Source organism: Chenopodium quinoa, unplaced genomic scaffold (assembly GCF_001683475.1).
Source record: "Chenopodium quinoa cultivar QQ74 unplaced genomic scaffold, ASM168347v1, whole genome shotgun sequence".
NCBI classification, from domain to species: Eukaryota; Viridiplantae; Streptophyta; class Magnoliopsida; order Caryophyllales; family Amaranthaceae; genus Chenopodium; species Chenopodium quinoa.
In genome coordinates this window covers 1,582,820-1,654,908 of record NW_018745461.1, presented here as the reverse complement: position 1 = coordinate 1,654,908, position 72,089 = coordinate 1,582,820, and the positions used below count along the sequence as shown (strand labels likewise).

At 36.1% G+C, this 72,089-nt stretch overlaps 5 protein-coding genes and 1 long non-coding RNA gene across 8 annotated transcripts; 3 read left to right on the top strand and 3 right to left on the bottom strand.

Annotated features, from left to right (window-relative positions):
* Positions 1-25,592: 25,592 nt before the first annotated feature.
* On the top strand, positions 25,593-31,271 carry LOC110714767 (F-box/kelch-repeat protein At3g23880-like). Of its 3 annotated transcripts, XM_021893317.1 has the most exons (6): positions 25,596-27,097; positions 27,587-28,964; positions 29,730-29,802; positions 29,926-30,182; positions 30,313-30,370; positions 30,627-31,271. In XM_021893317.1, the coding sequence occupies exon 2, from the start codon at positions 27,651-27,653 to the stop codon at positions 28,866-28,868; it is 1,218 nt and encodes a 405-aa protein (XP_021749009.1). In that variant the 5' UTR covers positions 25,596-27,097; positions 27,587-27,650; the 3' UTR covers positions 28,869-28,964; positions 29,730-29,802; positions 29,926-30,182; positions 30,313-30,370; positions 30,627-31,271. The 3 variants fall into 3 exon arrangements, with proteins under 3 accessions (XP_021749010.1, XP_021749009.1, XP_021749008.1); XM_021893318.1 differs by having other exon boundaries at positions 25,593-27,097; positions 29,757-30,182; XM_021893316.1 differs by having other exon boundaries at positions 29,730-30,182.
* Positions 31,272-31,814: 543 nt separating this feature from the next.
* LOC110714921 (endo-1,4-beta-xylanase A-like) lies at positions 31,815-35,799 on the bottom strand. Its single transcript, XM_021893476.1, has 7 exons — positions 35,622-35,799; positions 35,491-35,537; positions 35,147-35,369; positions 33,980-34,146; positions 33,755-33,853; positions 32,766-33,581; positions 31,815-32,465 (listed from the first exon to the last, which is right to left on the bottom strand). The coding sequence occupies exons 1-7, from the start codon at positions 35,683-35,685 to the stop codon at positions 32,076-32,078; spliced, it is 1,806 nt and encodes a 601-aa protein (XP_021749168.1). The 5' UTR covers positions 35,686-35,799; the 3' UTR covers positions 31,815-32,075.
* Positions 35,800-37,334: 1,535 nt separating this feature from the next.
* LOC110714893 lies at positions 37,335-38,766 on the bottom strand. Its single transcript, XR_002510168.1, has 3 exons — positions 38,084-38,766; positions 37,793-37,976; positions 37,335-37,701 (listed from the first exon to the last, which is right to left on the bottom strand). It is a non-coding gene; the product is annotated as an uncharacterized LOC110714893 (long non-coding RNA).
* Positions 38,767-43,902: 5,136 nt separating this feature from the next.
* On the top strand, positions 43,903-46,191 carry LOC110714909 (putative F-box protein At3g16210). The gene is made up of 2 exons (XM_021893465.1): positions 43,903-44,248; positions 44,782-46,191. The coding sequence occupies exon 2, from the start codon at positions 44,932-44,934 to the stop codon at positions 45,784-45,786; it is 855 nt and encodes a 284-aa protein (XP_021749157.1). The 5' UTR covers positions 43,903-44,248; positions 44,782-44,931; the 3' UTR covers positions 45,787-46,191.
* A 1,463-nt stretch (positions 46,192-47,654) lies between these two features.
* LOC110714744 (eukaryotic translation initiation factor 3 subunit H) lies at positions 47,655-55,026 on the top strand. The gene is made up of 12 exons (XM_021893285.1): positions 47,655-47,834; positions 47,936-48,027; positions 49,883-49,999; positions 50,107-50,210; positions 50,892-50,958; positions 52,374-52,507; positions 52,589-52,637; positions 53,028-53,099; positions 53,186-53,287; positions 53,381-53,448; positions 54,128-54,280; positions 54,549-55,026. The coding sequence occupies exons 1-12, from the start codon at positions 47,825-47,827 to the stop codon at positions 54,604-54,606; spliced, it is 1,026 nt and encodes a 341-aa protein (XP_021748977.1). The 5' UTR covers positions 47,655-47,824; the 3' UTR covers positions 54,607-55,026.
* Positions 55,027-55,886: 860 nt separating this feature from the next.
* On the bottom strand, positions 55,887-59,674 carry LOC110714781 (probably inactive leucine-rich repeat receptor-like protein kinase At3g28040). Its single transcript, XM_021893331.1, has 2 exons — positions 57,766-59,674; positions 55,887-57,544 (listed from the first exon to the last, which is right to left on the bottom strand). Exons 1-2 carry the CDS (start codon positions 59,355-59,357, stop codon positions 56,071-56,073), a joined length of 3,066 nt encoding a protein of 1,021 aa, XP_021749023.1. The 5' UTR covers positions 59,358-59,674; the 3' UTR covers positions 55,887-56,070.
* Between the last annotated feature and the right edge of the window lie 12,415 nt (positions 59,675-72,089).

Genomic DNA, 72,089 nt, shown 5'->3' with positions numbered 1-72,089 from the left:
TTTTCATTTTGGTTGCATATGAACTGTGTGCGCATGCTTAATCGTTCATGAATTCAGATTTACTACTCCCTCCGTAGTTTAGTACTATATATAGCATGCTCTTTCTATCATTTTGATAATGTCAAAAGGGGGAAGAGAAGAACAAACTCAGAAAGCTGGACTCAAACCGATTCCCTTCAAGTCTTCATCATTTAAGTAAAGGTATAAATTTCACAATTTATTAATTTCATGAATGATGCAGACTTCTTTATCCTTAGTTTATTTTATTTCTTTAAATAATTTAATTGTTTTATTTAAGTATTGGTTACTCTGATTGCTTGGATGTTTGTTTTGTTTAACCGAGTTTGTTTTTGTTTGTCATCATCAAAAAGGGGGAATATTGTTGAATTGACCACCTTAATATTTTAATGATTGACTTACGTAAAACAAACTCTGACTAATGATGTTTATAAGTCTTGGTTGAACAGAAAGATTCAGGTATACGAATATATGTTCCGGAGTAGGAACAACAGAGTTTGGAAGACTTGATGATGAATGCAAGCTTTCAAGATGTCCTCACAACTCTAGTATACTTAGTTATTCAGTGCATGAACTTAAGAAACAAAAGTGTTGGAAGGAACTCATGAGAAACTCAAAGTTCCTGATGGAATCTGGAATTCTTGAAGGAACTTGACTGATGCTCAGAAAAGTGTTTAAACGATGGTTTTCAAAAACAGTTTTCATATCCCTTAATTTAAGGAAAAGATAAAATCAGTTTTGAAAAAGATTTATTTTATAAATAAATAAAATCAAAATAATTCATTAATTTAAAAGATAAGTTTTTAAATTAATTAATTATTTAGTTATCTTTTAATTAATAAACAATTATCTTTTTTAATTAATAAATAATTATCTTTTTAATCCTTAACTGATTTTTGACTTAGTAAAAATAACTGTTTACTTAAATTAAGGAAGCACGTTGATTTAGGAGTCAAGCTAGTGAAATCATGGTTCTCAACTTCCTCCACTTACATCCCAACTTCCCAGTATAGGTGAACGTGGGATTGAGGGGGAAGTAGGAACATGATGGAAGCTTGGATAATCTCCCTATAAAAACAGATCAACGTTAAGTTTTGAAAGTGTGGAAAAACAATTTTAAGTACTTTGAGCATAGAGTTTCAAAGTGTTTAAAAGAGAAGTTCCTTCCACCCTTAGTCTCTTAAGTTCTTTAGAAAATACTTGTAATCATTGTGTAATTGGGTTTGGGTTGTGAGAGTTGTAAAGTGTGAGATTTGAGAGAGTTGTTTACACTGTACAAGTGATTCGGAGTAGAATCACAAAGTGTGAGAAACTGTGATTGAGGGATCACAGTTGGGTAACTTGAGTTCCTCACGGAACTTGAGTCTAGGCAACGTATTAGTGATTGTAAATCATTTTTACATAGTGAATTTATTCATTGCCTATCTCAGTGTCTTTTCTCTTAGTAGTAGATTTAATTCCGCAAAATTTACCATAGTCTACATACACTACAATTCACCCCCCCCTCTTGTAGTATACATTGTTCTATCAACCTATACCAAACCGGTGATGACATACCCGGAAACGATGTTCAACCTAATATCGTTTTACACGGAGGGTCCAACGGGGGAGTGGGTCCCCATAACCCCCGGACTTATCCGGAACATGCTGCTGGACCCGAAGATCGTGCCGGCGTTCATGACAAATATGCACATGGAATATGCGGAGGTGCCGTTAAGATTTGTACCAGCTCACATCCCTTCTCTGGCGGATATAGCCCTGATTAGCCCGGTGCTGGGAACGCTGCTCAACTGGTGGATTGCGAAGCTATAAAGCAACTACACACTGATGTATGTACCGTGGGAACTCCAGTTAGCTCTAGATCTAGTACCCGTACTTCCAAAAGACAGAAAAGCCCTGTCAATTACCGACGAATGGCTAGTTCTACAGTCTGTAGCTGGCACAAACAACGTGAAGTGGATGCACATAGTGTCCGAGGCAAATCAGATGCGACTAGAAGCAGCGTGGGGAATTCAGAAAGGAGGAACGCTGCAAATGTTCGGAGCAAAGGTGAAGACAAACTCCTTGTCGATGTACAGTCATTATCTGGAGAGATATGTCGTCCTAGACAACAATGCGTCTCAGGAGACAAAAATAGAGATGCTCAGAATTTCGGATATGAAGCCAGGAATGTCGATTCTACTATGGAATGCTAGGGGAATATCGCGGGATGGATTCAAGAGAAATATCCGCCATCTCATCAAAGACCATCACCCGAAAATTGTCATTTTAACAGAAACAAAGGTCTCGAAATCTAGTTGCGAAGATATCATTGATACCTTCCCTTTCAATTCCTTTGAAGTGGTTGACCCGGTGGGACTCTCAGGGGGAATCCTAATCATGTGGAACTCTGGTGTGATCTCTGTCACTACGGTCTCAAAACAGCCTCGTGCAATTCATGTCGTGGTGCAGGTACAATCTTCACACAATTTTCTCATTTCTTCTATCTATGCTAGTACTGAGTATAATAGTAGATTAGACTTGTGGAATTCTTTAAAATTAATGTCGTCCTCTGTCTCCCTCCCTTGGCTTATGTATGGCGAATTTAATGATATCTGCTACGCTCATGAAAAATGGGGGGGAAACCCTCACTCCCTCCATAAGATGAGAAGCTATAAAGACTGTATGGACTATTGTAATCTAAGTGATCTAGGTTACGTAGGACACAAGTTTACTTGGTTTAACAAGAGAAAAAAACCCCAATTTTTGAGAGATTGGACCGCTTCTGGGCCTCTCCAAAGTGGTAAACTGCTTTTCCTCTATCTGTTGTACATAACCTTCCAAGGCTCACCTCTGACCATAACCCCCTTCTTCTCATTCTATCAAAACAAAATACTTTCCCAGGCTAAAAAACTTTTAGGTTTGAGCCCATGTGGCACCTAGACCCAACCTATGAGGAGTGTGTGAAGCACACTTGGACAACAGCCAGGGTGTGATTCCAGAATAAATAAAATATTTGTCTTTGCATCTCCAAACCTGACAAAACATATTTTTACCTCTTTTGAGCACAAAAAAAAAAAAAAAAAAAAATCTGATTTCCAAATTGAAAGGAGCACACAAGCTCTTGAAAGAAATAGAATCCTTTGAAATGCTTCAAAAAAAAAAAAAAAGAAACCCTTTGAATGAGTTCTTATTTGATCTGGATACTAAGCTTAATACTGACCTTCAGCTGCTGTTAGGTCAGGATGAAGTGTACTGGGCTACTAGGTCCAGGTCAGATTGGCTGATTAATTTAATGGTGACTAGAACACAAAATTCTTCTATACTTCAGCTATCATTAGAGGGAAACAAAATAGAATCCTTTCAATAAAAGATGGGGTAGGAAACTGGATAGAAGATCCTTACCATGTCCAAACCCATGTCTGTAATCACTTCAAATCCCTTTTCTGCTCAGATAACCCTATCATTCCTCTAAACACAACCACCCCTTTGGATCCTTTTGACTGTTCAGCTCCTCCTTCTCTCTCTGAGCTAAAAGAAGCTTTATTTTCTATAGGGTCCTTAAAAGCATCAGGTGTGGATGGATTCCATGCTTTGTTCTACCAAACCCATTGGGACCTAATTCATCTTGATCTCCTTTCTTTCATCACTGCCATCTTCAGGGACAAAACCATCCCCTACCATCAATAAAACTCTTATCAGTTTGATTCCAAAAATCTCAAACCCTTCCAAAATCACCAACTATCGACCTATTAGTCTTGTCAATACCCTTTACAAGGTGATTATTAAGATCCTAGTGCATAGGATTAGACCTCACTTACCTTCCCTTATATCTCCAACTCAGAACAGTTTCATTAAGGGGAGGGGGACTGAGGTCAACTATATTGTTGCTAGTGAGCTGTTACACTCCATGAGGAAGAAAAAGGAAAATTTGGGGTCTTTGTCCTAAAGTTAGAACTTGAAAAGGCCTATTATCGACTTGAGTGGTCTTTTGTAGAGCACTGTTTGAATATGCAAAATTTCCCTCAAGAAACTATCTCTCTCATAAACTCCTACATCACCACAAATTCTATCCAGAGACTCGTCAATGGGAAAATGATATAACCTTTTTCTCCATCTAGAGGGCTTAGACAAGGGGACCCCTTGTCTCCATACCTCTTCATGATCTGCCTTGAGTATCTTTCCATACTCATTCATGAACAATGCATAACCAAAAAGTGGAAACCTTTTAGGTTTAGGGGAGGTAAAACAGATATCTCTCACCTACTTTTTGCAGATGATGTGATTTTATTTGGGATAGCTGACAGAAAAACCCCCTCATCTCTCTAGCTCAACCACTCTCCAACATTTTTGTTCTATATCTGGTCAAAAGATAAATGAGGATAAGAGCTCCATTTTCTTCTCACCCAATACCTCTCAAGACATAATTAATTACTTTGAGCAATCTTTGAGTGTCAAGGTTGCTCCTTCTCTAGGAACCTACCTAGGTTACCCTCTCACCACAAAAAAACCAAGAAAAAGACAACTCTACTTAATAGTAGACAAAGTAGGGAATAAACTAGATGTCTGGAAGGCAAAATCACTGTCAAAAGCAGCTAGAATTGTGATGATCCAATCAAATTTGCTTTCCATGTCTAGATATTCCATGTCCTGTATTAAAATGCCAAAATCTATAACCTCAAAACTGGACTCCATTTGTGCAAATTTTCTTTGGGGGGGGGGGGGAACCTAACAAATAGGAAAACTTGTTGGATTTCTTGGAAAGGGGTCTGTTAGGAAAAAGATGAAGGGGGCTTGGGTTTTCTCACCCATGAGGAAATGAACAAGATAGCTCCGTCTAAGTTGTGCTGGATGATTGACACAAAAGTAAATTGGGCTGGTTCAATTCTCTTTGAGAAGTATGTGGACAGAAAAACAAACCCTATCCCTTTTAATAAGGGCTCTCACATTTGGAAAGGGGTTGGTCATGGATGGACTGTGTTTCAGAATAGCTTGCATTGGGATGCTGGGAGGGGTACTCTTATAGACATTTGGAAAGACAACTGGCTGAAATCTGATACTCTCAGATCTCTTCTCAAGGGTCCTGTCAATTATCATGCCACAAATCTAACCTTAGCCCAGATCCATTCTTTACCTCTCCCTGTACTTGTGAACACCATCAGTTTCCAAATTGATGACCACTTGTACCACAGACTACAACAAGTCACCATACATGATAGACCTGACTATAATTATACCAGTTGGACCAAGAGGGGTAAATATAACATGAAAGAGGCAACTACTTGGGTCAAAGATAAGAGAGAACCTATTAACCATGTGAATTTCAATTGGGACAGTATCTGGAAAGCAAACTCTATGCCTAAGATCAAAGTTTTCCTTTGGCAAGCTGCACACAACAGACTGCCTATCAAGAAAAACCTTCACCTCAGAACCTTAGCTAACTCTGATTCTTGCCCCTTTTGCCCTTCCACCACAGAATCTAACTTTCACCTTTTCTTCGATTGCCCAAGAGCCTCTAAATTTTGGCAGGAAATGCACCCACCACCTCAATTATCACCTATCCCTGACAAACCTTTCTATGTATGGCTTCAAGAAAACCTCAGTTTTGACCTTCCTTCTCACAACAACATCCCTTGGAATGTGATCTTCTCTTTTGCCCTTTTGACTCTTTGGAAAAGAAGAAATGCTTGGATCTTCTCAAACAAAAATCTCACGTTAGAAAAATCAAAGACTCAATGCATTTGGGCTGCATCTGAATGGTTCTATTCCACAACTAGAACCCAAATATCAAAGCCTAGAAATATTGCTTGGTCCCTTCCTCCTTCAAACTCTCTTAAAATCAATGTGGATGCATCTTTCATTCAAGGAACAAAGCAAGTTGGGTGTGCAGGTGTTCGCAGGAACCATTTAGGAATTTGGATGGGTGGTTTTCTGTGGAAAGGTTATGCACCAAATGCGGGGGAAGCAGAAATAAAAGCTATTTCACTAGCTGTGAGGTGGATAGTGAATAGGGCATGGAAAAGTTGTAAGATTAGTTCAGATAACAAGGGTGCTGTAGAAGAAATCACTCATCAGCAGAATGTTAATCTATCTTCTCCTTCCATTATTGATTGCAGGCAGCAGCTGGAGCAGCTCCCTGAAGTCAGGCTTACTTTGAAGAAAGGGGAAGCAACAAGTAGCAGACTGTCTTGCTAAGCATGCTAGAGAGGCAGAGGTTCAGTTATTCCAGTTGTATGATCTTGATAGTCCTCCTTTTGTCTGTAATGATTTTCTAACACAAGACTTAGTTTCTTTTGTTCACCAAACTAATGGTAGTACTATTACTTTAGGCTTGCCTGTGAGCATCCAACCTTTGTCTGTAAACTTATTTAACTTTAATTAATGCTTACCCGTCTTTCTTAAAAAAAAAATGGTCTTGACAACACATACACTTTATGTTGTATATAGTACGATAAAAAGCCGAAAGAGTTATATGAGTCTAGTAGATCATAAGTATATGATAGAAGATGAGTCAAGTCCAAGAAGTCAAGAGAATAATCCATGAAATATATGCTGAATATATGACTTTATCAACGAGGGCTGCTCGGTTAATCTTTTTGATTGAATTAATTTGTCAATCTATTTCGCCAAGTCATGAGACTCCACACGTTGAATATGAATTAGCTATTACTCATTGTCTCATTCCACATGTACCCAACATCCATCTAACTCCATCAATTCAATTCCATGACGCCGTTTTGTTAAGCTTAAAGCTTGTTTATGTACTACAACATCGTCGAGTGGTACCAATTGGCTGTTGGTTTGGGACTACACTTGGTAGGGAGAAACACGTTTATAATTAGACACGCATATAGATATGATAAAAAGATTAAAAACATGTTTACTTTAGGTGTTCTCACACAGAGGTGATTATGGACATATATTCTTTTCACTCTTTTTTGGTGTAAATATATTCTTTTTACTTTATTAGGTATAAGTTCACTATATTTTGATAGTATTTTTTCTACTACAACTGTTCTTTATATTTGTATAATATGTTTTTTTTCGTGAAACATCTATACAATCCAAAATCTTCAATCTGGAGATTAAGTAAATTTGAGGAGATACAAAGAGAATTTGAAGAGAGAGAGAGAGAGAATTCTTAATTGTGTCTATGATCTCTATGAATACCGTCTTGGCTTGTGGAATCCAGCCACAAGAGATTTTAAGATTGTAGCATATCCAAAAGCCCCAGATCAACGGTTCCCCCAAGGCGGTCATTTTGTTTGTGGCTTCATGTATGATGCTGTCTAACGATTTCAAGATTTTGGCAACATCTTGTATTGTGTTTGACCCTGACTCATTCATAAATTTGGCTTACGATATTTACTCACTAAGCACCAACTCGTGGAAGAGGCTTAGTAATCAGCCAATTTTCTTGGGTGTTAGAGGCCTTGGTCTTGCTATTATCATAGGTGCAAGTTCAACTATGGATGCGTTTGTAAATGGTGTTTATTATTGGATTGCCTCCTTGTCTAATGGAGACGGAACCAAGGAATGGATCCTTTCATTTCATTTAAGTACCGAGAAATTTAAGTTATCTGATGCACCACAAGGGGTTGTTCAGCCTAGAGTGCATTTATATAATGGGTTCAAATGGGAAATTGGTCTGTACAAAGAATTACTTGCACTATATGTTACCCAGAATCTCGAGCAAGTGGGTAGTGTTGAAATCTGGGTAGTTACTGAATTTGACAATTTGGGAGCTCCAATAGCATGGCAGTGCTTGTTTGTAACTTCACCTATTCATGTACAATATGGTCCATATGTCATTGGATCACGGCTGGATGGTGATCTCCTGTGTTGGTAAAATACCTGTCGATTCCAATAACAAAAATAGAGAAGATGAAAGGGAAAATACTTGATTGAAGATCTCAAACTCCCAGTCGCGCCTTAGAACAATAATCCACTGCCTTAGAAACGAAATACGCCACCACCGGTACAGGTTTCCTGATGACGCACGCCCCCCCAAGTTTAATGCAACTCTCTCCGTAATCCGTGCACCCGAACTCAAAGAGTGGAATTGCTCAAGAACTGTTCAGATCTCAAAAGGTAGGTTTGTGTTTTCGGCTAGAAAGTGAATTGAATCTCATGAAAAGGCAAGACTCGTATTTATATGAGTCCCGGAAAAAGAAACACGCAAAGCAAACCGACCTAGGAAAAAAGGCGACCTAGTGTCGCGCCCGATTGGGCGAACACCGCCCGGTCGTGCGCCCGGTCCCGGTCGAGCGAACACCGCCGGTCGGGCGATCTAGAAACCCCATCCCGGGCGAGCCATCGGGCGAACCCGCCCGATCGGGCTCGTCAAAAAATCGAGTCCGTCGCCCGGTCAGGCGAGGGCCGCCCGATCGGGCGCGAGAGTTCTCCTATTTTCCTTAGCCACCTCCGCCCGATCGGGCGAACACGCCCGGTCGGGCGCCCGATCGGGCGCGAGCATCCGTTTGCATTACCTATTTCCAACAATCCCCCACTAATGCGAGCGGATCTTCAACATGAAATCTGAACAGTAAATGAAAGTCTTAGTACTTAAGTGCTAGTATCCAAAAGTTTGAACTAACACATTAGTGCACAAGGTTTTCAACACTTCTCTAGTGAGTATCCTAAGATTTGAACTCCTAGGAGCGAAGAAGGGACCTTGAACGCACATACCTTGACTTTAGAGCTTAAGCAACTCCGCCAATCTTGGCCTACACCTTGGGCTCTCATGAGTACTTCAGGAAAACTACACCACAATTTTCCCTTGAAGAAGGCCACCCCTCGTACTCACGTAGGTGTTCCGTTTGTGTATAAAATACACATTCCCAGCACATCTAGAGTCTTTCCTTGCAGGCTCAAAAACACATTCAAGCACCTTGCAAACCCAAGATTTTCTGTGCAATGGAATAAGAACATTAAGAACGAAAAGTTCAACCCTATCAACTCGACGGTGCATCTATCAATCCACTGCTCAATGAGCTCTTAGGCTAGATGCATTAAGGGATACTCCCAACCTCAGTCATTCGGTACCACTATCGTTCCCTACTCGAGAAGTATCAGGGCTAGTGATTCTAATTTATTTAAGAATCACTATCGTTCTCACCTCTCAAGCAACTGGGCTAGTAGTATTAAGAGCAAGCAATGCTCAACCTTCCACCTGGCCTTCGGTGTCATTATCAATCCCACTCTAAGAGCCACTGGGCTAACGGTCTTAAATCCACTTAAGAACCATTATCAATCCCTACTCAAAGAATAACTGGACAAATGACATCAAGAGCCACACTCAACCTTACTGAATCTAACTACCTGGTCAACAGACCATAAAAAGAGTTATAGATTCAATAAACATATATGGTGTAAATCCAGCAATAAGTCAACCAAAACAAGGCTCCAGACCCATTCCGAACAAAAGTTCAATAAATTAAAATACTTCGGCGTGTCCATGTAAGCCGTCTCAATTGACCACCCAAACTGGGTTATGGACATATTAAGAGCACTTAAAGCTCAACCTGCAACATCAAGCAACAAGTCTACCAAAGTATCTCATAACCATATAAATTAGAGGGTTATTAAGTCAGATCACTTCAGGACGTAGACTCAATTTTTAAACTTCGTCACTAGAATAATTTAAGATACCCCACAGGATCTTAAATACATTCTCTTAGACAATCAAGCACTTACCTGTGCTTCATCCTAGTATAAGGACTTGCTTGATTCTTCTTTTCTTTCACGTACTCTAACATGAGTATCATCTCCACAAGATCTGTCTAACTTTGTCACTACATCTGTAGTTCCTGACAACATACATAGACACTTGTGAAAAATAATGTAGAGAACATGAGGATCAACTTACCCCACAATGGACAAACTTCTAGAGATTAATTTTTGCAGCAATCATCTTCTTGACACACGTCATCCAATCTAATGAACCTTTGCTTCATAATGGATAGTGTACAACAATTAGTTTTGTAGCTCACTCGAAACAGAGCACCACCCTTCATCATGTAAAAATCATACACTGAAGAGGTTCAACTAATCATCGTTGTTCATTCAATCATTGTCTCTTATAATTTACTGGATAGGTACTTGAGAAACTTTCTCACTTTAACCTTCATCCCTGTACTAACTGAAACTTAAACAATAATTGAGTAATTCTCTCTTGACAAACAGAATGAACAATATAGTTTACAACAAAACCACTACACGTCAAGAATAGTTTGTTCATCATTTAGATTGCAAAACATTAGCACATTTGAATCAAACATCAAGGCCAAATCATGAAAATAACTCTAGCTTAGACATGATAAATATAATTTACCAAACCACTTTCTCTACATCACAATAATGAGATTGATGCGTACCTTTATTAGTTCATCGGCATACTGTCTAGAACCATTCTGCTTATCACATTATCTTGTACTTGTCTCCTGGCTTAGAGACACATATACATCTTTATCTCAATTAACAACATGCATGTGAAGTTAACAACTTATGATCATTCTAGCAAATGAACTCTATCAATGCGAACCATAGTAGCATCACACATGCATCAAGAAGTTCAACTCACATGCCAAGAAAAAACTTAACATAACAAGTTAGAGTACTCAAATCTAATCCCCACTCACCATACATATCACAAAGGATATAACATCATGAGCAAAAAAATACCTCATCTTCTAAGTTGTCACCTGTGCATGCGTTTTAAAATACACACCCTTGATTTACAATCAATCATGCTAGGAAGCTTAAGCAACCTTACTGCAAACCAGACAATCTTAGAACAAACCAGGTGAGTCATAAGAGTTGGTTAGCACCAAACTTACAGAATAAATCCTAATAACATAGTATCTTACCTTTAGCCCATTTCCAATCAACCACCTTTCAACTCACCTTGAAAGATACTTACAACTGAAGGATTTATAATAGCAAGGAAAGATATACTATTCTCAAACATATCAGACTCAAAGAGAGTGCACAACTTGCGTTAACATGCTTCTTTCCACAACTAGTCAATCAGGTTTATCCATATGGTTCAGGATTTTTCCATTCACTACTACATGAATATATACCACACAACAAACATCCACATACAACTTTCGATTAAGAAAGTAAAACCAAGATGATACGCAACTAGTTTAAGCTTTAATCCAATACATCTTAGATGATGAACTCATCAACTTTACTGGCAGAATAAAGCTTAGGAAGCAAGAACAAATCCTATGAACGAGCAAAACTAACATGTCATATCATAGGAAAACATATACTTGAGACAATTCAAGGATTTAACATATCAAGCTCGTACATGATAAACGTAGCAGATATTCAGCATACATATCACCCACATTCCCACAAGCCCTCATGCTTTATGTGAAACATATCTAGAAGTCAATCCTTTATTATTGGAGACCCCCACATCACAGATACCACATGAAAATAATCATGAATCAGGTAACAAATTAGGGAGTATAAACCAAATTCTTGGGTGAAATACTTACTAAACAAATAAACAACTGATACATATCTGCAACCCCCACAATACTAACATTCACATAATATTAATAGATTTTAAAGACATATGGAGTATTAATTCCCATACTTACCTCATGTGGGGCACTTACACTTCAAACTTGCACGGCCATTCTAACTTTGTTAAGTCAAGACTTTTTATTCTGCTAATAAGCACAGAAATCAACCCGGTCTCATCTAGACCATCAACAAGAAAAATAATTTCTAAACCTCTAACAAAATAAATACATTTCAAGTTCATGAACAAAGCTAATTAAGAACACAAGAATTAAAAGAACCAATAATTCTAAATCCCTTTTTTAATCTAAAAAAGAGACACTTACAAGCTTATCACATACGCCGTGCTAAATAAAACATTATCCATGATTAGGAGAAATAACAACAAAAACACTATCGTAAGATAGAACATATTTATATATCATCCCTAATCTGCTAGGACAAATCACATTAAATTCCATGAACATAAATAAATTACCATTGGACGAATCATACGTTAGCAGAAATAAATTACTTGCAAACAACAAGTCAAAAGCTATAGATAAACGTCACTTTCGGAGACCTTCCTCCTCAATACCACTCATCAACTAGAGTACAAACTAACTTACTAGTTAGTCACAAAAACCTAACTCAAAACACCCCCACATTGCTAAACAATAGCTCATAATAATTAAATTATGCATATATAACAGGGGCACATAATAATAGACACAAATATTATTTAGAGTTAGAAATTACTTAAATAAATTGACAAGGATAACTTATCTGAGTACGAGCAATGGTCTGACCAACTATTGTTGCATATCTCGGCTCACTCGCTAGACAGATTTTATTGAGTTATAACTCGACAGTCGACACCATTGCTGCCCATCGATCCTCGTACTCCATAACCGATTGCATTACTTGCAAATCCTGTTGGAGTCATCGCTAGAGAAGGAGCAACCTTTTGATAATCTACCACTTTAATTAATATTCCAAATTAAAGACTTCTCAATTGCACTGCTTCCACCGACATACTTCAATGGAAATTTCAGGATTTTCTTTTCTCTAAATTCGAGTTCATCCTTCCAACAATGTACACAGATATTGCACACTGACGGATAAAATAAATTTCCCCAAAAATTAGGGTTCTTGAACATTAAATAATAATGGACGTTGACTTAACGATCCCAAATCAATTTCGAAAAAATATATTGATCATCCGAATCGTAATTCTCATCCCGATCATACTAGTTATAATTGAATAATCCAGGAATCAACAGTATAATAAATTAATACTATTTTGCTTCTATATTGTTGGTAAAATACCTGTCGATTCCAATCACAAAAATAGAGAAGATGAAAGGGAAAATACTTGATTGAAGATCTCAAACTCACAGTCGCGCCTTGGAACAATAATCCACTGCCTTAGAATCGAAATACGCCACCACCGGTACAAGTTTCCTGATGACGCACGCCCCCCAAGTTTAACGCAACTCTCTCCGTAATCCGTGCACCCGAACTCGAAGAGTGGAATTGCTCAAGAACTGTCCATATCTCAAAAGGTAGGTTTGTGTTTTCGGCTAGAAAGTGAATTGAATCTCATGAAAAGGCAAGACTCGTATTTATATGAGTCCCGAAAAAAGAAACATGCAAAGCAAACCGACCTAGGAAAAAAGGCGGGCCCGATCGGGCGAGCTGCCGCCCGATCGAGCACGAGATTAAGTTTCTCCAGACCTGGTGTCGCGCCCGATCGGGCGAACACTGCCCGATCGGGCACCCGATCGTGCGCCTAGTCGGGCGATCTAGATACCCCATCCCGGGCGAGTCATCGAGCGAACCCACCCGATCGGGCTCGTCAAAAACTCGAGTCCGCCGCCCGGTCGGGCGAGGGCCGCCCGATCGGGCGTGAGAGTTCTCCTATTTTCCTTAGCCACCTCCGCCCGATCGGGCGAACACGCCCGATCGGGCGCGAGCATCCGTTTGCATTACCTATTTCCAACATCCTGGTCAAAATGGCTGATAGGTTGTGGGTTTATGATCCCAGAACAAGCCAGTTTCGAGATTTGAGTGTAAAAGTTGATAACTGCTTTAGTTATGTAGAGAGTCTATTCCCTTTGTGAAGGAGAGTGATCAGGAGTTGATAATGCATCTCATGTTCTGGATTAGGTATGGATTTGCTTCAAATCGTGGTTTGGATGGTCTCGCATATTATAAGTATTCCCTATTGTATTAATTATCAAACATCCTATTTACTTAGTTTTGTAGCTTAAACTTTTGCCTGATTAGTTCAAGTATGTGGCAATGTTAGTTAAAAAGACATCCTATTTGCTTTATAAGTGTCAAGTATGTATCAGTTTAAGACGAAACAAACTTGCTTTAGAAGTTTTTCGAAGAAAGTGTTTTAATGTTTTCATCAGGGCCGTAGCAAGGGGAGGGCAACTGGGGCGGCTGCCCTGGGCCCCTTGTTAAAAAGTCCAGCTTTAATACAATACAAGGCCCCAGAAAAATATACTTCGTACTAAATAATACTATGTATATATATTTTTAAGAAAAAAGAAATAAAGAAAACAAGAAGTGTGTACTGTACAACACTACAGTAGTGCCGTAGAATTCCAAAATATCAAATGACATTTTTGGTCAACGTATTTCTTCCCTAATTTTTTGCCCAAATTATTCACTTTCCTAAGTGAATTTGATTAACAAAAAAAATGTCATTAATTTAAATTGTAACCCCCTTTTTGGTAATTTTATTTTTCAAAATGTATCTCATTACAATTTTCAGTTAGTTAAATTCATTCACTTTCTCGATTCAATTGAATATGAAAACTAAAATAAATGGTCTTTTTACTCTTCAATTTTCAACGGGAATTTATCTAATTATATATAATTCTCTTTGCTTACCCTATTTTTTTTTTTTTGAATGGTGCCTACATGACTTTTATTCATCAAGTTCTCTTATTTGTATTAAATTATTTTTCTTAAAATGTATAACTATTTTTTGTTTTTTGAATGGTGCATACATGACTTTTATTCATCAAGTTCTCTTATTTGTATTAAATTATTTTTCTTAAAATGTATAACTACTTTCATTTAAATATTACAAAATTTGAGGAAAAAAATTTAATTGATTGGTTGGATACTTGGTTTGAATGGTTCGGCTGGTGTAATTATTTCAACGAGAGTTACGGGAATGTAATTTCAATGTTTTATGAAATTTGATGTTTATAAAAATTATTAATCATAATAAAATATGTATTTTCATTTTGCATACCCAATTTTCTTAAAATTTTATATAGTATATGTGAATTAGGGCCCCAATTTATGTTTTTGCCCCAGGCCACCGAAATCTCAAAAACGGCCGTGGTTTTCATACTTACTTAATAATGTTTTTTTTTGAACAAAACTTTAAATAATAATGTTATAGTGTTACGCTTTTTGGGAAGGTCATGAAAGCCAAGTATTTTCCGAATTTCTCAATTCTTGAGGCTGCACTAGGGTACTCAAATAGCTACTCTTGGAGGAGCATTTGGAGTGCCAAAGCCCTTGTCAAAGAGGGTCTTCTTTGGAGAATTGGAAATGGGCAACAAGTTCAACTTCGTTCCCTGATCCTTGGCTTGCTGATGAGTTGGGGCGTTTTGCTCTAAGTGATATTCCAGTTGAGTTGCAGCAGGTCACTGACATCATTGATCTTGATAGGATGGAGTGGAGGCAAGATTTAATTGACGAGCATTTTACTGAACGAGACAAGAAGTGCATACTTGCAATTCCTCTTAGCATGAGAGCACCGAAAGATGAATTGATGTGGGCTTTCTCAAAGGATGGCACCTACACTGTGAAAACTACTTACATGTTGGGAAAAGGTTGTAACCTTGATGATTTTCACCAGGTTTGGGTTAAAATCTGGGGTTTGGATGTCTCTCCGAAATTCAGGCACTTTCTTTGGCGCCTTTGTACTGATACTTTGCCTACCAGGTCAGAACTTCAGAGAAGACATTTGCTTGATTATGCTGCTTGTCCACGCTGCAATAATGAAGAAGAAAGCCCCTGGCATGCAATCTTTAATTGTAGCAGAGTGAAGCCGATGTGGGAGGATGTTCAGTGCTCAATTATGTTGCGAGATGACGGTAAAAAGTCTATGTGTGAACTTGTAGCTGATTGGAACAACTTAGATGAAAAAATTATTCGGAGAGAGGCTATTTTGGCTTGGTGCGTGTGGCATGAGAGGAATCAACTGGTTTTTAAGAATAAGCTCACTCCTAGCTCGGTGATCATTGATAGAGTGGAGAGGTTAGTGGAGGAACAAGGAAAATATGCTCAAGTGTATTTACTCGAAGCCTAGTCATGCTAACAAACAGCAGCAGCAGCGTGGGTGGAAGGCTCCCCCTCATGCATTGGTGAAATTAAACTATGATGCGAGTCTGAATATTGAGGGCGTAGTTAGCCTCGGTGTTGTAGCAAGGGATGAGAATGGCGAGGTGGTTTTTGCTGCTGTCAGACGTCATAGGGCTTGGTGGCAGCCGGTGAATGCAGAGGCTAAAGGCATTGTCATGGCACTCAGATTGGGCATCAGGTTTGAGCTGCAGAATGCTGTGGTAGAGACGGATTGCGAGGCACTTGTTAGCAGACGTAACAAGTCAATGATCTTCTACACCGAGCTTGATTCCATCCTTGAAGATATCTTAGCTCTAAGTTGTAATTTTAACTCTTGTTTTTTTCATGCATGTAAAACGTGATGGCAACATGGTTGCTCATCACTTAGCTAAGATTTCTCCCTTTGGGGATGAGCAAATCTGGGTGAGCAATTCCCCCTCTGATATTGCACCCTATGTATTGATGGACAAGGTTGCTCTGAATTAATTTTATAGCTCGGTTTCCCTCAAAAAAAAAAAATTGTTATAGTGTTGTATTATTCTAAATCATGTGGAATAGAATTGGTCCGAGCAACTGATGCATGGAAATCTCATTTGGGCTGATTTTGGAGTTGAGTCTAGTTGAGTTGAGTGATTCTCTGTTCTAATCCCACGATGTTTATTTAAAAAAAAATCATTTTTAAGAAACATTAATTTTCTAATATAGTCAAAGTGTGTCCATATATTTTAGGTTCAATTTTCAAATTTTAATCTCAGTTAAGTAATTGGGTATTAGTCATATATCATTTAAAATTATACACGTCATATACTTTACTAACCCGTTAGTGTCCATGTGGATTCCATGTATAGAAGATTCCTGTAGCATGATAATTTAAGGCCAATCCTGTAGCATGTATAGAAGATTCTTGTAGTATATCATCCGAAATAACAATTGGTATCAGAGCCAATGCTCTAGGTAAAACCGGGTAACCCCGAGGAGCAAGTTCCAGACTAGGATGTATACCTACGAGGAATGCAGCGATTGGAACTCAGCCCGAGAATGTTCCCAACACCACATGAAGACCAAAATTGGCTTGTAAAGCAGAAGTAATTCAAAGATTAACATCTTGAAGGTAAGTGTCTCGTCTTTGAATTCTTTGTTATATGCATGGTATTATGTGTGCAAGTTCTTTACAGTATTTCTAGTTAAATTTTTGATTTTATTGTTAATGTTTTTAAATAAATTTTGTGTAACCTCAAATCTGATTTGGAGTGTATTTAAAAATCATTTTTCAGATTTATAAATTGATTTATTGATAAAGAATCAGTTTACTAGAAATAGTTCACGGAACTTATTGTTTAGAATTATGCATATTTGGTCTTTTGGAACCTGGACTGCCCTTAAATGGAAACTTAATTCTTTAGGCAAGGTAATAAACGTATATTTTGAATATTTGCCAAAGAATAACCTTATCATGTGTTTTTATTATTCTAAATATTTATTATGTAGACACATGATGTTTATTGTTAGTAAAGATAGTTGGCTTAATCGTAGTTGTTTTAATTATGGATTATTGACGACTATTACTAACAACAAGGTACCCAATATATATTGGGTAACCAAAGCCAAAAGGTGAATGATTTTGCAGGCTATTTGAGTGGAGACAACCTATTAATAATGATGATACTTTGGTTGTTTGTATATTAGGAATTATGAGCAAGTCCTCTCACTAGAGAGCCTTTATAAGAGGTTTGTAGTAGGTGAAGCGACAATATGGAAAAGTGTGTAAGTCGCCTATACTTCTCTATGTAAATATTGGTCATTTGCTTTTGGTATACATATTAATACTTCACAAATTCCTATTGAACTTCAATTACATATTTCCAGGGTGGTATTTGTGAATGGATGTAATAGAGAAGGTGTTTTGAAGTTTATAACGTATATCTTGACAAACTAACTTCTCTTCCAGTTTTGTGTTGGTTATTAATGATTGTTTTATTTGTAGGTTTTTCCATTGAGATAAATCGGTGCATAAACGTTTATTCTATTAGGAACTCAGTGCTTAACTTTGTTGGAACTTGGTGAACTTGGAATGACAAAACGAATTAGGGATACAGGAACAACAAAGCTTCTATATCAAGATGCAATAGGAGTTCAAGTATAGGTTTCTGTTCAGCTTCTTTTTCAAGTTCCAGTCAAGTTCCTATCGTTCAAAGTTCCTTGGAACAAAGCATAAATTCTTGTAGCAGACCCTTGTGAAGGATGATAAAGAAAGATGATTATCTTTGACTACGTGTTGGAGATTCATAATTTGGTTTATAGAATGACATTCAAAAGGGAGTATTCTTACAGGAACTTTATGCTTTAAAACTTTTATGCTTTAGGTTTAATCTATATCTTTTGACTAACCTACTGACTTGTTGAATGCACAAAGGAATCTCTTGGGTTTTGATTTTTCAGGTTATATCTTTCGAATGAATATTTGAGGAACTTTAACAAGGTGTTGAAGAATTATATTTGAGATTAAATCAACATGTTCCTTTACCCAAGATTCAATGGTCAAAGGACCAGAAGGACATGTTCCAATCTGATATCAATAGGAACATGAACAGTTGGAGGTGAATAGTAGGTAGGAACTCGTCGTATCTCGACAGCGAGGTTCCAAAGGGATGGTGATTGTCAATGATAGGCGTGTCGCGTACCTAACAAAAATAAACCTAACTAGACCACTACTATGTAGACGGGCAAGCAAGGGTCGGATCCCAAGAGACTATGGTTCAACCAATTAAATAGACTCAAGCAATTACCAAGCAAGTAACCAATTCAAATAAATGAGATCGAATCAATATCTAAAGGACTAGTTAAAACGATTAAATCTAAAGAAAATGACAATTTAATGCTAAAAACATCCAAGATCAAGCTTCACCACGAATACAATTAATGCAATAGTCGTTCTACCCCTAACACATAATTTTTAAGAGGAAAAGTAATCCATGAATAATACCAATGGTCTCTCTCGAGTTATCAATGGCTTCTCTAATCACAATCAAGCCTACTTCCGTGGAATCATGTAAATTAGAGACCTTAAGCACATTACTCTAATTTCCTAATCATCCATTCAACTACTCCCGTGATGAACTTCAAACCCTTAATTGATTTATTAAAATCCGTCAAAACCCAACTCCCGTTGCGATTAAAACAAAGGATTAATAACAATACCAATTATCCCTAATCTAGTATTGGCATAAGCATAATCAATTAAGCAAATCAATTACAATTATTATTAGAGAATTTAAAGAATTAAATCATGCATTAATCATATTCGGGTTCCGCTAGATCTTGGAATAAAGAACTACTCACACATATTAACGAAAGCAAAAACAATAAACAATGAAGAAAACATGATTAATAAGCAATTAAAAGTAAAAGAAGAAATAAAGATGAATACCAATTGCTTGAATGAAGAAAAGTACCAATTGTTGATGAATAAAGATTAAAACTTGAAAGTGGAATGTAATCTAGATCTAGAGAGAATATTAGGGTTCTAATAGTGTTTTAAAAATGCTAGGATAATGATTAAGTACTTAGTCGGTTTTTACAAAGGGGTATTTATATCCCCAATTAAGAAAAATCCCGAAAAAGAGGGAAAGGAGCTCCGCGAAACTCCGCCCGGTCAGACTGGGCAAAGCCGCCCGGTCGGGCGTGACAAACGCTTTGGCTCTAGATTTGATATCCTGTTCGCCCGGTCTGCCAGGGCAATGCCGCCCGGTCCGGGCGGACAGGGGCTGAACTTCTTCACTTCTTTTCTTCTTCGCCCTGGATGCCAGGGCAATGTTGCCCTCCAGGGCGGACACGGGAAAAATCTCTTCCATCCTACTAAGCTCTCGTGGCTATCCAAAATGCGTCCAAATCATCCGAAAGTCTTCATATGCCTACAAAAATTAATCAAATATACCAAGCCACACTAGAAGAAGGATATTAGCGAGAAATAGCTCCGTAGAGCTTAGAAATCATACAAAAATAGCTATAAATCGAGGGTAAAGTATGGTATAGAATGTGTACATCAGTCAAAACAAGATATCTCCTGCTATAAACCTACAATGGAAGAACTATGACTTATACGACTAACATGAAAGGTAAAATTGTTACATAATAGGAGGTTAGTAAGTCAAGTTCCTATACTATTGTGAACATTTTTCTTGTCGAGTTTTTGATGTACGTTTTTGGTTTTTAAATGTTTGTAACTCTAGATGTTTTATGAAATACTTCTATGCTTCAAACTGTAAACATGTCAATCTTTTCGTGCTTGTTAAACCTAGTAGGAACTCAGTATTAGGTATATGTATATGTAAGTTCCAAACAGGTGAAGATTGAGAAGCATGAGAATCAAAACATGTTATATTCTCTTTCAACATCGGGTAGATGGTAAGCAACACTAATCCATTGGATCTTAGTGTTATTTAGAGATGTCTTGTTTATAAGTGATGAACGCAAATGGACACTTGTTACTTTTCTTAATAGAAGAGATGATGAACTATTTGTTGAAAGTCTTTTCTATCACAGGGTATGTGGCTAAGTGTTAATTATTTATGAAGTTGTAGATCTAATGATGGAACCTAGTTCCAGTCAGGTTTGATGTTTGTTGCAGGAACACAGGATTGACAACAAATATTCAACCTTGAATCATGAAAGTCACGAAGAGAACAAAGTTATATGCTAATGGTCTTTGCAGGTTCTTTGGAATAGTTTTCAATATCTCTTACTACATCATCAACACTGAAGCAATAAATCTTTGATTAACAAGACATCCTATGTTCTACTTAAGGATGTTTGATGATAGAAGTGCCAAGGCGATTTATCCATAAACGCCTAGAATAGTAAAACATAAAGAGTTTACACTATCATGTTTAATGTGCAATATGTGAACATATTTTGAGACTAACAGGTTTGTTCCCATCAAACAAATTATAAAAGATGAACTCACAAGTTCTTGTAGAACTAACTGAGTTCCTAGTAAAGAAATATGTCACTAAGAATAACAGTAAGGGCTAGCTTACATACGTTGAGGAACTTTCAGATGCTAATAAGTTCCAACTCATACAACAAAGTTCAATGAACTCAATACAAGAAAGCAAGTTCCAACGAAGTTCCAAAGATGAGATAATATTTGTTCCGACTAGAAAAATCTCAACAAAATATGGAACTACAGTGTCTTTCATGCATATGTAACCAAGGCCGAGCCTCACGATATTAAAGCATTTGAAGATGTAGCTTGGATGTGCAGCAGGAACTTAATAAGCTTAAAAGGAAGAAGGTGTATGTCATATCCTGAACCTATTCTAGAACACCTAAAAAGGGTTGGTGATTGAAAAAGGTGTTCTGGAAACAGCTTGTTAAGTAAGGCACGTGAATGGAACAAGGCCAGGTTGGTTCTTAAAGGAAACAACCAATACAAAGGTATGTATTATTTTTAAGGAACTTGTTGCTCGTGTAGCTAGACTTTGAATATTATTTGATCTTGTTGTTTAAATGGGATTAGAGTTGTACCACATGGATGCCGTGTATGTTTTTAGTATGAATATTTATATACATCTATGTGGAACATACTCTAGGATAGAATGCTATCCAAGTTCCTTCTTGAAATTTGAGCTTTAAAATTGTCGATTTTTGCTTTAATATGGATTGAGTTTTTAGTTGTGCTTGTTTACATTGATTATATTTCTGGTACAACTAATGAGCCATTGTGCATTGGTTTTTGATGATTCTATGATGAGAAAATATATTTATAAGCATTAACTGCTGACAATGGAACTTGATTTAGAAGTGGAAGTTCATATTAGATTTGAGATCATCAAACAACAGAACAACCACTTTAAGAACTCCAAGGTAAGCCATGATATCAACCAATGTTTTAAAAGTTATATTTTTACTGGTTTAAGACTACATAAGATATAAGTTCCTGTTCACGTGACGGCATTAGATGAATTGAATTGATATATTTTTGGTATGAATGCAATATGTGAATTTATGAATTGATTAACTTATGGTTCTGTCTTAACTTGTCATATTCTTGTATATTGCTTAATGGAATTGATAAAACATAACATGAGTATAAAGTATTTTTCCCTTAATTTATGTCAAGATTGGGTTCCTATGCATGTTAAACTTGAAGTAAAGAATATACACTTGTTGTTTATGTGTCACACTTAGTTCTTATGTTGTAAAAGACATACTCACTTGCCTAAGAGTATTAGAGGTCTCATTATAGAACTATGGGTGCTGTCAAACACGAAGTTCCTAAACGGACCCCTTCTTCTTCCTCCCCCTTTTATTTTTTTTCCCATACTCCTCTTTCACTCTCTCTCTCCTCTTTAAAAAAAAATCGAAAAAAAGGACCCCTTCTTCTTCTGCCCCCCCCCCCCCCCGATCATGATGCCATCATGGCCAGTATTCGTGGTCTTGAGTTGTCCCAGCAGGGCCTCTCCTCTCGTCTTCAGACCGTGGAGACCGACCTTCGCCTATGTATGTATCCTATTTATGACTTTTTTTGCAGGCAAGGTCACATTCCCAGGGATGGCCAACATCCTTCTTAGTATGTCCTTCCCGATGATGGGAACTCTGCTGGTGGAAATGGAGCAACTGATGATGATGTTAGCGATGATAAGAACCTTCCCTGAGGTTCTCGAGTAGTGCACTACCTACCCCTCGTTGCAATGAGGTCATTGCCGAGTTTAGCTTGGGGGAGGATGTATATAGATTCTGCTTTGGTATGTTCTCTTTTCCTTTGTCTTGCTAGATAGATTTAATTGCTTTGAGTATTTTAGTTTTTCGATTTTGTTTTTTTTTTTCGGAGAAGGGTGCTCGCGCCTGGTAGGGCTGAATTGCCCGGGCAGACCGGGCGGAGGGGGTTAGGAATTTATTTTTTTTCGGAGGAATGTGCGACTTGCGCCCGGTAGGGCAAGATTGCCCGGGCTGACCGGGCGGAGGGGATTCCGAAATTTCTCCTTCTTTTCTCTTGCTGCTTCTCGCGCCCGGTAGGGCAACTTTGCCCGGGCTAACCGGGCAACTTTACCCGGGCTAACCGGGCAATGAAGCTTTTATTCGTTATCGCCCCATTCCCTTAGCTCTTCACCTACATAACCATTTGTAACGATGAGTATGGCACTGTAATTCTCTTGACATTCTCTTAGACAGGAAAATTAAGGAAGAAAAAATTAAAATAAAATAAAAATAAAATAAAGGCGGGTTGCCTCCCGTAAGAGCTTGTTTATATGTTCATAAGCTCGACCACCTTTTTTCTCAACTTTCTTTTGCCGGATTAGAGAGTGTGATGTTTACTCTCTCATCGATTGGGTCACCAACTCGGTAGTGTTTTAATCTTTGGCCATTCACCTTAAAAGTGTCACCATCTTTGTTCCATAATTCAATAGTGCCATAGGGGTAGACTTTACAAATCTTGAATGGCCCCGACCACCTAGAACGAAGCTTACCAGAGAATAGCTTCAATCTTGAGTTGAATAAGAGGACTTGATCTCCTTCTTTGAATTCTCTTCTCACGAGACCCTTGTCATGCCACCTTTTTGTTCTTTCCTTGTAATACTTTGAACTCTCATAAGCTTCAAGGCGAAGCTCATCTAGCTCATTTAACTGTAACAATCTCTTTTCACCCGCTGCTTGAGCATCGAAATTTAAACTCTTGATGGCCCAAAATGCTCGGTGTTCTAGTTCGACGGGTAAGTGACATGCCTTTCCATACACCAATCTATATGGAGTGGTACCAATAGGCGTTTTGAATATCGTTCGGTATGCCCATAACACATCATCGATCTTAACAGACCAATCTTTTCTTGTTCTAGCGACTGTTTTCTCCAAAATAGACTTTATTTCTCGGTTGGATACCTCAACTTGACCGCTAGTTTGTGGGTGATAGCCAATTCCAACCCTGTGTTGCACTCCATACTTTTTCAGCATTGCTTCAAACCGATTCTCCAAGAAATGTGTTCCCCTGTCACTGATTAACACATGTGGTAAACCAAATCGAGGAAAAATAACTTTCTTAGAGAACTAACTTACCACACGAGCATCATTGGTCGGAGTTGCGATTGCTTCAACCCACTTTGAGACATAATCAACAGCTACTAGAATATATCGATTACCATAGGAGGAAGGGAATGGTCCCATGAAATCTATCCCCCACACATCAAACAACTCGACCTCGAGTATGTTATTGAGTGGTAATTCGTGCTTCCTTGAAATAGTCCCAGTCCGCTGACAACGGTCACTCTAATAAATCCCTTTGGAAAAAGATAAGTTATTTTTGAAAAATATTTTCAGCAAAATAAGTTTTAAATAAAATCTAATTTTATGGCAAGTATATCTTTTGTTAAAAGATATGGTAAATATATCTTTTGTAAAAAGACATGGTAAGTATATCTTTTATAAAAAGATATGGCAAGTACTCGTATATCTTTTATAAAAGATATGGTAAGTATATCTTTTGTTAAAAGATATATTAGTATAATTGGAAAATATAATATTTAGATAAAATCTGATTTTATGGTAAATATATCTTATTATTATTGATAGAATATATTCTTAACAAAAGATATATTTTTGGAAAATTTATTTTTGGAAAATATCTTTTATTTCTATCTTTTAATAAAACTTATCTTTTACGAAAAGGATGATTTGGGTGTACTATAAATATGCTCATATGTATTCATTCAAAGTTGAGGCTGATGAAGCTTAGTGGTCGTGCTTAATGGTTTCATCCTTCACCACGAAGCTAAGTCAAACCTCCAGGTCAAAGTTCTAATCAGGTTTGGTTTCAGTTCGTATAGTAAGTTCTAGATAGATCTAGAAGTGTCCAGCATATTAGTTTTATCTCTTTATTCATTGATATGTATTTAGAGATATTCTTTGAGATCTTGTAAACGAGAAAAAGGGTTTAGAGTGTTTTATGTATTGGGGTGTGAGAGTTCGTGAGGATTCTCGTTATAATTGTATTGTAAGAGTGCAATGTGTGAGCTTCTAGGGTGAAGCCGATTGAGCTTCTAGTGTGAAGCCGAGTGGGTAGTACTTTGGTAGTACGAGTGAATCTAAGTGTGGGACTTAGATTGGGTAGGATAGGGTCCTATCGACTAGCAAGTTTTCCGAGCAGGAACTTGTGAGTAAAGGTCTGAGTATAATAGGTTGTAATTTGGTGTTTACCCTATTATAGTAGATTGGTTTGGCTTGAAATCCCTTGGAGGGTCGAGGTTTTACTTCCAGTTGGGCCCTGGATGGTTTCCTCGTAAAATCCGCTTTGCATTGTCTAAGTTCCTAACAGTAATTAGTTTTATATTCTGCGAAAAGTAGGCACTAGGAACATACTACAATTCACCCCCCCTCTTGTAGTATATCATCCGAAATAACAGTACCCAACATCCATCAATTCAATTCCATGATGCCGTTTGGTTTAACTTGTTTATGTAATACAACATCGTCGAGTGGTACCAATTGGCTGTTGATTTGGCACTACACTTGGTAGGAGAACTCGTGTAGTCGTGTTCGTTCGATCACTCTCAACAATAAGAATTTTTTTTTTCTACGAAGTATAATATCAGTTAATAGCAAAAAAAAAAAAAAAAAAGATTTTAGAGGTTATAGCAAAAAAAATTAAAAAAAATTTATGAAGTATAATATAATTACAGAGTGAGGTTTTTCCAAAACCTCAATCCTGAACTCTCAAGAATTTAGATTTATTTTTTTAGCTATAACCTCCCATTAAATAACTTCCATCATTTTTTTTAATAACTTCCATCTTTCCTATTATTTTTTTTAGGCGTATATACACACTTTTCAGTGCGTTTCTGGTGCAGCCAGCCGTACGGTGCGGCCGGGTGTCACATTAGTAACCACTAGAGTAACCCCCTAAAGTGACCCCTCTAGTAACCCCACTTACGTAACCCATCTAGTAATCCTTCAAGTAACCCCTGACCGGACCTAGTAACTCCTGACCAAGTAACCCTGATCGGACCTAGTAACCCCTAATCCTACACCACCTCAAAGCCTTAAACTCCACCACACCACCACCACCACCTCCCGTACCCACTGCCCACGCCACCAGCTGCAGCACCAGATCCGATCCACCCAACCTAACCGGAACCCACACCCAAAACCCACCCTAACCACCAGCAACCACGCTGTTGCCACGAAATTCGAACCCAAAACCACCCTAACCACCACGCCACCATCAACCACGCCCAGCAACCCACACCTAGCCCTGATACGTATCCACCCTAACACTGACCAAACTCGAACCCACACCCAAAACTAACCCAACCCAGCCTAACCACCACGCGCAGCAACAAACCCAAATCCAACCAACCCTAACCACCACGCGCAACAACAAACCCAAATCCAACCCACCCTAACCACCACGCGCAACAACAAACCAAAATCCAACCAAAACACAAACCAAACCGGAAAAAAAAAAATCAAATCTAACAAATACCTTAATTATTAACAATGGCTTCAAATTTCACTTCAAATAGGCTAAAAAGGCCAAATTCGACCATGAAAACACTAGATCTAGAGTTTTTATGGCTGAATTTAGCCTTAAAAAACCTCTAAGTTGTTTTTCGACGATGGAGTACGAAGAGGTTCACGACGACCACGAGCTAAGTAGAAAGAAGTCAACGGCGATTAGAGTTGGAGAAGAGGTCGACGACGATCTGGGTTGGAGCATGAAGTCTTGCTTTAAGGATGAGAAAGTGGAGGAGAGGAGAGAAAAAAGAGAAAAAAATTTTAAAAAGTTTTTGTGGCTGGCCGTATGGTGCGTTGCCGTATATAAAACATTTTTTTTAGGAAACGTTAGTGTGTTATTATTAATCAAGGTTCAAAGCAACTTTCCCCTCAAAAAAAAATTCAAAGCAACTTTGTCCGAAAGAACATACGGGAAAACCTTAGAAGGACAAGGTTCAAACCGCATATAAACCTTTGTGAAAATGTGCTGTGGTTAATTTATTTACCTTTTCACCACCTTATTTACGGAATTACATTGACTCATTGAGTGGAATAGACAACTTATTTCATTTTGACACAATTGAGCATTTTCTCTCTTTCTCTCTCTCTTCAAATTCTCTTTCTCTCCTCAAATTCACAAAATCTCCAGTTAGTGATTGCAGTTGTTGTGACAATTTCAAGTGGATTTGCGATTTCAATTTCATGAAAGCACCAAAATTTGCAGGTACTTTCGAATATCACTGTGCATGTAATTTTATTGATGGTTTTCAATTTGCCTTAATTTGATTCGTTTGTTTTTCTAAAATTTGCTATTTGTGGGTATATATATGTTAATTCTATAGTCGTATTTGGTTATTTAGGATTCTTTCGATGATATGAATTTTGGTATCGAACAATACTGACGATTGATAAATTGTGTCTTTTTTTTTTTTTGAATTGATGAATTGTGTCTTGTTATTGCATCAATTTGATGTTTGTTATTGCTAGCAATCGTCAAATTTTCGCATCGAAATGAATAGTTGTTGTTTGCTATTGGAAAAGTTAATGCTTTTTTTTTTAGGTGATTTAATGGTTTACTCGTATCAAATCATCTTTTTTTTTGTTGAATAGCTGTGATGATAAACTCAATTGTTAATGATAAAAACCTGTTTCTCAATCGGGTTTTGAGGCTGAAGAATTTCTTATGTATAATTTGGTTTTAATTTTTAATTAGGTTTGGAGAGATATAAATTGAAATTTTGGCTGAGAAAGCACCCAATTTTAAAAGTTGTAGTCAAATGAATGCCGGGGAAACAAACTACATTCTTCTTCCAAATGATTTGTTAGGGGGTATCTTTTCAAGGCTGCCTGTAAAAGACTTGTTGCGATTAAGATGCGTCTGCAGGTCATGGTGTGCCCTCATTGACGATTTTAGCTTCATTTTGACACACCACCGTGCTCAGTATGCAATCCACAAAGCAGATGGCGATGTGCCACTCCTCATTTGGTATCATGATTTAGCATGTGGAGATCGGTGCTATCTTTTATCTAAACACCAAGGGGGTGACGTTCTTTTGAATTTGATATCAGATGTTGAACGTGATAGAAATTATGTTCTTACTGTTGATCCAAATGTAATAGTGAAAGCTCTTTGTAAAGGCACTGCAAATGGCATTATTTGCTTCGAAATTATATTGTTTCATAAAGAACGGAGTGGCTATGATCTCTATGAATACCGTCTTGGCTTATGGAATCCAGCCACAAGAGATTTTAAGATTGTTGCATATCCAAAAGCCCCAGATCAACGGTTCCCCCAAGGCGGTCATGTTGTTCGTGGCTTCATGTACGATGCTATGTCTAACGATTTCAAGATTTTGGCAACATCTTGTATTGTGTGTGACCCTGACTCATACATAAGTTTGGCTTATGATATTTACTCACTGAGCACCAACTCATGGAAGAGGCTTAGTAATCAGCCAATTTACTTGGGTGCTCGTGGCCCTGGCCTTGCTATTGTCTCACCTTCGACCATGGATACGTTTGTAAATGGTGTTTATTATTGGATTGCCTCCTTGTCTACTGGAGACGGAACCAAGGACTGGATCCTTTCATTTCATTTAAGTACCGAGACATTTAAGTTATCTGATGCACCACAAGGGGTTGTTCAGCCCAGTTTGCATTTATATAATGGGTCCAAATGGGAAATTGGTCTTTACAAAGAATTCCTTGCGCTATATGTTACCCAGAATCTCGAGCAAGTGGGTAGCATTGAAATCTGGGTGGTTACTGAATTTGACAATTTGGGAGCTCCAATAGCATGGCAGTGCTTGTTTGTAACTTCACCTATCCATGTACAATATGGTCCATATGCCGTTGGATCACGGCTGGATGGTGATCTCCTGGTCAAAATTGCTGATACGCTGTGGGTTTATGATCCCAGAACAAGCCAGTGTCGAGATTTGAGTGTAAAAGTTGGTTACTGCTTCAGTTATGTAGAGAGTCTATTCCCTCTGTGAAGGAGAGTGATCAGGAGTTAATAATGTATCATCTCATCATGTTCTGGATTATGTATGGATTTGCTTCAAATTGTGGTTTGGATGGTCTCGCATATTGTAAGTATTTCCTATTGTCTTTATTATCAGACATCCTATTTATTTAGTTTTATAGCTAAAACTTTTGCCTGATTAGTTCAAGTATGTGGCAATGTCAGTTAAAAAGACATCCTATTTGCTTTATAAGTGTCAAGTATGTATCAGTTTAAGACGAAACTAATTTGCTTTATAAGTTATTTTTGAAGAAAGTGTTTTAATGTTTTCATACTTAATTAATAATGTTATAGTGTTGTATTATTTTAAACTAGTCTTGTGGCCCGTGCAATGCACGGGTTATTCATATAAAATTGTATTGAGAGATAAGTGAGGAAATATCGGGTTATTCATATAAAATTGTATTGAGAGATAAGTGAGGAAATATCAGTAAGTCATTATAGGGTATAATATGTAATCGGAAACATGATTAAAGAAATTAAAATTTTAGAACTTTAATCGGGCTTAAAAAGAAGGTGGAAGGGCTAAAATTAAAGAGAATAGGAAAAGGTTGAATTAAAGGGGAGAGATGAAAATGAAGATGAAGTGTATATGAAAAATAAAGTACTATAAGTTTAATGAAAGAAAAAAAAAATGGTGTAATAAAAAATTAATAGTGTAAGATGATATGTGGCACTATGGTTAGAGAAGTGTAATAAAATGGATGGGACATGTGTCTTTCTTAGTTTCTTGGTTATAGTTTTTAAATACTAAGTATAGATATAGATTATGTGGAATAGAATTGGTCTTGAGCAACTGATGCATGAAATCTCATTTGCCACTGTCTATTAGGTCTAAGTGATCCATCTATTATGGCAGAGGCTAGAGTTCCTGTGGCAAGAGGGGATGATCATCAATTTATGAGGTAGTCTTTTTGTTTGTTGTGTTGGAAGCTTATTAGCTCAATTGGTCGAGCACTGTGATTTCACAAGATGTAGATTCTGAAAAGCATGCATTAGAGTACAAATCCTTGAGAAATCTACTTCAGGATTCTGAAAGTACTGTTGCAAGTTTGAGATCAGAAATAGAGGCCTTGAAGCACTCTAAGGAAATGATTGAGGAACAATTTGAAATTTACAAGATGGGAAATGAAGATCTGAATTTGAAGCTTTTGGCAGTCAATTCTAGAATGGATGAATCCCACCAAAAGATTGCATCCTTACTGGAAGAGATGAAGAATAAGGAGAATCATTGTGAAGAGTTGGAGGCAAAATGCCACAATTATTTGCAGGTCCAACTAAAGAGGTATACTTAACTGTCTTTGTCACATTTGCACTTGGCAGAACTCTGGTAGACTTTTGCAATCGTGTTGATTAATTTGAATTATCTTGAGCTTTTAAAACTGCTGTTTGAACTACTAATTTGTTGATATCAGGGTGCAAAAGGCGGATACCATGAAACATCTCGATCAAGGCAAAAAGCAACTTAGAAATGTAAGTTATATTCCTTTCATCTACATGTACATAAAAAAAGGAAATAGAAGGTGTTAGCAAAAATAAATGCCTGCATATCTATACTCCAATGGGAAGACAACATGTATAACTTTGTTCTTCACCTTGAAACTTGTAGACGAAGGCCCCTAAGTTCATACAGGGAAAAACATGTTTGAATATGTTTATAGAATAGTATATATGAATGGATCCATTATTCCTTGTTGAAATTTGAACTGAAATATGAAATGGTTTGTAGGAATGTGAAATATCAGGAGCTTCAGAGAAGCTAGCAGAGTGCCAAGAAGGAAGCAATGGCCTCATCACAAGATGCTGTGATTTCTGACAAATTCATCTCCACTCCAACTAGGAGTGCTCCTGGTGTTACCTCAACCCCGGAATCTGAGAAAAAGCTAGCTAGCCAAAGGTCCTCTCTGCTGGACCAAATGCAATATACTGATGAACCTGATCAACTTGAATCACCAAAAACCAAGGAAATTATATGTACCAACCATCATTCTGGTTCACAAAATACTGGTAACGTTGCTGCAAAGATAAACGATGACATTGCTTTGGGTCCTTTGGCTATTGTACCATACCAAAAACCACAGGTGGACCTTTTAAGAAGCTCTTGAGGAGGAAAAAGAAAGGCCTTAGTAAAAAGATGCAACTTCCATTTGAGGCCTGAGACACATGAAAGCAATAACTGATGCATGGAAATCTCATTTGGGCTGATTTCGGAGTTGAATCTAGTTGAGTTGAGTGATTCTTTGTTCTAGTCCCACAATGTTTATTTTATAAAAAAATCTTTTTAATGTTTTCATACTTTAATTAATGCTTATATGTATCCCTAAGAGCTATGTATAACATTTTCCTTAATGGGTAATGTTGTAGTATTGTATTATTTTAACTCATGTGGAATAGAATTGGTCCGAGCAACTGATGCATGGAAATCTCATTTGGGCTGATTTCGGAGTTGAGTCTAGTTGAGTTGAGTGATTTTATGTTCTACTCCCACGATATTTACTTTATAAAAAAAATCCTTTTTTTTATATATATATAAAAAATCAAGAAAGATTTATTTTCTAATAAAGTCAAAATGTGTCCATATATTTTAGGTTCAATTTTCAAATTTTAATCTCGGTTAAGTAATTGGGTATTAGGGCCTGTTCTCATTGACTGAAATTAGCTGAACTGAAATGAGCTAAACTGAAATGAAATGAAATGAATATTTTATAAGAGAAGGAAATTAGGAGCGGAACGGAACGGAACTGAGCTGAACTGAATTGAATTTCAACGTAAGAGAACATGCCCTTAGTCATATCAATTAAAATTATACACGTCATATACTTTACTAACCCATCAGTGTTCATGTGGATTCCACAGATAGAAGATTTACTTTAGCATGATAATGTAAGACCAATTTTTTTGGTGCAAATAATTTAAGACCAATTTCATTATAGGTGACTATTGAGTTCCACATCACAACAATTTGATCACAATTGGGTCAATTATAGGCAAGACTCGTTTGGGTAGAATTTACTTGGGTTGAAATATTCTCGGTTCTAGTACTAAAAATGTGGACCGCTTCCATGCAAGTTGTTTTATGCAATATGTAGCTATAGTTTTAATAATAGACAAAACTGCAAAACACATCTACTTGTTATTTGCGAGTATTGCAACATGTCTACAATTCAAATTTCCAAATTTAGTTATTAATATTGGGAACACATGCATCATTCTTGTCTAGTAGAACATTCACAAACTGTGCTGATTCATCTTCAGTAACCTTGAGTTTTAACTTAGTACAAGAATTTGATTCAGGATGCCTTACAGTAACTTCATAATCCCCAACAAGCAACACTACTTCTTCAGAAAACCCATGTCCATTGGTTGAAATCTTCAATGGTTTCGAGCTCCACAATTCCTCGATCAGCTTATCAATTACATCTCCGGTTGGTGTGGTCTTAAAGTCTTGATCAATGTCAATCAAACACATCTTGCACTCCTTGCTGAACGGCGAAGTGGGCCATATCACAATTCCTTTGACACCAGGGTGTGAGTATCCCTCCCTCAAAACTTCCTCTAGATACTCTGCCTGCTTATAACAGTTTTGGACATATAAATTAAACTGTCACATACTATACACTGATATGTGTAATACTGTTGCTTTACATATTAGAATATAAAGATTTCAGATTCACAAATTATGTGTATTCCTTAATTTTGAGATGATGCACTCTGCCACTCTTTCGCGCTATCAGTGAACATAAAGAATGCAAATGCATAGATCATTATATTTTGTCCTGATCCCATTAAGCACAAATTATAATTTTTAAGAAGTACTTGTATATGAATGTGTGTTTAATAGACTTGCAACAAGAGTCAATGATTGTACCTGGTTCGCGCCTTTATCAACAAAGACTTCAGTAAGCCAAATAGGGAATCCCATTGAAGCTAAGAAGTCTATTCCTGCTCTCATGTAAGCAAAGTTAGGCTGACCAGGAGCAAACCTCGATTCTAACCCTATTCCCATAGGCAACATCTTATTACCACTACTCCTTTCCTTGTAATATGAAACAACCCTTTTCAACTTTCTGGCATACTTTGCAGGCATTGACTCTTCATCTTCGCTATCCTCTATCGTGCTATAATCATTCATGAACAAAATCGGCTTTTGATCAAGCTCATAAGTTCTAGCATAGATCTCTGCTGAAGCATTTTTACCAAGTTTATTCTCATAGAACCTAAAATGCAAGTTCTCATTCATAACATCCCAATGAATCAATCTCCCTTTATACCTTAAAACAACCGATTTCAGCCTCTTTTCAACTAGTTTTTCCAACTTCTTTGAGCTGATATTGAGATTTAACCAAGTGGGTTGGTACTTTGGATCGTCCCAAAAGATGTTGTGACCTCGAACATCAATGTTGTTCTGCTCACAAAATTTTAGCATCGCATCAGGAATGGTATAGTTTTCTTTTCCTCGCGTCTTTTCTTCTGTGAAGTACCATTTCATTTCATTCCCAAAAGCAGTGACAGAGAATCTTGAGGCAATAAACCAATCTCGGTACTTAGTACTATTTAAGACATTCAGGTTCATTTCACATCCTATTGGAAAGCCTGCCTTTGTTTGCTTCAGAGTAATCTTTGCTCCTCTTACTGCTACCTTCTTTTCGTTTGTCACTTGAAATTTCACCTTACGCTTTCTCACCTACATGAACGATGATTTCAGTCTCAGCTCGTTCTATTTACCTGATTTTCACTCAACTAAAAACTGAAAATTAAGACTGTAAATATTCAATATAACTTCAAATATGTTTGCCTTTTTTTTTTTTTTTTTTTTTTTTTTTTTTTTTTTTTTTTTTTTTTTTTTTTTTTTTTTACCTTTGCAATGGTTGATTCTTGGTGCAATCTCCATTGCTTCTTAGTAAACGGTTGCAACGATACATTATCAACCCAAACTTCAACACATGTGTTATTAGTCTGCATATACAATTGTTAGAAACTTGCATAATACAGAGTTAAAAAGCATAAAAACAGGTCCATTTCTCAAAATTACACAGAAATTATTTCTCCTAGGAAAATCATTTTTGACAGCAGTACATTTACCTCAAAAGTTAAATCAACCGTGCCAGTAAAATTTGCAACGATGCCACCCTTAAGCATGCTCCAGCATCCTTGCTCGGCTATGACAGTACCGCCATGGAGATATTTACCACAAGTGCTTCTAAATTTAACAGCTACAATTTCACTGCCCTCGCTTATTTGTATCCATGCTGTTAAATTTCAGGCTGATCATAATTTTATCAAAAAATTTATGATCTAATAAGTCTTCTAATAAAGAGATGAATGAATTATATTGCATGAAACTAGTGGCATGTCATTTGTCAACTAACAAGTAAGATGTGAAATCTGTGATGGCTGGATTAATTTCGATCGATTAATTGTTTGATTTGTAGCTAATTAGTATTATATGATCTAATTTAGCTAGTGATGTCTTCGTGGTTATAATTTGAGACGGACATACAGTGAAGGTTTAAATGAAATTGGCGACTTAAGTGAATAAATGTTCATAGACTATTAGACTACCAACTGAGAGATTATGTAACACTTCTATGTATCAAAGATAGTAAAGCATAAGATTGAGGAAAAATGTAACAGGCCAAAAAAGAACAAACCACTAAAGGAAACAATTATAATCTTCAAAAGAATACAAAATAACAACCAACTAGCTAGCTAAGAGACTAAAAGTCCTTGCATTTTTGTCGATTCAATGCATGTACCATACTTGTTAAGAGACAAAGGGAGGAGGCAGGGAAATATGGAGGAGAAAGACAACGACAAAGCCGAGTATAGTAGGACTGTATAACATACTCTCAAAGAATTTTAATCAATGCTCCATAAACGAACATTTAAGCCTTTGGAATACAACAATTTACTGTACTACGAGTTAGGGCATGTTCTCATTGACTGAACTGAGCTGAACTAAAATGAATATTTTATAAGAGAAGTAAATTAGGAGTTGAACTGAATTGAACTGAACTTAGCCGAACTGAACTGAGCTGAATTGAACTTAACTGAACTGAGCTGAGCTGAGCTGAACTGAACTGAACTGAATTTCAACGTATGAGAACAGACCCTTAGTCTCACCCAATACTTTTGTGTCGGGCCAACAACAAATTATTCCTATTTAGTTATAATAACGAAGTTTCAACTTGCTTAATCAAATCTCTTTAATTATGAATTCCTAAAGAAAATGAAGTTAGTTCATGTTACCTGAAAATGCATAAAGTTTTCCACTCTCAATCAAAACCCTCTGAGAAAGGCCATCAGAAGGATGTGTCCTGTTAATAGCTGCTATAAATTTGTTCCCACTTTTTGTTACCCTTTCTTGGATCTTCCCTGGCCCGAAAACAGTCCATTCTTCAATACCATCATCGAATTCTGGATTTTGTATGATCCCTCCACCATATTGAACTTTCCAAGCTTCCTCCAAACACTTCAAAACAACATACAAAAATGCTTGTATTAGAACCTCTGCTCAACCTAGGATATTAATTAAAACTCGATTGTAAGAGCCGGATTTTCTGTGACTGTCTACATTCCAATGAGTTTAGTACCTCTGTAGTTGCTGAATAATCATACTTCAAAGCTTGTATGATAACCCCTGCATCAATTAAAAAGCCGAAAATTTAGTAAACGACAACAATACTATAATTGAAAATTACACAAGGCGAATCCTAGACATTACCATTATTGTAGGGGAAGAGGAGCAGAAAGAATGCATGCCATAACAAGAAAGTAATAATCTTCATTTCATTTTTAGGGAGAATCCAAAACAAATTAAGATGTTAAATTCAATCTAGCAATTGCATACTTCTAAAATTTAAGAGGATATGATTTTTGTATCTTATACAAAATTTAAATTATGGCTTACAGCAAGTGAAGTGATTTTTGAGTTAAATAACAAAAGACAGCACCAAAGTATGACCTACACAAGAAAATTTTATAAACTTTTAGCAAAAATAGTTAAATCATGTGACAAAAAAAGACATGACAGCTTAAATATGTAGTCATCTTACTATATCAAATTATATTAATTGCACAGAAAATGAAAATAATTAATATAGAAAGAAAGAAAAAACAAAACAATATCAGAACATGCATCTGGCTAAACAGGATCAGTGTACAAAATTTGTGATGGCCAGACTAATTAATTTCGATCAATTGCTTGATTTGTTGTTAATCAGTAATGTATGGGATATATATAATTTTTTTCAAATAATCTTACAAAAGGAATTGATAGTATACAACATTACAACTTACATACAAAATTATGTAACATTTGGATTATGGTTATAGAGTACATATATGATGCCGAAATGTGATTAGCTAATGATGTCTTGGTGTTTAAGAGTTAAGACGGAAAACTGAGATTTAGCGAAAATTGACTAAAGTATAAAGTTCATAAAATACCAATTGAGAGATTGTAATGTTCATAATAAACTATCAACTGAGAGATTATATAACACTTCTATATATCAAGAATGTAACAGGGCAAAAAGAGCAAACCATTAAAGGAAACAATTATAATTTTCAAAAGAATACAAATGAACAACCAACAAGCTGCTAAGCTAAGAGACTAAAAGTCCTTGCAATTTTGTCGAATCAATGCATACCATACTATTTTTACTTGTTAAGGGCCAAAGGGAGGAGGCAGGGAAATATAGAGGAGAAAGAAACCGACAAAGGCGATTATAATAGGACTGTAGAATCTACTCTCGAAGAATTGTTTATCAACGCTTCATACACGAACATTTAAGCCCTTGTAATACAACAATATAATGTAAGAGTTAAGTCTCACCCAATACTTTTGTGTCGATCGGATCAATAACACATACAGTATATAGTAATATACTAATATAGGATTCCTGATTAGTTATATATTCCAATGAGTTTAGTACCTCTGTAATTGCTGAATAATTATTCTTCAAAGCTTGTATGATAACCCCTGCATCAATTAAAAAGCAGAAAAATTTGCAAAAGACAATACAATTGACAAGCAATAAAATTCATCTATAATTTTAGATGGATTAAAACGTCTGTATTCAAACTCCTTGTCTCAAATCAATTCACTTGGAAATTCAACCATGAAAAACTTACTATTGATCATATTTTAGACAATAAGTACAAAATAATCGAAAATTACTTAAGGTTGATCTTCGACAGTACCATTGTTGTTGGAGAAGACGAGCAGCTAGAAAGATGCATGCATTGCATGCCATAATAACAAGTACTACTCTTTAAATTTATAACGTAGGTTCTAATTGCATATGTTAACGCTTTCGCAAGGAAGTCGGGTTAACTAACACATGGCTATACAAAATTGACATTAAACACATTATACAAAATTAGAAAAGAGAAGATTATTCTTTCAAAACATAAAGAGAAAAGAGAAGATAAATTCCAGCATTCAGAAAATGTTTATTATCAGATCAACTACTTTAACAACTACATTATTTATGAGTCTTATTACATCTTCTTACTCGTTAATCTTACCCTAGACTAATATAATTCTAACTAGGGAGTATACAAAATAATCATATTATTTGAATTATTTCCACAACCAAGATATTTGTTGCGGGCAGATACAGGGCAACGGATTAAATTACGTAGCGGCCAGTCAACACAGATGCGAATCTCCACAAGATACTTGGTGGTGGAAGATGTCATGCATCTAATTTGAAAAATTCTGTCATTATGAACACTATTGCTTATCCCCGTCAAATATCGTCTTAAAGGATATGCCATAGTGGGAGAAGGGTTAATACCTGTAACCAAAAGACATAATTAGAATACAAAAGACTTCTAATAATTTAAATAAATACAATTATGTTATTTTTAGTTTGTAAAATGCACTACCTGCTCTTACCAGACTTGATAGAAGTGTGGATGCACGCCTTCTTGTCAAGTCTATACTGTTTTGAAAACAAGTTACAAGTGGTAAACTTGAACAAGATCCATGTTTTCTCCACTCATATCTCCAAAAATTGGCGTTGCTTTGTTGAAAGCTTGGCCAATATATGGCCATGTCACTTGCAAGAAACTATATTAAAAGAGGTATAAATAATTAAAATTGTAACAATTTACGAGTATAAATAATGATTAAAATTGTAACAATTTGATGTATTAATAATACGAATATCATACTACCTGTAATGCACTTGCGTTATTAGGCCCTGAGGTGCATCTTAATTTGGATTGACTGGTGCTATCCACAGGCCATGCGCCGTGCAAAGAGAATCCCTGACCGGCTGTTGGGACTTTACTGCATGTTGTGGCTCTACATAGCCCCTTGGGCCATTGTAGCGCCAAGATTGCGAAATCCGGTGATGGGGGAGGAGGAGGAGGAGGAGGAGGGTTAGTAAGAGAGGGAGGTGGAGAAGCAACAGTAGTAAGTATCGTGATGAAGAAAATAAAAAACAATGTAGAAATTTTTTTTTTTTTTTTTTTTTGTTAAAATGTTTTTAGCAAGTAAAAGAAATTATGGTGAGTTACTAAACAAGTATAGCTTTTTGCTGATTATGAGATTACCTACTTATATCGTGGTTGCTGATTATGAGATTATCTACTTATATCGTGGCTACTCAATTTTTAAGAACAAGCTCCTTGCATGATTCAACAACAATTAATTTGCCTATCTTGCATGCATGATCCAACAACAATCAAAATCTTTATTTGCATGATTATGGAACAGTTCATCCCGTGCAATTTAACAATTAGTTGAATCATCCTATTTTGCTGATTTAGATACTAGCACATTCCAACTAATTCCCAAAAGATATAAATTTGTATTAAATTCGAACTAGTAACTAATCCCAGCATAGAAGTATTGAAAAAACTCATCACAAAAAATCTCAAATATCCTTCATTGTGAGACATGTAATTATCATTATAAATAAGAACCAAAATTGCAACAATAGTTAATTATTAACATTGACATAATAGAAGTAAGTTGATATATTAGGTAGCCAAATTATAAAGAAAAATCATTATTAATCATCCAAGACCATAAATATTGATAAATAGAATTATTATTTATTTGTTGAATAGCCAACTTCATGGAAAAAAGCATAACAATTCAAGAAGAGAAGACATACTTTTGTTGACACTTAACACTAACTTGATTAAGTATCGTACAATGCATGGTTATTCTAAATATTACGTAGTATATTGTAACTAATTGCAATACTAATTCAACTAAAAATCATATTTTTTTTGTTATACTTATATCAATGTCAAGGTTGTTGAAGCATTAAACTCTACTTTTTTTTTTTTTAGTATGGGACACTATAATGGTACACTATATTTTGAAGAACATATATACAAGGCAAATTTGATAAAAAAAAAAATAAATTAATTAATTAATTTTAAAAAAAAAAAACCTTTTAGATGCACCACCACTTTGCGAAAAAACCCTTTTAAAAGCTTTTTTTAAAAGAAAACCCGAACACATCTAATTTTTGTTGAAGATGACAACCTGGTACCTCTAATACACTTGATTAACCACTAATTACTTCGAATTACTCTCTAATTCTCACTTAACTATTTAATAATAAAAATTCTAAGTTAGTTTATAAATAAATTAAAAAAAAAAACGAAAACCACCATCTCCACCACCAGGCACCAGCCAGCCACCCACTCCCTTTCCCTTCCCCTAGCAGCACCCCCCCCACCGACTAAGCCACTAGAATCGCTGCCCCCATCCAAGCCAACCACGAAAACCACCCCAGCCATAACCTAACACCGGCTAGCCTACCATCGCCAGCCCACCACGAAAATACCCACACCCAGAATCAACTCGACCACGAATTCTCGAAATACAACATCGTGTTCCAAAAAAGGTTGAGAACAATAATTAGAGTTTGCACAATTGGAGGTCGATTACAACAATAATCGTGGCAAACTGGCCCCTCGGTCCGTTCAAGTGGTGAGTGAAGTGCTTTCTCGCGAAAAATGTCGGGGCAGGCAAGGATTCCGCAAGGGTCGTCCTCCTCTTCCCGTGGAAGGAGGAGAAAGAGATTCAAGGTGAAATTAAAGTCTTCAATTGATGAATTAGGGTTTTAATTGTGAGATAATTTAAGGAAATTGAGAGGGAGAAGTCATTGATAACCATGATTGAGCTAGGAGATAGAAAGATGAAATTAGGAATTTTTGGAGGAAATTGATGAAGAAGAAAGGAGGGGGTAAGGGTCTAAGGGATATGGGTTGCCTGGCCTAAGGGTGTGCAAAAATGGACCTGGATCGGAAAACTGACCGGGACCGGATTGGGGGATTCCGGGTCGGTCTTCGGTCCTCACAAATTGGGGATTAGGGTTCCCGGTCCGAAATGGACCGGAAAGTATATTTTTGTAATTTTTTGGTGAAAATTTTAAATTTTATGTTTAACTTTTCAAAAAAATTAGGTACAAAACTTGTAATTTATTAATTCTAGGTGTAAAATAGGAAAGCACGCAAACAAAACAAGGCGTTAAAAATGTATGTATATATTAAGATACAAAAATGCAAATAAAAAAATGTAACAGGTCCATTTTGGTCCAAAACCGGACCGGTTGATTATGGTCTAGTCCCGGTCTCCAAAATATGTCAATTTCGGGTTCCGGTCCGATCCGGTTTTGGACCGATGCACAGCCCTTGCCGGGCAACGAGAAAGGGGTTCAAGGCAGCGACTCAAATGGGGGAGGGGGCTGCTGTCAAGGGAGGGGGATGGGGTGGCTGGTTGGTGGCCGAGTGGGGATGGTGGTTTTTTTTTCTTTTAAATTTATAAATTAATTTAATTATTAAGTAGTAAAATGAGAATTAGAGGTTAATTAAAAGAAATAAGAGTGTAATTAAGTGAATTAGTAGGACTAGTCTGTTTTAAACAAAAAAAAAAAACTTTTAAAAGTTTTTTTTTTTTGCATGTTTTTTTTTTCTTCTTTTGCAAATTTGCCTACATATATAAATTGAGGAGGAGACCCCATTTATCCCATGGATAAACAAATTGGGTTTATCTCAAGAGACAAAAGTGAAATATTAATAAAAAATATCTACGAGTAGTAAAGTTTAAAAAGTAAGCTAATGGTGGGCCTTGTGCTGTTAGGTAACGTCGTTTAGCATTACCATCTACGAGTAGTAGTATACTAATATGTAGGGGTGTACAAAAATTGGCCCGGATCTGAAACCGGACCTGAACCGACCTGAACCGGACCGGACCTGACCCGGACCTGTTGATTCAGGTCCGGTCCCGGTTCTTAAAAATCCAGGTTCCCGGTCCCGGTCCGGACCCGGTCCAAACCCGGGGTTTTCAGGTCCGGACCTGAAACCCGGGAAAATCGTAATTAAAAAAAAAAAAAAAAAAAAAAAAAAAACAAGAAAATATCTGATTCTCTCAGCCTCCCTCAATCTCTTTCATATTTTTAAGTTCTAACCCTAACTCCCTAAGCCCAAACTGATTCTCTCAGCCTCCCTCAATCTCAACTTCTCAACGCGGCTGTCCGGCTGTCCCAACTCGCTCCGGCCACCGCCCACTGCCGACACCTCCCTCATTCTCTCAGGCGATGCACACCGATAATATCTGGTAAGTATTTGCTTATAATTTTGGTATTTTTAATTCGAAATAATAAATTAAGTGTGAGAATTTATATGTTTATTCTTGTTTCAAATTTTCAATTGCTTTTAATGATTGTTTGATGTTTGCATGTTGAATTTCTTATTTTTAGTTCATCTCTTTCGAATTTCTGTTTTTTTTTTTTTGGTTTTTTTGAGTTTAGGGTTCATAAGAATTAAGAAGTTTAGGGTTTAGGGTTCAAGTGCGAAATTTAGTTTGAAATTTTGTGTTTATTATGATTATTAAGATTAATTTAGTGCGAAAATTTGTGTGGTAGGGTGGGTTGGGGTGGGGTTATGGTGGGGTTACGGTGGTACGGTTCTGGTGTGGGGGGTTAAGGGTTAAGGGGTGGCAGTGGGGTGGGGTGGGGTGGGTTGGGGTGGTGAGCTGGGGTTTTTGGGATGGCTGGATGGAAAATTGTGAATGTTGATGGGGTTGTCGGGAGTGGAGATGGGGTGCTTGGTTTTGCCTATTGTTGGTCCTGTTGCAGCAAAAAACCCGACAGATTAAGATCTTGAAGGAAGGCCAAATACAGAGGAGTATGATAGAAGGGTAAAAGTAGTGAAATATAGGAGCTGGACAGATGAAAGAGAATACGAGGGTGGTAATGAGGGGGAAGTGCTGCCTTTGCCCATACTGCACTACCAATTCGATCCATAGAATAATGAGGTAGCAATTATCAAGCTTTTATAAGTACGTCTTGAAGGATAATACAAGGAAAAGGATCAATGCTGCAGTAAGCAAGGTAAGTTTGAAGAGGCTTTGTAAGGAGGGATAAGAGGAAAAGAAGAGGAAAACTTCTGGCCTAGACATATTGATGATAATTAAGAGGATCCATTTTAGTTCAAAATAATTAACTTCTTGATTTTTGACTGTTTTCGGGCATATTTTAGTGGTTTTTTTTTAGAAGAATGATGATTTTTTTTTTAGAGTGCGAGGCTGTTGAGTTTACGGTTTCCCTGCTATCCGCCTTTTAAATGCAAGTGCTGAAACATGTTATTACCTATGACCTTCAGCTGGTGTCATCCCTTTTAAAAGTTAAAAACATTATCAATTGGCATCGAAGAAATTCCTATGTGGATCCTATATGACGTAATATGCCACTAAGTGCACATTTTCAACCGAACTCAACTTTAGTTTTCTACCTAACTTTATTTTTCCAGTTTGTAGTAGTTTAGTTTAAACCTACAAGTTTTTTGTTTGTAGTTGTTTGTTCTTTAGTTTTGGTTTGAGATAAAATGTTTTCCTGGAAAATAATTTTCTCATCTTTTCCATTTTTCTTTGTTTGGTTTGTGAATGGTGGAAAACAATTTTTCCCAATGTTAAAATTTTGCATCATTAATTATAAGGTATGAATTCAAGGAGAATTGGACAAGAAACTCTATTTACATTTGAAAAACTTGTATGAAATACTTAAACCCTCTTCACTGTAGTTTGTTTATATCTTAATATGACTTTGTTTATACATATTTGTGTAATATTTTTGTATTGAAGATGGTTCAAGCGTTACTTTGCACACAAGATTGGCTTAGAGCTAAGGAAGTGCCAATTGTTGATGTGGAAGAAAATTTGAAAGAGTTAGAGGAAATAGAGAAAGGTAGTAATAATTTTATGTATTTGAAATTTTGTTACACCAAATTTATTATTTCATTGTTATCAATCATTAATATATTCTATATTGTATTTTATTTAGAGGTGCAACGTGGTGAATCTAACGATGTAGACGATGAAGTTGTTTTCGTGGACTCATTAGTGTGAATCACGCGATCAAAGGGAAAACAACTCGTTGGAGAATTTATGTATTCCTAGTACTTGAGAGTTGAGACTTAAGAGAATTTATGTAATTTTATGAGTTTTCGTGGACTTATTTGTATTTTCGGTGGACTCAGTGGTTGGTTTGCGGAGGAAAAGGAAGAATTCGATTAGGCAAACCTGAAGCGAGAGAGAGCTTCTCGGTAGAGGTAGTCAAGCTAAGAGCTAGAAAGTAGCAACCCGTAAAAGCTAGCCAAAAGGCATATGAGGGGGGGGTTGCTCGGCTCCGCTCGGACATTTGTATTTTTGGTGTTTGAGAATCGGGACTTTATAGACTTTATGTAGTTTTGTAATTGATAATTTTGGTTTGTATGTAATCATTAAATTATGCAACAGGTCTAAAAATCACAAAACAGGTCCATATGCAGGTCCAACAGGTTTTGTATTAAAAAAAAAAACGAAAAAGACACAAAACAGGTCCATTCAGGTCCAAACCCGGACCGGACCTGATTTTTCAGGTCTGGCCCGGAACCGGACCTGTTAATTCAGGTCCGGTCCCCGGTCCTCATAATTACCCAATTCAGGTCCCCGGTCCAAACAGGTCCGGTCCAGGTCCGGTCCGATTTTGGACCGGTGTACACCCCTACTAATATGAGTTGAAAGAGGAAGATTAAAAGACGAAGGCACATATTTCCTCTAAAATTGAGCATCTTTATCCTACTTCTGTATCTCTCTCTTATCCCTCTAAACAAGCACTCTCTAAAAGCATATTTATTCCTATCTTTTTTTTTTTTTTTTTTTTTTGATACTCCGTAGTATTTATTTTTGACACCTAGAACTTTCCTAAACCCCTCATACCAAACACCTGGAACTTAGTACCCCGTATTTGTTTTTGACACAACAATTCTCTCTCTTCCAATCCTCTAATAATAGTGGCGATTTCAAAGGGAGTTGCGATTGGAATTTCATTGTTGCAGGTACTGCGAATTTCGTTGTTTTGTTTTGTTTTGATTTCCTTTATTATGTAATTTTATTTGTTTTCAATTTTCACCAGTTTAAGATTTTCTGTTTGTGTCTTATTTGGTGGGTATGCAGTAGTTTATTGAATCCCAATAGCATTTTTTGTGAATGTTGATGAATGTCGTATGTTTGGGATTTCTATGAGATGTAATTTGTCCTCAATATAAATGATTGATTTATATCTTGTTGATGCATGTATTTGATGTTTGTAATTTCTGAGGAATTGTTGAAGTTTTTACATCTAATTGAATAATTGTTGTTTGCTATTGGAAAAATTCTGTTTTGTTTGGTGTTTCATGCATCTTTCATTATTGAATAGCTGTGATAACAAACTCAATTAAATATGACGAAGTTTGTTCATCAATCTGGTTTTGAGGCAAAAGTATATCTTATCACTTATCTACATAATATGATTGTAGAAGCCAATTTTAATATTAATTAGGTTTTAAGGGATGTAACGATTGAATTTTTGGCTGAAAAAAACTTGTAGTCAAATGAAGGTTGGGAAAACAAACTACGTCCTTCTCCCTGATGATTTGATCGGGGCATCTTTTCGAGGCTGTCAGTGAAAGACTTGTTACGAATAAGATGCGTGTGCAAGTCATGGCGTGCCCTCATTGACGACTATAGCTTCATATTGATGCAACACCATGCTCAATATGCTACTAGCAAAGCAGATGGCGATGTACCATTCCTCCTTTGGTTTCATATGATGTTAATGCATCCAGATCAATGCCATCTTTTTTCTAAACACGGAGGGGATGATGTTCTTTTGAATTTGATATCAGATGTAGAACGCGATAGAAGATTTGCTCTCACTGTTGATCCTAATGTAATAGTGAACACTATATGTAGAGGCAGCGGAAATGGCATTATTTGCTTTAACATTGAATTGTTTAATAATCAACTAGGGGACTTTGAATTCTATTGTGGGTTGTGGAATCCGGCCACAAGAGATTTTAAGATTGTTGCATTTCCAAAAGCCCCAGATCAATTGTTGCCTCGATGTTCTTGTGTTGTTGGCTTCATGTATGATGCTTTGTGTAACGATTTCAAGATTATGGCAAGAACTTGTATCGTGTCTGACTCTGACAGCCCATACATAAATTTGGCCTATGATATCTTCTCACTAAGCACCAACTCGTGGAAGAGGCTTAGTAATCAGCCAATTTACTCGGGTGCTCGTGGCCCTGGCCTTGCTATTGTCTCACCTTCGACCATGGATGCGTTTGTAAATGGTGTTTATTATTGGATTGCCGACTTGTCTAATGATGATGAAACCAAGGATTATATCCTTTCTTTTCAGTTAAGTACCGAGACGTTTAAGTTATCTGATCTACCACAAGGGATTGCTCAGCCCATGAACATGAATATAGATCAATTGTTCGGACGGGAGATTGGTCTGTACAAAGAATCCCTTGCAATATATGTTACCCAAAATCCCGAGCAACAAGTTGGTCACGTTGAAATCTGGGTAGTTACCGAATTTGACTAAGTGGGAGCTCCAATAGCATGGCAGTGCTTGTTTGTAACTGCACCAATTCAGGTAAGTTCTGGTCCATACGTCGTGGGATCACGGCTGGATGGTGATCTCCTGGTCAAAATTGATGACATGCTTTGGGTTTATAATCCCGCAACAAACAAGTTTTCGGAAAGGAACATAGCAGTTTCGCAGTGCTTTAGATATGTAGAGAGTCTATTTCCTCTAACAAGGAGAGTGATCAGGGGTTAATAGTGCTTCATCTTTTGCTGTGGACAATGGATTTGCTTCAAATTGTGGTTTGGAATTTTGGATGCTCCTTCTTACAAATCAAACATATTCTTGTATGTTGTATTAAATATTCTTTATGTTACGGTCTCTATATTATGTATATTGCAGTATGATTCTTTCTTTGGTTTACAGTTTACACTCTAATTAATAGAATTGGTCCAAGTCCAACTTGTATGTGGAAATGTGAGAAATGGAACTAAGAGGCTAAGCAGACTAATAAGAATTGAAAACTTAGTACTTGTGTCCTTATGTTCTAAAATAATGTTTATTAAATTTAGCCGATATGCTCAATTAGCCTGGGCTAAATTTGGTCTACTAACTCATATGTTCGATTTGTCAAGTCGAGTTTACAAGCCACAGACTCATGGCCTCATGGGGCAGGTTATATAGCGATAATAATGATCATGCCGAGTTGATAAATCTATGCTTATCGAATGTGGAATCAAGTTTACTTTGATTCACATTATTCCTGGCTCGAGCATGTTCTTAACAACTGTAGCTAATGAGGACTAATCAAGTCAATCTACCATATAGACCACCACAACTCGAGGGAGTAAAATACCATTGATCGGCACAATCCATGTAGCTTACCTTGATTTGCTTGAGCAACTTTAATTAAGTCAGTTATAATTTACTTTCAACATTCTAGCTAAATCCCTTGTGTGGTTATATTAGACTATACTTCTATATGATCCATTTTGACCCCACCCCTTTGATTTAACTAGAGCTCGATTTACAATTATAAGTGATTAAGTTTAAATTAATACACCCCAAAATTCTAATCATTTATGAGATGGATCTTACCCTTAATCAACTTTCTATTAATTCGACAATAATCCAAAATATATACATGTAATAAATGTAGACCATAATTTAAAGTACTGGTATAAATACCATTGTATATTATCTCACATGTTTTTGCTGGTGTGGTGTATACATAGTACAATACTTCTTAAGACTCATACAATGGACTCATGCAATACAACTATACAAGTGGTCAAGTGCATACTATGCTTAGATCTAAAGGTTGAAATAATTCCAACATGGCAGAACAACCTAAAAACCGAAGTGATTTACCCTTAAAATTGCAAGGACGCACTAATGTTTCATGAGAAAAATATAATATGACCTATCTTGACTACAAAGAAGATTTTATACAAACCTGATTAGATGTGTCAAAATCAAATCCGATTGACTGAAACTGATCTCACTAAAAAAGAGAGCTTGTTCTCATTTATAAAATGAGCAAAATTTAATGAGTAAATAATCTGGGTATATTTAACAAATTCTACACTAAAAAAAGCTCAATACAAATTTCGACTCGTATACACACAATAATTTAGGGTGATTCAACTTTGAAATAGAATTGACCCGACCCGACCTGATCTTACCGAACCCGACCGAAATAAACAAAGTAACTAAATCAGATCCGCACACTCAATTTGATACAAGAACAAACTCGTTTTGAGTGGGCCAAAACCGCTTAACAAAAATTGTGTAACGAAGTTTACAACTAACTTAAACTCCTAAAGAGACTCGGACTTCAACTCATAATTAAGCCCATAAATAAACAACTAAAAAAACCAACAAAAAGAAAATCAAAATTAGAAATTCTGAGCGTAAGAAAAATTTGGGTATCTAGGGTTTATCTTTCTCTCTCCTGTTCCTCTTTATCACTCCAGCAGGAAGAGATACAAACTCTTTCACTTTCATCAAATTCCTTTCTTTCTCTCTCTTCCTGTTCGGAGTTTTCACATTAATCATGGCGAATCGTAAGAATTTCTAGAATTTTCTGCAATTTTTTTCAATTTTTTTTTTGTATAATTTTTTGTTTTTTCGATTGAAGTTTGAATTTATTAATGGTGGTTTTCAGAAGCTCCAGCACCAATTCGATCGTTTCTTCAAGCTGCTGCGAAACCGGAAGAAGCTCCTCTTCCTCTTCGCGTTGTTCAGATTGAGGGCCTGGTCATTCTCTCTCCTCTTTTTTATTAATTTTTAGAAATTTCGTTTAATTTGATTTAGTTGTGAAAGCATTGTTTTATGCGGAATTTGATTAGGTTTTCCGAAGAATTTTGGTCCTTTTTTAATGGGATTGATATAATTAGATGTCTTAATTCAAAAATCTTATTGTTGGTTTAAAGTTTGTATTTTTATTGTTTATCCCTTGAATTCGAAGATTGCACATCTCTTTGATGCAATTACATGCCTCAGAAAACCAAAATTTGACTTTTCATCTCCATTATCGTGATCACTGGATTTGCGTGCGAGTGAAACATGTTAATATGTTGAATTATGTTGTGGAACTGGATTGAATCGGATGGAATTGATGGAGGTATAGGATGATTGTAAAGTGTGTAGGTGTTTATCGGTTTTGCAAAAATTATAGGGCATTGGGTTAATCGCTGAAGATAATTACAGCGTGGATATAATTGAATGGTTTTGGATTTGGGTAGGTGATTTTTGAGCTGAATTTGAAGATAAAAATGGTGTATGTAAGAAGAATAGAATGAAGTGGATGATTCAGTTCTTAACTGCAAGCTGTAATTTAGCAACTGACTAATGTGGGGAGGAGAGGAAGAAACAAAATCAATGAGTTGTTTATGGATGGAAATGGGAGGTATATTAGTGATGCAGTAATAATAATATTGATCAACGGGACACTTTTTTTTTTCTTTTTCCGTTTTGATAGAGGAACAGGCCTTTAGTGAATAATACAGAGATTTTGATTTAGGATTGTTTTTGTTTTGATAGAGGACGATGCCTTGAGTAAGTGAATAATACAGAGAATTTGATTTTGGATTGTTTTTGTTTTGATAGAGGATGAGGCCTTGCGTAAGTGAATAATGCAGAAATTGTGATTTTGCCATAAACAGTTGTATTTTTATTTTTAGTTGCTAAAGGTTAAAATTAGATTTTGCAAATTTGATGTTTTGGAGTACTTAAGACCTAAGGTTAAGTGTTGGTAGGAGATGCTGGTCTATAATAGGGATGAATAGCCACCAATCCAGTTCATTTCTTATAGATATGATATGGAACATCACTTGGATATGAAAAGAAGTGGGTTGAGTCATGCAATCCTAAAAGTTGAAGTGTTACTAGCAATTTACTTACAAGGTTGAGGGAGAAACTAAATTGATGAGTTGATTATTGATATAAATTCATTGGTGCAGTAAAATTGACAATGATGGTGAGTTCATAATTAATTTACGATTAGTGTCACTATGTAGGAGGTTGGGATCTTAAAGTATATGTGTTTATGAAGTTAAAAGTTGTTTATTTATTTTTTTTGATGGATGGCTAAGACTAAATTTTTCTGTATGAATCGGTTCAGACTACACGTAGTGGTGCCAAGGAATGATCATTGGGGCTGCTCAAATTTATATGAAAGATGTGGTGTGGAACACCCACTATGAATGAAAAGAAGGCTGAGTCAAGAATTTCTTCATTTTGCATTGAGTCATCTTTCTTTTTGTTTTTCACGTGGGGTATTTGTCAATCAATCTATAGTTGTTGTGTTAACATTGGGGAAGATTATTAATGCATTTTGCTAGTATATGGTTTTAATGTAGTTGCAAGTTCTAATTTTCTCTTAATCGAGAATGTGAGTCAATAGGTTGGTAGTTTGATGTTTGACTTTCATGCATATAATTTCTACATGTAAAATTATACTGTATTTTATAAGTAACAAACACGAGGTCACGAGTAGTGTGATATGTTAAAAGGGGGTTTCATTGAATGTAATCTCTCTTGTGTATATGGAGCTGTAAATTAGTAGGTTTCTAGAATTCTGACATTTTTTATTGACATGTAATTTGAGCAGGCAATACTGAAGATAATTAAACATTGCAAGGACTTTTCCCCAGCTTTAGTCACGGGGCAACTTCTTGGTTTAGATGTTGGCAGTGTACTTGAAGTTACTAACTGCTTTCCCTTCCCGGTATGCAAAGTGATTTTTCTCTTATTTTCGTTGTCTTACCCTTGTCCTATTTAGTGAGCTTTTTTTGGGGGGGTTATTGATGTCTATTGTCATGTAATCATGCTTAGATTAGAGAAGAGGATGAAGAGCTGGAGGCTGAGGGTGCAAATTATCAACTTGAAATGATGAGGTGTTTGAGAGAGGTTAATGTCGACAATAACACTGTTGGATGGTAAGCTCTGATTGATTGTGTTGGTTATGTTTCTGCCAAAGAATTTGTGTTCAACATATGAATTATGTTTGATGTTTAGTAATCACACATCAACTCCCTATCAAGTAGTTGTCCTTTATCCTCAATATTGTAATTGGTAGTTGCAAGAGCTAATTTATTCTATTAATCCTGTACCTTTGAGTTGTTGTTACACTTAGCACTTTTCCTTTTGACTGTATTAACTGTTCGTATTGAAGTGATGAACTTGATCATTTAAGTGTTGCAAGTCAACGCCATTTTCTTGGCATTTGCACCATCCTGTGTCCCATAGCTCTACTCAGTTGGGTTGTAGATAGCTGGGCTGGGGGTCTCTACTTGCTCTAATTAAACTACTACAGATACAAGGTTGTTTATGTATAGTTACCTTTGTCAGTTATATGTCGTAAAATAGCTTATAAACCGTCTTGGTGTATACACTATTTCTAGATGAGACTACTAAGGTAGCCTGAGCGAGGACTCTTAACCTGCCTTCATAATGTTTTCAAGCATGTGTCTTTTAGCAACCTCTAAACTAGTCTTTGTTCATTGGGGGATAAGGTTATTTATATTTCATCATGCTAACCCCAGCTTGTAAAAGAATTTTAATCTAATTGTTGCTGCTGCTGTGTTCTCTGCCTCATTGGGATAAATGTAACATTTCAGGTACCAGTCAACCTTGTTGGGGTCTTACCAGACTGTGGAACTGATTGAGACTTTCATGAATTACCAGGTAATTCTAATTTTACTTCTTTACTGCACATGCATACAGTATCCAGTGGTAGTCTATTCATAATGGGTGACATTTTGATTGATTTCAGTCACAATGGTGCTTTTGACTTGTACTATACGTATCCTAAAGTGGTACATTAATAAATCTTATATTTAATCTTTAGTGTTTCCATGGCTGCTTGTGCTGAAATAAACTCAAGCCTTATTCACCATTCTTCTTGGGGAAATTATCAATTGAAATGTTTTCTATATTTAGTTCCTCTATGTCGACAATCGACACTATTGTTTGATCTTACATTATTAGTTGTAGTAGTACTCTACCATGTTTTAATTAGTTTGACTCGCGCGACAACTAATTGTTTTAAAACTAAATTTTGCTTTCATTTGTTTGGAATTTTGTATTATAAAATGAAAATTTTGCATTTGACTTGTGCTGTCAACCATTATCAACTTGACTAGTGTTATTTTCTATTGATTTTATAATTGTATTAAGGATAATCTTGCTTTAGTACCTCTTAAGTTGGTGTTTGGTTCGCAGAATGGAATGGGTTTGGAATTAGGATTGAAACTAGGCATGTATGGGGTTGATACTTGATACCTTCTACCATGTGTTGGTTCAATTAAAAATTGAAAATAATCCCTTAATTTTGTACCTAGTGGACTGTATGGTATACGCCAAACCCATCTGCCCCTTGAATTTTTGAACCCCATACCTTCTGGGTTTGAGTAGGAGTTTGAAATTCATAATTTTGTAACCAAACACACACTATAGGTTTACCAATTTTAATTCCATATTTCTTACTAAAAAACCGCTTTTTAAACACTACATTAGACACATTGTCAACCTTTGTAACTTTTTATATTTTTTGAAAGGAAGGATACACATCAATTATATTTTCACATTTTTTTGATAATCCAATGTTCAAATTTTGTGAGATTTGCCATGTAATATTAATGCAAGTGCCAATTTTGTGGTTTTGATGAAGTTCAGCCAGCATTATAGACGTTCTTATTTCTTAAGTTATTCAATAAGGTTGACAACAATTCAAGTAGCGTTTTCTCTCAGCTGTAACCCATTTGTAATAACTGTATTATTGACCTTTGAGGTTCTAACAATAATTTATATTTTTACGTTAAAAGATTGCCCGTAGTCTTCAGTATGGTCACTGATTTAGTTTTAATTTTTAAAATTTTGTTTCTATTAATTAGCTTAATGGATGCTGGGTTATTGAGGTTCATCAGCTATTTGCTCATTGTATCATCTTGTTTACCCTTTGATTGTTGTTGTTGTTGTGTGTGTGTATGTATATATTATTTTTATAATTATTTATTTAGTTTTTTTTTTAAAATTTTTAAGTCTTCTGTAGGCTATTTTTCAGTTTTGATTTTTTTTTGACAGTTTTAATGTCATTGCAGGAAAATATAAGACGTTGCGTTTGCATTATATATGATCCATCAAAGTCAAATCAAGGTGTCCTGGCTCTGAAGGCGTTGAAGCTTTCAGATTCTTTTATGGAGCTATACCGCAGCAATAATTTTACTGGAGAGAAGTATGTCTTTTTTGCTTGTCCAGTTTCATTTTCATGAATAAAAAAAATCTCTTTACTCATATCTGGTCCTTTATGTTATAGGTTGAGGGAGAAGAACTTGACATGGGTGGATATATTTGAAGAAATTCCTGTAAGTAATGGTTCCTTTTCTTTCTTGAATTGTAGACAGTTGTCTACTTATTTGTATTCGCCAGATGAATCATAAAGAACAATATCCTGACTTTCTATTCTCTCTCTGCAAGCTTAAGAAGGAGTACATTTGAGAGAGATGTACCTTATATCTTCTTGGGAAATGATATTGCATTGTGTTCTTTATAGATATCTTTCTTCACATTCAAAGAATTTTACGTTTGGTAAAGCTATTTGCATGTAGGCCTAAGGAAATCACACTACTCATTTGCTTTATAAGGGGGAAAAAAGGAATTAAAGACTTTTCTGTACTTTGGTGCTTATCCGTGTGGCACTTTGAGTGTTGTTTGCTTAGGCTGATAGATTTATATACCAACTTTTTTCTTTGCAGATTAAAGTCTCAAACTCGCCTCTTATAAGTGCTGTCATGACAGAGCTGGAAAATGATTCACCAGTCACCCAGGTGTGGTTTCTTCTTGTGTTTTGCAGAATTTATTTTCCCCCAACACTTTTGTGTAGGTACTTATGTGGCTTGTACTTCTATTGTAGTGTGATTATGATCGCCTGCAATTAGCTACCACTCCATACATGGAGAGAAACTTGGAATTTTTGGTTGAGTGCATGGATGATTTGTCTATGGAACAGCAGAAGGTTAGATTTTCAGGCTTTATGGAACTTGTTGTCTGTTAGAGTTTCCTTTCTGTTTGACAATAGTCACTTTATTGTTTTTCTCTTTTGTTGCAGTTCCAATTCTATTATCGGAACCTCTCCCGGCAACAAGCTCAGCAGCAAGCATGGCTTCAGAAAAGAAGGTAATTTAAGTGATTTTTGAAATAGCTACCTTTAGCCAAAGCAAGAGCGTTATAACATTACACAGAGTAATATCCCCTTCAAAGCTAAGTTTGGGTAGAAATGAAGAGGCTGCCACTGAATCTTAAGATTTGGCAATAAAAGCGTTGTGGGTACGTAATTTGGGAGAACCGAACCAAACTGATATGATATATATACTAGGAATTTACTCTTGGGGATCTTAAGTAGGGGCTTTCCTATTACCTTGGAAATTCTGCTTAGTTTTTATCTTTTGATTACTATTATTGCTACTGCTAATATTTCTCTTTTACCATCATGTTGGATTTTTAATTTTTAAATTCTTTATTGTTGGCATTCCCAATATTGTCGCTGTTGTATTATTGAATAGATCATGGGATTAGTGGTTGATTGAAGACATGTGTGTTCTGACCTCCGTAGATCCTAGACCCTGCCAGCAGTAGAACTCATACCCATTGACTGAATCAGCTGTTAAATGAATTTAGTGTAATTATGATACCTTTTGATATTATTTTATTAAAGTTGTCTGAATTGAAATATCATGTTTGCAAATGGAAAGTGTTCTGCTGAGAATGGTCTAATGAGATATAAGTATAACCATGACACATTTATATCTTCTAATGTTAATTTTGTTCTCTCATTCCTGCAATTTGTTTTATGCAGGGCGGAGAACATGGCCCGTAAAGCTTCTGGAGAAGAGCCTTTACCTGAGGAAGATCCTTCAAATCCAATCTTTAAGCCAATTCCTGAGCCATCACGACTGGATAGTTTCCTCATAACAAATCAAATTGGCAATTACTGCAACCAAATCAATGGGTATGTTGAAACTACAGGATAGTTTAGAACTTTTTTTTTCGTTTGAATAAATAATGAACTTGGGGAGCCCTTGTGATTGTGAGAAGAGTGAGCATGTATCAGTTGCCTATTTTTCACAGCTGCAAGGCTTTCTACCTTCAGCATGATATATTTAGATGGTACTTGTGGAGTTTTACTGCCCTGAGTTTCTGCAATTTTTTCTTTCTTCTTTTTGGAGGGTGTGGGTCGGTGGGTAAGGAGTTTTTAATTGTTTTTGGTTATGTTGCAGGGTTGCTGGACAGAACTTCAGTAGATTGTATTTGACCAAGGCATTGCATGAGAATTAAAGTGCGGATGTGGTGAGCCTCTCCCACAGATCTCACAAATACATTATTGCTGCCTGAAAATGCTGTCCTTAATGAAATACTATCATCTGGGAGTTGGTGTCAATTTTCGAGGAATGGTGATTTGTAGACTAGTTCATTTTTGTCTGACCACATTCTTGGTGTTTTTTACAATTTAGTTATGTTTGTATTATACACTTAAGGTTGTAGGATCATTGCTTAGATCTGAATGTAACAAGGGGATGATTAGCTGCAATAGTGCTGCTTTGCCCTTTTCATGGGGTTTCTTTATTTCAATGTGTACTTTTTATAAGGAAGCTCGCAAAGGCTTAGTTTGTATACCATCGTTGAGTTAATTAATGCCGAAGAAAATGTGAATTCCTACAGTCTTGGATACTTGTGGAATGAGTTATGATTTGAAAATGGAAAGCCTTGAAATTTGCACTCTAGTTAATAACTTGGTATGGCTGCAGGCTAGATGAATTCAGCAAGGCTTGCCTCAATGGTTATATTTTATTAGTACTTGTGGGAATTCTGACGATTAGGTGGCTCGAAATCCTTAATAAAGGTGACCTACAATCTCACATGTCACAATTTTTATAGCGTTTTTGTTTTGTTTTGTTTTGTTATTGAAGGGTTCGGCGAAGTTGTATCTCTGCATATTGCTGTTGCATTGTTTGAATTATACCATCAATGTGACAACTCATTTTCGATTTTGGGACTTGGGAGTATTTTATTTTTGTTGAACAAGATTTGTGTCAAGGTTAGCAAGCCCTACTAGTCCGACCGTGTGTGGCTATCAGTTTCGGTTTTAATGTTAATCTAGGAGGTAGGGGCTGTTATATACTTATATACTGCCCAAAGCTATTGGATGACGATCTATAAGCAACTGGGTTGATGGCAATTACAGTTAAGATCTTGTCAACCTTTCAAAGCTAAAAAGGAATTGAACAAGACTTTATTTTAATACTCCTTTAAATTGAGTTTTACTAACCACGTTTTAAAAATAAAACTCTCATTAAAAATATATTTTATTGATCTAAGAATGTTTGTCTTCATTAAAAATAACACTCTCTACCCCTTTTTCTTTGCCCAAATTTCTTTTTGGGATGTTCTTTTGGGATTGTATCAATAAAAAAAGACGGAGGGAGTATATGATCGGATTAAATTATTATGCGGCTATGTCAAGAAAATGACATATTAATACACAACAGTATATTGCATACATGCATGGCCAAGGTGATCAAGTGATATACTGATATGTATCCTTAAGAATGGAGCAATTTTTATGAGTATCTTAGAAACCACATTGCTAAAAATCACTGTTTCACCAAAAGACTAACAAACACTTATCATATGCAAATGACATCAGGAAAGTTGTTACCAAATCCTTGTCCAAAACATTAAAATAAAAAACAAAAAAAAATTACAATTTCTTCACATCCTAATGATCCTACCTACTTAAAGTCAGTAACCTTCTTGTCTCTGAGGAACTGGGGTTTTGATCACTTGAAGAATCTGAACCACCTCAGACATCGAAGGCCTGATCGAAGGAACTTGAGAGGTACAAACCAGTGCCACCTTCAAAACAGGCAACACCTCTCCATCAGGGTACTCCCCCATGCTATGATCCACACAATCCAACACGTTCCCTTCCTCGAGTAACACTCTTACATGATCATTCAGTATCACCACATTTTCTTCCCCATATTCTATAGGCCTTCTTCCTGTAATAATCTCAAGCACCATGATTCCAAAGCTATATACATCACATTTTTCGTCAACTCTCAAGCTCTGGCACACTAATTCAGGGGCTGCATAACCTGGTGCACCCTGAAATCTATTGCCGGCTATACTATGATTGTCAAACCTGGTAAGCAGTCTAGCTAGTCCAAAGTCAGAAACTTTAGCATTGTAATTTTCGTCTAGTAAGATGTTGCTTGGTTTCAAGTTGTAATGTATGATTGAAGGGCTGCAAGAATGATGCAAATGAGCGAGCCCCTTTGCTGTTCCAAGTAAGATTCTGAACCTTGTATCCCAAGAGAGAGGAGCTAAGTTTAGCGGCCTTTCATGGAGCCTGAATTGAAGGCTGCCGTTGGTAGCATAGTCTGAAACCAAGAGCTGCAACTGAGGAGTCCAATAGTACCCCCTAAGAGATGCCACATTTAAGTGTCTGACCTTTCCTAGAGCTCTGACCTCCCTATCAAAGTCTTCCGGATACTGAAGTATGTTGGACTTGTAGAGCTTCTTTACTGCCACGGTCCTGCCTTCGGCTCCTATAGTAGCCTTGTAAACAGTGCCAAATACCCCTCCTCCGATCTCAGAGGCCTTGTTAATAAGAGACTCAGGGTCAGCAAACAGGTTTCCTGATGTCCTTGTATCAAAGAGGACTAGTCTCCCTACTGAGGGTGTTCCTGACCGAGATGAGCTTGAGAAAATGCTTTCCAACGCGTTGTCAATGAAAGCAATTCTCCTCCTTGCAGAAGCATTTAGTAGGGTTATGATAATTACCCCAATTACGATTATTGCAGCTGCTGCTATCGCAATGATGGCTGAGATACTGAGGAATTTGTGATGATCTAATCTTCGTGCTATCTCGTTCCCCTCATCGTTACCACGCATGCTGTTGGGATATGCATTGGGATCAAGGACTAATGGCTTTTGTACATTCAACTTGCAAGGACCTTTTAGTAAGGGTGAGCAAAGTCCCAAGTTTCCTTGTAATGCACTTGCATCCAAACTCGGAAAAACTCCCCCTGGAGGAAGCCTGCCAATGAGCTTGTTGTAGGAGACATTAACTGCTAGAAGATTTTGCATTGTACCTAGTTCTTTAGGCATCTCCCCACTTAGCTCGTTCGACTCCAGCCTTAGAAACTCAAGCCCCTTTAGCATTGACATAGAGCTCGGAATTGGACCACTTAAATTATTGTGAGACAAACTCCTGTAATTCATAATTTTATGCAATCATATCAGTAAACATCCTAAAAAAGAAAAGAAAGAAACATAAATACTCAAGTTTGGTACAATTTCCCCTGTTTGTTAATCTAGAATAGTTCTCAATTAATGCTAGACTATAAATATGAAAAATTTGCAAGCAAAAACTAATGTTCAAGGCATCAAAGCTATAAAAAAACAGAATTTACTGGATAAATGAGTACTTACAATAAATATAGTGATGAACAATTGCCAATTTCCTGTGGAATAGGGCCAGTCAAGGAATTGTCATCCAACTGAAGGATAGATAAGCTGCTTGTAGAATCACACAAATCACCAGGAATCATCCCATATAATGCACTACCTCTAATGTCTAAGACTGTTAAATTCTGAAGGTACCCAATTTCTGGGGGTATCCTAGAATGAAGGTTATTCCTAGACAAGTTTAAGTACCTTAAGCTAGAGAAAAGTCCCATTTCTGGTGGAATTTCCCCTGAAAGATCATTATTTGACAGATCCAACACAAGCAAGGACTCGAAAACCTGACTCGAGGCCGGTGGGATTGAGCCTGAGAACCTGTTTTCTGACAAGTCTATTTCTTCCAACCCCATTGTAAACAGCCTTTCTGGGATGCTCCCATTAAAGAGGTTACCCTTAAGTTGGAGGGTTTTTAGCCCACTGCATTGAACTATTGAAGTGGGTAAATTCCCAGTAATCTTGTTGTTTGACAAAATGAGAGATTTAAGTGATTTAAGATCACCCATTGACATTGGCAAAGCTCCTGTTAAACCATTATCTGAAACATCTAAATGTTGTAAATTGGTCAAATTTCCTAACCACTGAGGAAGTTCACCATTTAAGGTATTGTGTGCTAAATTTAGGAACACCAAAGATTTTAGTGTACCAAATGTTGTGGGTATATTACCAGCAAAGAAATTACTGCTAAGATCGAGTTTAAGCAAATGTGGGCATAGACTAATGTCGAATGGTATTAAACCCGAAAACTGATTACCTTGCAAGTGTAATTCCTTGAGATTATGCAAGGTATATACACCAGTTGGGATATTACCAGAGAGTTGATTATTTGACAGGTCTAATAATCTGAGCCTATTCAGAGCAAACATCCCACCATTTTGGATAAAAGGGTTACCAGAAAAATGATTATTTGAGAGGTTTAATCCATTTAAGACACTACATTTAGATAGTGTACTTGGTATTGGACCTTCAAAGGAGTTTCCTGACAAAGAAAGGTAGCTTAAAGATGGGAAATTTTGGAAAATGTTATCAGGCAATGGACCAGATAACATATTCTGAGAGAGATCAAGGTATCTAAGAGACGAACCGAGGCTCGAAAATGAACTAGGGAGTTGCCCTGTAAGTTTGTTGTGACTAAGATCAAGTGTTTCAAGGTTAGGAAGTTGGGCTAATTCTGGCCTTAATTCACCAGTTAGATTGTTGTTAGATACTGACAGTACCTTAAGTCCCTGCAGCTTCTGCAACCCTTTTCCTAGCCGGCCCGAAAGGTCTAGCCCTGTTAGGTAAACCCCAGAAACCCGGCCCGTGGCCGGGTTGCATTGAATGAACTTCCAAGAGCATGGAGATCCATCATCCTCAGTCCATGAGCTCAATGCTGGTGGGTTATGAAGTTCTGACTTGAACACTATTAGTCCCAAAATGTCGTCGTTGAGATCGATCGCCACGTCCTCGTAGGCAGCCCTAGAACATCTCATGGCACAACATGATAGTAGTAGAAGGCACACTATGAGCTGAAGAGTGCTCATTTGCAAAAAATTTCTTTGAGTAATTTTTTTTTGGTGCATAAAGTTATGTATACATAACTGTAACTAACTAAAATATCATATAATAATTAAACTTTGAGTTAGTCCACTAAAAAAAAAAGGTGAAATCCTTACCTAAAAAAGAATTGTGGGTGATGAAATTTTAGTGGGTTTTTTGCAGGGAAAGAAAGGCAGATGAATCAGAAGAAAATTGATTGAAATCTTTGGGAGAATGTTTTGAAAAAATTATGGTGCCAAAAAAAAAAGTTGGGTGTAATGTGTAAAGAGAAAGACAAGTCAAGTAATTGGTCCAAAAAATGCATGTGACACCATATCAGAAGATAAAATAATGTGTATACAGCATATAATGCAACAAAATGTTTACATCCTCTTGTCTAAGGCATCCTATCTGTGCAATTTTGTCTCTTTTTAGGGTTGATTTTATGGCTATATTTTTCCCATACTTTGGTGTTTGAAATTAGTATACAGTACACTTCATTAATGACAATGGGAATATTTTGGTACTTCACTGTTAGTAGCTTGTAAAGCTATGACAGTAGTAAGGCTGATGGGTTTGTTGGAATTTTGGCAGTAGATTGTTTACATAGGATTAATTGATAACATTCAGTTGATGTGAAGCCTCAACTATATATTTGTTTAAAAGCTTAAAACCCGGGAGCCGTATAGCAGAAAATAGTAAAACTAGCTAATTGTATTAACTGTTCGGTAAAATTGTGGTTTTAAAAGTGTAGCAAATAATTAGAATGAATTTGATAGTCATATTATTAGTTTCATCTCATCAACGTGACAATTAAATTCGGATGAACTGCTTAACAGACACATAAAAATATAGGCTAGCTGGAGAAGTGATTAGTTAATCGATCACTTGATAAAGTACTGATTATATAATTATTGAATGCTAAATACTCTACTTAACTAAACCCTACATCTGAATCTTGTCTGCTCCTGCCGACCTAAAAGGGTAACTGGATGACAAAATCTAAACAAGCAATAAATGCATGCATGTCTTGTATGAAAATTTTAATACAAGCTAATTATAGTTTATGTAAAGATAAAGTCTTCATTTTGCGGCATTAACATAAAAGCTGCAAGTATTTGGATAAATTTACTAAGTTGTCACATTGTCTCTGTTAAATTGTGACTCGAAATCTAGTAGGGATGGCTTTGAACGCTTATAACTCTCAAATTACAACTAATTTTGAGGTGGCGAAGCTGGCTTGTTAGGAAATTAGGGTGTAATTGTGTTTGATTAATGCGGAACAAGTTAATGAAATTAAGAACAAGAAAAAGCAATAAAGAAGACAAACAAAGAACACAAGGATTTACGTGGTAGACTTGCGGCAAGTATGAGCTAGCGCGGAAGTTAGGTTATTCTAGGGTAATTGATGGAATATTTCCTAAAATTATATCTTTTCTATGACGGTTATTTAAGTATACTTGGGGAACAATTTTAGGGTTTTATTAGAGTTTCCTTGTGTTATAAAAGGACCCTTTAGTTGATCATTTAGATCATAACTTTTGAGCCATTAGATTTAGGACTCCTTGTATTATTCTCTTGTTTCTTTCTCCATTATAGTGAAGAAGCTCTCGAATCCCCCACCCGTGGATGTAGGTCTATTTTGACCGAACCACGTAAATCCTTGTGTTCTTTGTTTATCTTTTCTATTGCTTTTTCTCGTTTTTAATTTCATTGACTTGTTCCGCATTAATCAAACAAAATTACACCCTATTTTCCTAACAGTCTCAACAACTAATGCCTTATATATTCAATTATTTTTCATAACTCTATAGTAGTTGTGCTAATAGTGATCAATTTAAGGAGATATCCAATCATAATTGAACTAGAAAGAAAAATCACCGTAGTAATGAACAAGGAGTACTTCATAATACGGTCTTAAATTAACAAGCAAGAGTTATAATAGGGTGAATTTCTAACCTGGGTAAGCTTAACAAGTGTCCATGAACACTCATTAGAAAAACCAATAATAATAAAATAATACTTGTATTAAACTAGCAAGCTAGATAGACCAAACTGCTAGCAGTTAACTTGGTTAGCACCAAGTGGACACAGGAGAAACATATATTGGCACCAAATTAAACTACCAATCATTCTATGCGATATCTTCAAAGATAAGAATAAAACCCAACACACATTTATTCAACATTACATAATTTAAAGGCCACAATATTTTAAGGCCTTCATAATTTTAGTTTGGATTGTTTGCTATATTAAGCTGATGTAATGTTAGCAATATGGAACTTCAATCAACCTCCAACACACTCACTTCATCACATGTGACTTGATTGTGAGGCCTCTTTTTGGTTCACGGGCAAAATATTCATGTACCTTATAATGTTGGGTGACGGTGATATATATTATATATAGTACTATAACATTGATTTTGTCATTTTAATATCATAATACGTTATTAATGACGGAGTTTAACTAGCATGGTCAATAATTAAGTAAGATTGTAGGTATTAACTACTTGCATTACTAAAAACTAGCTAGGTACTTGTTACTTTGTTAGTGTATTAATTAGCTTAGTTAAATTATTACTCCTTCCGTCAATAATTATGTGTAACAAAGGAATATTTTATATCTCGTAAATAATACCCTTTTTATTGCACATAATTATGGGCGGAGAAAGTATATGATTTGTAAATCACTAATGCTTAGCATGCTTTGGTACACATCTACTCCAAACTTAATTTAATCACTCAAGTGACTTATTAGGAGATAGTCCTAGGATATATCTGGATATATAATGCATATTGCAACCTACGTATATCATACCTACCATAAATAATAATGTAAGATTAACATGCATTGATTTTTTATTTTTTTTATTTTTATATTTTTTTGGGTCATACTTATTTATGAGAAAAATACAATTCATTCAATATATATGACTGATTTCCTCTTCCCAATATATTAATGTCCAGGTGATGATGAGAAGACAAAGAATATGGTCACTTACTAGTTACTAGTCAAATTATATACAAATTTCATAATTTTGAAAGAGTCTTCTATAACTTCTTTTGTCTCCTAATGAAATATTAGTATGAACAATAATTTGGTTTATACTTAATTAAGCATTCAAATTCAACTGTATTCTTGATTATGATTTATGAATAATTGTTATTTCATTGAAAAAAATAGATGTAATGTGATTTAGTGTGGAGTATATTTTGTGAGTACCAAACTTTTTCTTAATGGAAAGATATCGATATTAATATTAACATACTTATAAAGTTATAAGGTTTCTTCATGTATGGTAGCAATAAGTATTTCGAAACGGATAAAGAAAAATGTCACAAGTATTCTAATATGAGTCGAGGCAATATCATTTTTTCTAGATTATATGTATGGTTATAAGTAACCTATCCTAACGTAGTAACGTCCCTAAGAAAAAGTATTATTAGTACTAATACATTGAAATTAGATGTATAGTCTATATAATATTCCATAATTAAGTATAGTAGACTAGTACAAGTACATAAATTAGGAATATAGAAATAAGGTGCCCGAAGAAGAAGGGAACAAGGACAAGAAAACCCTAGAGCTTTCAGTATCACAAGATCCAAACACGTTCACGGGTGTTTCCTCTATATTTTCTCCACTCCACCCAAAAAAGAAATGATTTTTTTCTCTTTTTTCACGTACTTATAAAGTTGGCTTCTCAAAGAGGTAAGTGGTCCTATATTTCATAATTCATATGCTTCTTTTCATGCCTCATTATATATGGTACTATACCCTTTGATATTGATAACAATGGTACCACCACCTACATTTAACTTGTTGATGCCATGGGTTGATTAAATTAGAAGCAAATAACAAGATACATTTGGCTCCAATGCAACAAAATTCCGAGTTAGCTATGCACATATGTAATCGAATCAAAGTTATTCTCATCTTCTCGTGATACTATAGACCTAGTGTTATACCTATTATGGTTCCAAACAACAATCTATGACGGTATGATCCAAGAGGATACCCCACACATTCACTTTAGTTTTAAAAATTCATGAAATTGATCCGAAAACATGAATTATAGCCTTTTATTTCAGGCGATTTTTGACTTTTTCGGGGCTTTAAAGGAAAGACGAGAAGGCGCTGCTCATGGTGTCCATGAGACCCTGAGAGGTCATCATTAGGATAGTTGGAAGCGTCTTTTCTACATCATTACCACCTTTGCAACGGTGTTTCCAAATAGCCACGCACATGATTGATCAAACTAGTCTCATTCTTGGCAATTTGGCATAATGTAGACCGGTTGGAAGACTTGTTATAGTTAAAGCTGTCAAAAGTTGACCCGACTCGAAATACCGACTCAAACTCGATTATTAACCGACCCATCTGAACCCGAAAAAATGGTGACCCAAACCCGACCTAACCCGACCTGAAACCAAACCTAGACCCAAGCATGTGAAACCCGAACCTAAACATGAACTGACCTAGATATGACTGACCCGAATGTGACCCGTAAATTATACACCTTAATCGAACTCGACTTGAACAAAAATTGACCCAAGCCCGTTTTAACCCGTCAAAGCCCAAATTTAACCCGACTTGTTACTAACCTGACCTGAATTCAATCCGACCCATTCCTAACCCGACCCAAATTAAACCCAACCTATTACAAACCCGACCCGAAATCAACCCGACTTGTTATTGATTTGACCCAAATTCAACCCGACTTGTTATTGACCCAACCAGAATTTTGCCAGACCTATTACTAACCCGACCCAATAATTCAACCCGATTTGTTACTAACCCGACTCGAAATCAACACGACTTGTTATTGACCCGACCTAAATTCAACCCAAATTGTTCCTGACCCGATTTCAAATCACCTTAAATGCAATTTATATCACCTTATTATGGTTTATCAAAGCATTTTGTCTATGGAGACCAAGTCGGTCCAGGCCAGCAAAAGAAAGGAGCATCATCCTCAAATTTAAGAGTTAAATATAGTATATATTTGTTCTATGGTCAAAGGAGATAATTATCTTCCTAAATTATAAACTATAGTTCCCTAGTATATTGCCATACATATTATAGTCGAAGGAAATAATTAGCTTGATAAATGATAATTATCTATTCATAGTTAGTTGAACCCGAATATGACCTGACTTGGAAATGACCAGACCTGATTGTAACCTACAAATTATTGACTTGAACATAACCCGACTTGACTCCGAGAATGACCTGACTTGGAAATGACCCAACCTGATTATAACATGCAAATTATTGACTTGAACAAAACCCAACTTGAACCCTAGAATGACTCGACTTGAAAATCACCGACCTGATTATAACCCGCAAATTATTGACTTGAAACGAACCCGACTCAAACCCGAGAATGACCTAACCTGATTCTAACCCGCAAATTATTGACTTGAACCGAACCCGACTCGATCCCGAGAATTACCCTAACCCGTTTTAACCCATGCAAACCCGAACTAAACCCGACCTATTGTTCACCCGACCTAAATGTAACCCGACCTGTTATTAACCCGACCAAAACCTGATAAGAAGTATGACCCGACGTGACCCGACTCAAGCATGACCCGACCCGCATAGGTTATGGAATTAATCCGAATTGACCTGACTCGAATTGACCTGACCCAAACCCGACCCGTTTACCCATATTGATAGATCTACCCGAAACCTTTAACATTTCTCAAAAAACGTGGATATTAGCCTTCAATTTTGGATTTTTTTGAATTTTTTCACCTGAAAATAAAAAGTGCAGAAATGTTTACCATGGTCCCTAATACCCCCCGGGAGTCCAATTGGTTGGGTAGAACCATCCAATTTGCCTTTACACAGACCGATTTACCGGTTTACAACTTGAACCGATTTCATTAACTCAAGCTTACCATGCACATTTATGACAACAAATATTGATCATATATGGATCCAAACTGCATTTTATGACCCCGAGATGTATCCCCTAAAATCTCAATGCTTTTCGACACCGGGCTCCGCAACATTCAAAATTTCTGAAAAAACGTGGATATTAGCCTTCAATTTTTGAATTTTTTGACTTTTTTCGCCCAGAAATACAAATTGACAAAATGTTTACCATAGTCTCTAATTTCCTCCGGGAGTCCAATTGGGTTGGTGGAAGTGTGGAACCATCCAATTTGCCTTTAAACGGCCAATTTAACGGTTTACAACCTGCGCCTATTTCATTAACTCAAGCCTACCACAAACATTTATGACAACAAATAATGATCATATATGGTTCCAAATGGCATTATATAACCCCATGATGTATCCCCTAAAATCTAAAGGCTTTTCGACACCGGGCCACAAAATCTCCAAAATTTCTCAAAAAGCGAGGATATTATTAGCCTTCAATTTTGGAATTTTTTTTACTTTTCTTCGCCCGGAAATAAAAATTCCCGAAATGTTTACAGTGGTCCTTAATACCCTCCAGGAGTCAAACTAGGTGGGTGGAACCATCCTATTTTCCTTTAAACGGCTAATTTACCGGTTTACAACTTGCACCGATTAAATTAACTCAACCTACTACGAACTTTTATGACAAAATATAATGATCATATATGGTTCCAAATGACATTATATGATCCCGAGATGTATCCTGTGAAATCTCAAAACTTTCGAAACCAGGCCTCAAAACATCCCAAATTTTTCAAAATGCGGGGATTTCATTTTGGAATTTTTTTTTACTTTTTTTGCCCGAAAATAAAAATTGCCGAAATTTTTATCATGGTCCAATACCCTCCGGGGTTCCAATTGGGTGCGCGGAACCACCAATGTGCATTTAAACGATCAATTTACCGGTTTACAACTTGCACCGATTTCATTAACTCAAGCCTACAACGAACATTTATAAAAACAAATAATGATCATGAATGGTTCCAAATGGCATTATATGACCCCGAGATATATCCCTCAAAATTTCAAAACTTTTCGACTCCGGGCCTTGAAACCTCCAAAATTTCTCAAAAAGTGTGGATATTAGCCTTCAATTTTGGAGTTTTTTGACTTTTTTTTTTCCTAGAAATAAAAATTACCGAAATGTTTACCAAAGTCCCTAATACCCTCTGGGAATCCAATTGGTTGGGTGGAACCATCCAATTTGCCTTTAAACGGCCAATTTACCAATTTACAACTTTGCACCGATTTCATTAATTCAAGCCAACCAAGAACATTTATGACAACATATAATGATCATATATGGTTCCAAACGGAATTATATAACTCCGAGATGTGTCCCCTAAAATCTTAAGCCTTTTCGACACCGGGCCCTGAAACCTCCAAAATTTCTCAAAAAGCGTGGATATTAGCCTTTAATTTTGGAATTTTTTTGACTTTTTTTCGCCCGCAAATAAATATTGCCGAAATGTTTACCATGGTCCCTAATACCCTCTAGGTGTCCAATTGGGTGGGTGGAACTATCCAATTTGCCTTTAAATGGCCAATTTACCGATTTAAAACTTGCACCGATTTCATTAATTCAAGCCTACCACGGACATTTATGACAACATATAATAATCATATACGGTTCCAAATGGAATTATATGACTCCGAGATGTTTCTCCTAAAATCTCAAGCCTTTTCAACACCGGGCCCCAAAATCTCCAAAATTTCTCAAAAAGCGTGGATATTAAGCCTTTAATTTTGGAATTTTTTGACTTTTTTCGACAGGAAATTAAAATTGTTTAAATGTTTAATATGGTCCCTAATACCCTCCGAGAGCCCAATTAGTTGGGTAGAATCATCCAATTTGTCTTTAAACGACAAATTTACCGGTTTACAACTTGCACCGATTTCATTAACTCAAGCTTACCATGAACATTTATGACAACATATAATGGTCATATATGAATCCAAACGGCATTATATGACCCCGAGATGTATCCCCTAAAATCTCAATGCTTTTTGACACCGGGCTCCGAAACATTCGAAATTTCTCAAAAAGCGTGGATATTAAGCCTTCAAATTTGGAATTTTTTGACTTTTTTCTTGCCCGAATATAAAAATTGCCGAAATGTGTACCATGGTCCCAAATACCCTCCGGGAGTCCAATTGGGGTGGGTGGAACCATCCAATTTTCCTTTAAAACACCAATTTACCGGTTTACAATTTACACCGATTTCATTAATTCAAGCCTACCAAGAACATTTATGACAACAAATAAGATGATCATATATGATGCCAAACGACATTGTATGACCCCGAGATGTATTCCCTAGAATTTCAAGACTTTTCGACACTGGGCCCCGAAGACTCCAAAAATTTTCAAAAAGTGTGGATTAGCCTTCAATTTTTTAATTTTTTGACTTTTTTTCGCCCGAAAATAAAAATTGCCGAAACGTTTACCATGGTCTCTAATTTCCTCCGGGAGTCCAATTGGGTGGGTGGAACCATCCAATTTGTCTTTAAACAACCAATTTACCGATTTACAATGCGCCTATTTCATCAACTCAAGTCTACCACAAACATTTATAACAACATATAATGATCATATATGGTTCCAAATGGAATTATATGACCCCGATATATATCCCCTAAAATATAAAGGCTTTTCGACACCGGGCTCGAAACCTCCAAAATTTCTCAAAAAAGATATTAGCTTTCAATTATGGAATTTTTTTACTTTTCTTCGCCCGAAAATTAAAATTGTCGATATGTTTACCATGGTCCAATACCCTCCGGGAGTCCAATTAGGTGCGCGGAACCATCCAATGTGCCTTTAAACAATCAATTTACCGGTTTACAACTTGCACCGATTTCATTAACTAAAGCCTACAACGAACATTTATAAAAAAAAATAATGATCATAAATGGTTCCAAGCGGCATTATATGTGTAATCCCCCGTATTTTTAAATATATTATAAATAAAATTATATTTTATTTATAATATTTATTTGTATTATATTTTTCCGGAATTTAATTTCAAAAGTTTCAAATTATTTTGGGTGGAAAATTATTTTTATTACAATATGATTTTTATGAACCATCATTCAATAATTCATGTCCAAACAATCAAAGTCAATCTCACTTTACATACTTGATTGGCCCTTTAATTTTATGTGGCTCAATCTTACTACTTACCCTACAACTCTCTCTCCTATAAATACCCTATACGTCCCCAAAATTTTCCTCACACAAAAGGTTAGTCTAATTTTCTTTCTCCTTTATTTTATTTCTTTTATTTTCCTTTTCTTTTTCTTTTATTTTCCTTTTATTTTTCTTTTCTTTTTCTTTTATTCTTTTATTTTTTTCTTTCTTTTCTTTTTTTCTTTCTTTTTTTCCTCTTTTCCTACGTGAGTTTCACTACTCACCACCATTGCTGCCCTTCACCGACTGCCGCCCATCCACCTCTGGTGCACCCCCCTGCCGCTGCCGCCGGCGACCCTGCCAGCCCATCAGCCCAGCCACCACCGTGGCCTTCCTTTCCTCTTTCCTCCTTTGTTTCATTATTTTTGCTTAATGTTTATTTAATTATTTTGGGTTTTGATTTTATAGTGTAAAGATTATATTTTTAGTATCAAAATCATGTTTTTGATAGTTTAAAGTTATAATTTCAGATTATAATTTTTATTATAATTTTCAGATTTTATGAATTATAAACCTAGGGTTTCAATTTATTCAAATTGGGATTTTAGGGTTCTAATGAGCAATTAATTTGGAGCTTTTATTCCTATTGTATTTCTATTGATTAAGGATAATTTGCCAATTACTACCGCAAGTTAATACCACTTTGTAAATTACTACCGCAAATTAAAAAAGTTGTGAATTACTACCGCAAAAAATTTTAAGATGTTGCGATTACTACCAAACCCCCATTAAACCCAACTATGACGTCATTATATCCCTTTAACCCGTGTTTGACCATGGTTAAGGGCTTTAACCAGCCCCCCCCAAAAAAGAAAATGGGTTAGGGATATAATGACGTCATGGTTAAGGGCTTTAACCATGGGTTAAAGTGATATAATGACGTCATAGTTGGGTTTAATGGGGGTTTGGTAATAATCGTAACATCTTAAAATTTTTTGCGGTAGTAATTCACAACTTTTTTAATTTGCGGTAGTAATTTACAAAGTAGTATTAACTTGCGGTAGTAATTGGCAAATTTTTCATTGATTAATTAAGCATAAAAACATGTTTTTAATGAAGTTTTAAGGAGTTTTAATCTAAATTATAATGCTGGAAATTTGGTTAAGTATTAATTTATTGTTGTTGGTTGTTTTCTAGGAAGTGATTATTCCTTAGGAGACTTTTAAGTGATTAAAAGCGGCACAAAGGATTGTTTACACGAGGTACGTACATGTCTACTTCGTTGTAAGTAGTATCATGTTTAGGTACCAAAGAAAAGAACTTAGTTTCATGATTAGAGAACACTTGGATGGAAACTGTTCGGTTATATATTTAATTAATTCATGTATTTATTTTTATGAGGCATGTTTTGGTGAATTAATTATGCTTGTATGGAATTATGGATGCAAGTATGTTGAATTATATTGGATTAATTGTTTGTATGGAATGTTGATACAAACATATTTTATTAGATTGGTTTGTTAACCACATTTGGATTATTAAAGGATTGGAATTTAATGGTTTAAGTGGAATGAATTTATTAATTATTCCACAAGATTGTTATTTATTTTATTTATTACTCAATCATGACTTATTAGTATATTGAGTAAAGGTGGATTAAGACGAAATGGATAGGTGGGTTGACTATGTTCAACAATTTTGAATAATTTGGAAGTTTAATGGAATTAGAGGTCAACTTGTGATGTGATCACCATTGTCCTAAATAAGATTAAAAGTGAATTGATATATGATTGTTATGTATGGTCTTCTTGAATGAGTCGGCTATTAATTAAAATTGTAATCACGTAAAGTGAAACATGGATGAGCAATAAAACTCTGGAAAGCGTGCACTTCTAGAGTATTAACAATTATGGGTTGGGGTACGCGGTGGTAGCCCGTGGCTTTTCCGAGGCTTGTTTGATCAACATGTCCTCTTTTCTTTTGGTATTTACATTTTATTTTATAATGAAAGTTAGATGGGATCCTAGACTAACTTTGTGAGAATGGAGTCGCGCCCATTCTTCCATCACGCTAAAATTTTATTTTAAATGGTCATCTGGGACCAAAATGATTTGGTGGATTGGACAACCTCGTCCATTGCTTACTCCAAACTAAATTAATTAAATTAAATATAAAGAGTCGAGTGTTTAGAATTGGTTAGAAAGTATGTTGAGTCAATTGAATTGTTTAAGTGTGGAGTCTTGATTAATGAATTCAAGTTGTATGTTTATTTACTTTAATTAGTTGAGCATGTCAGGTTTTGTGCGTTGTAGCTTATATGTACTCAGCTTTGCTGATTGCGTGCTTTTGTGTGTTTTCTTTTGGTCATGGCCTTCGCCTTTCAATAACCCTATGATGATCAAATTATTTCACTTGTATTATTGGGGAGCAGTAATGCACAGGTTAGCTTGATGATGTAAAGTTCGGTGATTTGACATACGCATTGTCAAGGGATTGGTGTGATTGAGAGTATTCGTTCTTTGTGTTGAACTTATTTATGTTTTACTATTTTAATTATGTTTTGGGATTTTGAATATTGGTTTGGTTTTAAATAAGGGCCTTATATGGTTCCAATTTGTAAGCTTTGACTTATTGATTTTCTAAATTATGTTATTTTAAAGACTTAAGTTTGATTTTCCGCTGTGATACTTTGATAAAGCCTTAACGTTTTAACACGTGGCAGTAACACGTCAATGGTTCTCCACTATTTTATTTAAAGTAAGTGGTTTGTAAAAGGGAGAATTATTGGGGTGTTACAATATGACCCCGAGATATATCCCCAAAAATTCTAAAACTTTTCAATATCGGGCCTCGAAACCTCCAAAATTTCTCAAAAAGTGTGGAAATAAAAATTACCGAAATGTTACCAGATTCCCTAATACCCTCTGCGAATCTTATTGGTTGGGTTGGACCATCCAATTTGCCTTTAAACGGCCAATTTACCAATTTACAACTTGCACCGATTTAATTAATTCAAGCCAACCACGAACATTTATAACAACATATAATGATCATATATGGTTCCAATCGGCATTATATGACTCCAATATGTATCCCCTAAAATCTCAAGCCTTTTCGACATCGGGCCCAGAAACCTCCAAAATTTTTCAAAAAGCGTGGATATTAGCCTTCAATTTTGGAATTTTTTGACTTTTTTTCGTCCGGAAATAAAAATTGCCTAAATGTTTACCATGGTACCTAATACCCTCTGGAAGTCCAATTGGGTGGGTGGAACCATCCAATTTGCCTTTAAACGGCCAATTTACCGATTTACAACTTGCACCGATATCATTAATTCAAGCCTACCACGGACATTTATGACAACATATAATGATCATATATGGTTCCAAATGGAATTATATGACTCTGAGATGTTTCTCCTAAAATCTCAAGCCTTTTCGACACCGGACCCCAAAACCTCCAAAATTTCTCAAAAAGCGTGGATATTAGCCTTTAATTTTGGAATTTTTTGACTTTTTTTCGCCCGCAAATAAAAATTGTCAAAATGTTTACCATGGTCCCTTATACCCACCGAGAGTCCAAATAGGTGGGTGGAACCATCCAACTTGCCTTTAAACGGCCAATTTAACGGTTTACAACTTGCACCGATTTCATCAACTAAAGCCTACCACGAACATTTATGGCAACATATAATGATCATATATGGTTCCAA

Excerpts from the sequence above, each read along its gene's own strand:
- LOC110714744 (XM_021893285.1), top strand. Across the intron at positions 52,638-53,027 it reads ATATATTTGAAGAAATTCCT|ATTAAAGTCTCAAACTCGCC; the intron begins GTAAGTAATGGT and ends TTTTCTTTGCAG. Across the intron at positions 53,288-53,380 it reads TGTCTATGGAACAGCAGAAG|TTCCAATTCTATTATCGGAA; the intron begins GTTAGATTTTCA and ends CTTTTGTTGCAG.
- LOC110714909 (XM_021893465.1), top strand. The coding sequence starts at position 44,932 with ATGCAACACCATGCTCAATATGCTACTAGCAAAGCAGATGGCGATGTA.
- LOC110714767 (XM_021893318.1), top strand. The coding sequence starts at position 27,651 with ATGAATGCCGGGGAAACAAACTACATTCTTCTTCCAAATGATTTGTTA.
- LOC110714921 (XM_021893476.1), bottom strand. The coding sequence starts at position 35,685 with ATGAAGATTATTACTTTCTTGTTATGGCATGCATTCTTTCTGCTCCTC. Across the intron at positions 34,147-35,146 it reads AAAACTTTATGCATTTTCAG|CATGGATACAAATAAGCGAG; the intron begins GTAACATGAACT and ends GAAATTTAACAG. Across the intron at positions 32,466-32,765 it reads TTGATAAAGGCGCGAACCAG|GCAGAGTATCTAGAGGAAGT; the intron begins GTACAATCATTG and ends TGTTATAAGCAG.
- LOC110714781 (XM_021893331.1), bottom strand. The coding sequence starts at position 59,357 with ATGCACCAAAAAAAAATTACTCAAAGAAATTTTTTGCAAATGAGCACT. Across the intron at positions 57,545-57,765 it reads TGTTCATCACTATATTTATT|GAGTTTGTCTCACAATAATT; the intron begins GTAAGTACTCAT and ends TATGAATTACAG.